The following is a 72,089-nucleotide window of genomic DNA, read 5'->3' as shown; positions in this document are numbered from 1 at the left end:
ACATTTTTATACACAAATTACACTAAAGAAAGTAAAATTTCGAATGTCGAGAAGTTTTGAAAACTTGAGTTTTAGCCATGGGTCCATCGTAGAACACTTGAAACAAGAAAAACACAACTTTGTTCAATCAACGATATGTCAAAATTGATTTATTTTCTTTTGACCATTCTGAATCTGTGTTAGAGATGACATTTTGATGCACTAAATACAATAAAGAAAGTTCAAATTTAGATTTCGAGGAATTTTGAAAACTTGAGTTTTAGCCATAAGTCCATAGTAGAACACTTGAAACAAGAAATAGACAACTTTGTTCAATCAAGGATATCTCAAAATTGACTTATTTTTTCTTTTTATGATTTTGAATCTATGTTATAATTGAGATTTCTTTATATTATCTTCATTCCACGATTGAAAATTAAAAAAAAAAAAAACTTTTCGACTTATCACGGGAAAAATTAAGAAATTACAGTTACCCCCGATTGTTTGATTTGATCGCTAATACTTTTGTTTCAACATGAAGCAACCAAAAGATTGTTCTACTAACTAAATTAAAGTGTATTCCCAGTTCTATTGACTTTTTTTTGAATGAATTACGACGACTCGGATTTTCGACAGGAATTTTAGCTACACCAAAAACTGTTTCCGATTTGATTTTTTTCGATGTCATAATAATCGTCTAGAAATTCTGGTTCATATCATATAATTTTCTTTTATATCTGGGCTACGAAGCATTCCCTGCAATCGATTCGGTTATTCATAATTGTACTGAAAATCACGTTAAATCCTAATCTTGTGAAGATTTCACATACAATTCGAAATAAAATTACTGTTAAAACCATATGAAATTATTTTCATTCCACGATAAAAAATTAAACAAAATAGAAAAAAAAAACTATTTGACTTATCACTGTAAAAATTAAGAAAGTACACTTACCCTCGATTGTTTGATTTGATCGCTAATATTTCTATTTCAACATGAAACAACCAAAAGATTGTTCTACTAACTAAATTCAAGTGTATTCCCAGTTCTATTAACTTTTTTTGAATGAATTACGACGACTCGAATTTTTGATCGAAATTTTAGCTGCACCAAAAACTGTTTCCGATTTGATTTTTTTCGATGTCATAATAATCATCTAGAAATTTTGGTTCTTATCATATAATTTTTTTTTAATATCTGGGCTATGGAGCATTCCCTACAATCGATTCGGTTATTCATAATTGTACTGAAAATCACTTTAAACCCTAATCTTGTGAAGATTTCACATACAATTCGAAATAAAATTACTGTTAAAACCATATGAAATTATCTTCATTTCACGATAAAAAATTGAAAAAAAAGAAAAAAAAAACTCTTTGATTTATCACGGAAAAAATTAAGAAATTACACTTACGCCCGATTGTTTGATTTGATCGCTAATATTTCTGTTTGAACATGAAACAACCAAAAGATTGTTCTACTAACTAAATTAAAGTGTATTCCCAGTTCTGTTGACTTTTTTTGAATGAATTACGATGACTCGGATTTTCGATCGGAATTTTAGCTACACTAAAAACTGTTTCCGATTTGATTTTTTTCGATGTCATAATAATCGTCTAGAAATTCTAGTTCATATCATATAATTTTTTTTTGATATCTGGGCTAGGAAGCATTCCCTGCAATCGATTCGGTTATTCATAATTGTACCAAAAATCACATTAAACCCTAATCTTGTGAAGATTTCACATACAATTCGAAATAAAATTACTATTAAAACCATATGAAATTATCTTCAGTCCAGGATAAAAAATTAAAAAAAAAAAAAAAAAAAAACTTTTCAATTTATCACGGTAAAAATTAAGAAATTACACTTACGCCCAATTGTTTGATTTGATCGCTAATATTTCTGTTTCAACATGAAACAACCAAAAGATTGTTCTACTAGCTAAATTAAAGTGTATTCCCAGTTCTATTGCCTTTTTTTGAATGAATTACGACGATTCGCATTTTTTGCCAGAATTTTAGCTGCACCAAAAACTGTTTCCGATTTGATTTTTTCGATGTCATAATAATCGTCTAGAAATTTTGGTTCATATCATATAATTTTTTTTAGATATCTGGGTTATGGAGCATTCCCTGCAATCGATTCGGTTATTTATAATTGTACCGAAAATCACGTTAAACCCTAATCTTGTGAAGATTTCACATACAATTCGAAATAAAATTACTGTTAAAACCATATGAAATTATCTTCAGTCCACGATAAAAAATTAAAAAAAAAAAAAAAAACTTTTCAATTTATCACGGTAAAAATTAAGAAATTACACTTATGCCCGATTGTTTGATTTGATTGCTAATATTTCTGTTTGAACATGAAACAACCAAAAGATTGTTCTACTAGCTAAATTAAAGTGTATTCACAGTTCTATTAACTTTTTTTGAATGAATTACGACAACTCAGATTTTCGACCGGAATTTTAGCTGCACCAAAAACTATTTCCGATTTGATTTTTTTCGATATCATAATAATCGTCTAGAAATTTTAGTTCATATCATATAATTTTTTTTTAATATCTGGGCTACGGAGCATTCCCTGCAATTGATTCAGTTATTCATAATTGTTCCGAAAATCACCTTAAACCCTAATCTTGTGAAGATTTCACATACAATTCGAAACAAAATTACTGTTAAACCCATATGAAATTATCTTCATTCCACAATAAAAATTAAAAAAAGAAGAAGAAGAAAACTTTTCGACTTATCACGATAAAAGTTAAGAAATTACACTTACGCCCGATTTGTAACGACCCGTTAGAGGGCCCAATATTTATTCAAGAATGATTTAATTAATTGTTGAAATATTTGATTAAGCGATTTTACCAATTAATTATTTAATGTGGCAATTTAGAGATTTTGAAGAAAAAGAATAGCATTTATTTCTTTTTAATTTTGGAGTTAAAGAGTTTGCCAAGGTGGCAAACTAGTGATTTTTAATTGAGAAGAAGAGTGTTTAAATAGCGTTTAATGGCATTTATTTTTGTGAAAATTAAATGCAAGGGCATGAAGGTAATTTTGGAGTTTTATTATTATTTGAGAGTTTTAATAATAATTTTTGTATTATTATTAATTAAGTGGGACTATGTATTTAAAGAAGAATGAGAATCCATGTATGAGATGGATTTGGATTAAGAGTCTCCTAGTCCCAATAGGAGAAGGTTTTGAGAGTCTCCAAGTTCAATTGGGAGAGGGATTCCAAGTTATAAAAGAAAAGAGATCTAGGACTTTATGTCTATATATAGAGCCCATTAGCTTAGCTTTTCTTCACGCCGTGTGAAGAACAAAAAGGCCAAGAGATAGCAGAGGCTTGCTAAAGTCTTCAGGATCGCTCCAGGGTTCGATCAAATAGTTCTATCAGGCAAGTATTCTTCCTGTAATCCCTTCCATTATAGGTTCATATCAGTTTTGATTTCAGATTATTCCAGTTCTTTGTTGTAGTTTTTAGATTTATATTAGTAAGCAGAGACGTATATATATATATATATGCGTATAACAGTGAAGTTATGAGCAAGTTCTATTAATCCTTATCCATTTTGGATTGCAAGTTCTATTAATCCTTATCCATTTTGGATTGCAAGTTCCATTAATCCTTATCCATTTTGGACTGCAAGTTCTATTAATCCTTATCCATTTTGGATTGCAAGTTCTATTAATCCTCATCCATTTTAGATTGCAAGTTCCATTAATCCTTATCCATTTTGGATTGCAAGTTCCAAATTCTATTAATCCTTATCCATTTTGGATTGCAAGTTCCAAGTTCTATTAATCCTTATCCATTTTGGATTGCAAGTTCCAAATTCTATTAATCCATATCCATTTTGGATTGCAAGTTCTATTACTCTAAGTTCTAATATCCAGATACCTTGTATCATATCCGGATGTATCTAAAGTTTTTCGAGTATGATATCCGGATGGTTTGTTTATACATCCGGAAAGGTCAAGATAATATTCGGATGTCTCGCCTGATATCCGGATGCCTCCCTCAAAAGTTGAATTTTTCATTCGAATAGTCCCCAGTTATATCCGAATGCATTAATTAGATATCCGGATGACCAGAATCATATCCGGATGTCCTAGTTCATATTCGAATACATCCCGACATATCCGAATAGCTTCTGCTTTGAATGTCAGTGTATCCGGATGAGCCTTCTTCATATCCGGATGTCTTTCATCATATCCAGATATCCTTTCTGATATCCAGATGACTTTTCTAGAAATCCAATTTAGTTTCCAATGAGTCCTAATTCAAGTTTAATTCAATTAATGTATTCAATACCTTCCAACATTGAATTCATAAGCCAGAACATGACAAGTTAATCATACCCATACCCTAGATCATAGTTAATTGAATCTTTGTATTCCAATATATAGATGAAGATCATATCATGTTCAGCATTATTTTATTTTGACATGGTCAGCATTATTTTATGAGATTATGCGCATACATTTTGGTATGAGCATTGAGCATGACTTTATATGGAGCACTACATATCGTGTGCCAGCATTTATGTGAGTATTGCATTTCATTATGCGTGCCAAGCGGCTTGTCCGTGGGGATCCTATCAGTTTAAGTTTTAGCTCAGTTTATGAGTTGCTGGCCTGGTGGAAACTAGGGGGCTAGGGGCTTTGCCCACAGTATGTGCTTATAGTTTTTATGTATGTAGGTTTCAGATCAGTCAGGTATGTTTTATCAGATTATGTGGGCCTATGAGCCAAAGTTGCATACCTGCATTTAGTTTACAGTTTATATGCATTACATTTTTATGAATGCAATCAAACAGTACAAGTTCAGTCAGTTATTTATCAGTATCGATATTCTTCGATTTAGCTTCAGTATTCTTTCCAGCTTATTACTTGCTGAGCTTTTGTAGCTCACCTTGTACTCTTCACGCCTCCAGGTCCTGACGGGAGAGTACTAGATGTGGGGCCTAGCAGCAGTGGTTTATAGTGTGTGTACGTGGAGTCGCTCAAGATAAAAGATGTCTAGGAGTTAGTCAAGTTTTATAAAGTTTTGTCAGTTTAGATCTATTTTATATTTCAGCTGGGGGATTGTCCCTTAGACAGAATTTGTGCTTTTCAGTCTGTATTGACTCAGAGTTTTTATTCTAGTTGATTGAGATGTTCAATCATGGTATCAAATTTCAGTTTATCAGCCAGTTTTATTTCATTTTCCCGTAGCACCTCTTCTCGAGCAGTTCTAGGAGAGGGGGTGTTACACGATTGTTTGGTTTGATGGCTAATATTTATGTTTCAACATGAAACAATCAAAAGATTGTTCTACTAACTAAATTAAAGTGTATTCCAGTTCTATTGACTTTCTTTGAATGAATTACGACGATCAGCATTTATGGCCGGAATTTTAGCTACACCAAAAACTGTTTCCGATTTTATTGTTTTCGGTGTCATAATAATAATCTAGAACTTCTGGTTCTTATCATATAATTTTTTTTTTATATCAGGGCTACGGAGCTTTCCCTGTAATCGATTCGGTTATTAATAATTGTACTGAAAATCACGTTAAACCGTAATCTTTTAGATTTCACATACAATTCGAATTAGAATTACTGTTAAAACTATATGAAATTATCTTTATTCCACGATAAAAATTAAAAAAAAAAAATTTTCGACTTATCACGGTAAAAATTAAGAAATTATACTTACGCCCGATTTTTTGGTTTGATCGCTAATATTTCTGTTTCAACATGAAACAACCAAAAGATTGTTCTACTAACTTAATTAAAGTGTATTCCAGTTCTATTGACTTTTTTTGAATGAATTACAATGACTCGGATTTTCGACCAGAATTTTAGCCGCACCAAAAACTGTTTCCGATTTAATTTTTTTCGATGTCATAATAATCGTCAAGAAATTCTTATTCATATCATATAATTGTTTTTTGATATCTGGGCTACAGAGCATTCCATGCAATCGATTCGGTTATTCATAATTGTACCGAAAATCACGTTAAACCCTAATATTTCAGATTTCACATACAATTCGAAATAAAATTACTGTTAAAGTCATATGAAATTATCCTCATTCCACGACAAAAAATTAAAAAAAAAAAAACAAACTTTTTGACTTATCACTGTAAAAATTAAGAAATTACACTTACGCCCGATTGTTTGATTTGATCGCTAATACTTGTGTTTCAACATGTAACAACCAAAATATTGCTCTACTAACTAATTTAAAGTGTATTCCCAGTTCTATTGACTTTTTTTGAATGAATTACGACGACTCGCATTTTCGACCGGAATTTTAGCTGCACCAAAAACTGTTTCCGATTTAATTGTTTTCAATGTCATAATAATCGTCATGAAATTATGCTTCATATCAGATAATTTTTTTTTGATATCTGGGCTACGGAGCATTCCCTGCAATCGATTCGGTTATTCATAATTGTACCAAAAATTACGTTAAACTCTAATCTTTCATATTTCACATACAATTTGAAATAAAATTACTGTTAAAACCATATGAATTTATCTTCATGTCATGATAAAAAATGAAAAAATAAAAAAAACAAACTTATCGACTTATCACTGTAAAAATTATGAAATTACACTTACGCCCAATTGTTTGATTTGATCGCTAATATGTCAGTTTCAACATGAAACAACCAAAAGATTGTTCTACTAACTAATTTAAAGTGTATTCCCAGTTCTATTGACTTTTTTTTTGAATGAATTAAGACGATTCGCATTTTTTGCCGGAATTTTAGTTGCACCAAAAACTATTTCCGATTTTATTTTTTTTCCATGTCATAATAATCGTCTAGAAATTCTGATTCATATCATATAATTTTTTTTAGATATCTAGGCTACGGAGCATTCCCTGCAATCGATTCGGTTATTCATAATTGTACCAAAAATCACGTTAAACCCTAATTTTTTGAAGATTTCACTTATATTTACAAATAAAGAAATTACACTTACGCCCGATTTTTTAGTTTGATCGCTAATATTTCTGTTTCTGCATGAAACAACCAAAAGATTGTTCTACTAACTTAATTAAAGTGTATTCCAGTTCTGTTGACTTTCTTTGAATGAATTACGACGATTCGCATTTATGGCTGGATTTTTAGCTGCACCAAAAATTGTTTCCGATTTTATTTTTTTCGGTGTCATAATAATCATCTAGAAATTCTTATTCATATCATACAATTTCTTTTAGATATCTGAGCAATGGAGCAATCCCTACAATCGATTCCGTTATTTATAATTGTACCGAAAATCACGTTAAACCCTAATCTTGTTAAGATTTCACATATAATTCGAAATAAAATTACTGTTAAAACCATATGAAATTATCTTCATTCCACGATTGAAAATTAAAAAAAAAAAAAAACTTTTCTACTTATCACGGGAAATATTAAGAAATTACACTTATGCCCGATTGTTTGATTTGATCGCTAATACTTGTGTTTCAACATGAAACAAACAAAAGATTGTTCTACATACTAAATTAAAGTGTATTCCCAGTTCTGTTGACTTTTTTTGAATGAATTACGACGATTTGCATTTTTGGCCGGAATTTTAACTGCACCAAAAACTATTTCTAATTTTATTTTTTTCCATGTCATAATAATCGTCTAGAAATTCTGATTCATATCATATAATTGTTTTTAAATATCTAGGTTATGGAGTATTCCCTGTAATCGATTCGGATATTCATAATTGCACCAAAAATCACGTTAAACCCTAATCTTCTGAGGATTTCACTTATATTTACAAATAAATTTACCCTTAAAACCATATTATATTATTTTCATTCCACGATAGAAAATTAAAAAAAAAAGAACAAAAAAAAAAAACTTTTCGACTTATCACGGGAAAAATAAAGAAATTACACTTACGCCCGATTGTTTGATTTGATCGCTAATACGTCTGTTTCAACAGGAAACAACCAAAAGATTGTTCTAGTAACTAAATTAAAGTGTATTCTCAGTTTTGTTGACTTTTTTGAATGAATTACGACGACTCGAATTTTCGATCGAAATTTTAGCTACACCAAAAACTGTTTCCGATTTGATTTTTTTCGAAATCATAATAATCCTCTAGAAATTTTGGTTCATATCATATAATTTTTTTTTTCATATCTGGGCTTCAGAGCATTCCCTGCAAGCGATTCGGTTATTCATAATTGTACCAAAAATCACGTTAAACCCTAATCTTGTGAAGATTTAACATACAATTCAAACTAAAATTACTGTTAAAATCATATGAAATTATCCTCATTCCACGATAAAAAATTAAAAAAATAAAAAACAAACTTTTCGACTTATCACTGTAAAAATTAAGAAATTACACTTACGCCCGATTGTTTGATTTGATCGCTAATATTTCTGTTTCAACATGAAACAATCAAAATATTGTTCTACTAACTAATTTAAAGTGTATTCCCAGTTCTATTGACTTTTTTTGAATGAATTACGACGATTCGCATTTTTAGCAGGAATTTTAGCTGCACCAAAAACTGTTTTCGATTTTATTTTTTTTCATGTCATAATAATCGTCTAGAAATTCTGATTCATATCATATAATTTTTTTTAGATATCTAGGCTACGGAGCATTCCCTGTAATCGATTCGATTATTCATAATTGTACCAAAAATCACGTTAAATCCTAATCTTCTAAAGATTTCACTTATATTTACAAATAAAATTACCCTTAAAACCATATTATATTATCTTCAATCCACGATAGAATATGAAAAAAAAAAAAAAAAAACTTTTCGACTTATCACAGGAAAAATAAAGAAATTCCACTTACGCCCGATTGTTTGATTTGATCGCTAATACTTCTGTTTTAACTTGAAACAAACAAAAGATTGTTCTACTAACTAAATTAAAGTGTATTCTCAGTTCTGTTAACTTTTTTTGAATGAATTACGATGACTCGGATTTCTGACCGGAATTTTAGCTACACCAAAAACTGTTTCTGATTTGATTTTTTTCGATGTCATAATAATCGTCTAGAAATTCTGGTTCATATCATATAATTTTTCTTTGATATCTAGGCTACGGAGAATTCCTTGCAATCGATTCGGTTATTCATAATTGTACCGAAAATCACGTTAAACCCTAATCTTGTGAAGATTTCACATACAATTCGAAATAAAATTATTTTTAAAACCATATGAAAATATCTTCAGTCCACGATACAAAATTAAAAAAAATGAAAAACAAAAACATTTCGATTTATCACGGTAAAAATTATGAAATTACACTTATGCCCGATTGTTTGATTTGATCGCTAATATTTCTGTTGCAACATGAAACAACAAAAAGATTGTTTAAGTAACTAAATTAAAGTGTATTCCCAGCTCTATTGACTTTTTTTGAATGAATTACGACGATTCACATTTTTGGCGGAATTTTAGCTGCACCAAAAACTGTTTCCTATTTGATTTTTTTCGATGTCATAATAATCGTCTAGAAATTCTGGTTCATATCATATAATTTTTTTTAGATATCTAGGCTACGGAGCATTCCCTGCAATCGATTCGGTTATTCATAATTGTACCAAAAATCACGTTAAACCCTAATCTTGTGAATATTTCACATACAATTCGAAATAAAATTATTGTTAAAATCATATGAAATTATCTACATTCCACCATAAAAATTAAAAAAAAAAAGTAAAAGAAACTTTTCGGCTTATCACGGTAAAAATTAAGAAGTTACACTGACGACCAATTGTTTGATTTGATCGCTAATAATTCTGTTTCAACAAGAAACAACCCAAAGATTGTTCTACTAACTAAATTAAAGGGTATTCCAGTTCTAATGACTTTCTTTGAATGAATTACGACGATTCGCATTTATGGCCGAAATTTTAGATACACCAAAAACTGTTTCCGATTTTATTTTTTTCGGTGTCATAATAATAATCAAGAAATTCTGGTTCTTATCATATAATTTTTTTTTTATATCTGTGCTACAGAGCTTTCCCTGCAATCGATTCGGTTATTCATAATTGTACCGAAAATTACGTTAAACCCTAATCTTTCAGATTTCACATACAATTTGAAATTAAATTACTGTTAAATCCATATGAAATTATCTTCATTCCACGATAAAAATTTTAAGAAAAAAGAAAAAAAAACTTTTCGACTTGTCACGGTAAAAATTAAGAAATTACACTTACGCCCGATTTTTTGGTTTGATCGCTAATATTTCTGTTTCGACATGAAACAACCAAAAGATTATTCTACTAACTTAATTAAAGTGTATTCCAGTTCTATTGACTTTCTTTGAATGAATTACGACGATTCGCATTTATGACCGAATTTTTAGCTGCACCAAAAACTATTTCCGATTTTATTTTTTTCGATGTCATAATAATCATCTAGAAATTCTGGTTCATACCATATAATTTCTTTTAGATATCTGAGCAATGGAGCACTCCCTGCAATCGATTCCATTATTCATAATTGTACCGAAAATCACGTTAAACCCTAATGTTGTGAAGATTTCACATACAATTCGAAATAAAATTACTTTAAAACCATTGCAAATTATCTTCATTCCCTGATAAAAATTAAAAAAAAAAGAAAAAAAAAAATTTTCGACTTATCACGGTAAAAATTAAGAAATTACACTTACGCCCGATTTTTTGGTTTGATCGCTAATATTTATGTTTCAACTTGAAACAACCAAAAGATTGTTCTACTAACTTAATTAAAGTCTATTCCAGTTCTATTGACTTTCTTTGAATGTATTACGACGATTCGCATTTATGGACGGATTTTTAGCTGCACCAAAAACTGTTTCCAATTTTATTTTTTTCGGTGTCATAATAATCATCTAGACATTCTAGTTCATATCATATAATTTCTTTTATATAGCTGGGTAACGGAGCATTCCCTGCAATCGATTCCGTTATTCATAATTGTACCGAAAATCACGTTAAACCCTAATCTTGTGAAGATTTCACATACAATTTGAAATAAAATTACTGTTAAAACCATATGAAATTATCTTCATACCACGATTGAAAATTTTAAAAAAAAATAGAACTTTTCTACTTATCGTGGGAAATATTAAGAAATTACACTTACGCCCGATTATTTGATTTGATCACTAATACGTGTGTTTCAACATAAAACAATCAAAAGATTGTTCTACTAACTAAATTAAAGGGTATTCCAAGTTCTATTTACTTTTTTTGAATGAATTACGACGACTCAGATTTTCGACCGGAATTTTAGTTGCACAAAAAACTGTTTCCAATTTAATTTTTTTCAATGTCATAAAAATCGTCATGAAATTCTGGTTCATATCATATAATTTTTTTTTGATATCTGGGCTACGGAGCATTCCCTGCAATCGATTCGGTTATTCATAATTGTACCGAAAATCACGTTAAACCCTAATCTTTCAGATTTCACGTACAATTGGAAATAAAATTACTGTTAAAATCATATCAAATTATGCTCATTCCACGATAAAAAATTAAAAAAAAAACAAATTTTTCGACTTATCACAGTAAAAATTAAGAAATTACACTTACGCCCGATTGTTTGATTTGATCGCTAATACTTGTGTTTCAACATGAAACAACCAAAATATTGTTCTACTAACTAAATAAAATTACTCTTAAAACCATATGAAATTATCTTCATTCCACGATTGAAAATTAAAAAAAAAAAAAAAAAAACTTTTCCACTTACGACGGGAAATATTAAAAATTACACTTACGCCCGATTGTTTGATTTGATCGCTAATACTTGTATTTCAACATGAAACAAACAAAAGATTGTTCTACTAACTAAATTAAAGTGTATTCTCAGTTCTATTGACTTTTTTTGAATGAATTACGACGATACGCATTTTTGGCCGGAATTTTAGCTGCACCAAAAACTGTTTCTAATTTTATTTTTTTCTATGTCATAATAATCGTCTAGAAATTCTGATTCATATCATATAATTTTTTTTAAATATCTGGGCCATGGAGCATTCCCTGCAATCGATTCGGATATTCATAATTGCACCAAAAATCATGTTAAACACTAATCTTCTGAGGATTTCACTTATATTTACAAATAAATTAACCCTTAAAACCATATTATATTATTTTCATTCCACGATAGAAAATTAAAAAAAAAAGAAAAAAAGAAAAAAAACTTTTCGACTTATCACGGGAAAAATAAAGAAATTACACTTACGCCCGATTGTTTGATTTGATCGATAATAGGTTTGTTTCAATAGGAAACAACCAAAAGATAGTTCTAGTAACTAAATTAAAGTGTATTCCTAGTTCTGTTGACTTTTTTTGAATGAATTACGATGAGTCGGATTTTCGACCAGAATTTTAGCTACACCAAAAACTGTTTCCGAGTTGATTTTTTTCGAAGTCATAATAATCGTCTAGAAATTCTGGTTCAAATCATATAATTTTTTTTTTCGTATCTGGGCAACGGAGCATTTCCTGTAATCGATTTGGTTATTCATAATTATACCGAAAATCACATTAAACCCTAATCTTGTGAATATTTCACATACAATTCGAAATAAAGTTAAAACCATACGAAATTATCTTCATTCCACGATTGAAAATTAAAAAAAAAAAAAAAAAACTTTACTACTTATCACGGGAAATATTAAGAAATTACAATTACGCTCGATTGTTTGATTTGATCGCTAATACTTGTGTTTCAACATGAAACAACCAAAAGATTGTTCTACTAACTAAATTAAAGTGTATTCCCAGTTTTATTGACTTTTTTTGAATGAATTACGACGACTCGAATTTTCGAACGGAATTTTAGCTGCACCAAAAACTTTTTCCGATTTAATTTTTTTCAATCTCATAATAATCGTCATGAAATTCTAGTTCATATCATATAATTTTTTTTTGATATCTGGGCTACAGAGCATTCCCTGTAATCGATTCGGTTATTCATAATTGTACCAAAAATACCGTTAAACCCTAATCTTTTAGATTTCACGTACAATTCGAAATAAAATTATTGTTAAAATCATATGAAATTATCCTCATTCCACGATAAAAAATTAAAAAAAAAAACTTTTCGATTTATCATGGTAAAAACTAAGAAATTACACTTACACCCGATTGTTTGATTTGATCGCTAATATTTCTGTTTCAACATGAAACAACCAAAAATATTGTTCTACTAACTAATTTAAAGTGTATTCCCAGTTCTATTGACTTTTTTTAAATGAATTACGACGATTCGCATTTTTGGCTGGAATTTTAGCTACACCAAAAACTATTTCCAATTTTATTTTTTTCCATGTCATAATAATCGTCTAGAAATTTTGTTTCATATCATATAATTGTCTTTAGATATTTGGGCTATGGAGCATTCCCTACAATCGATTCGAATATTCATAATTGTACCAAAAATCACGTTAAAACCTAATCTTATGAGGATTTCACTTATATTTACAAATAAATTTACCCTTAAAACCATATTATATTATCTTCATTCCACGATAGAAAATTTAAAAAAAGAAAAAAAGGAAAAAAAAACTTTTCGACTTATCACAGGAAAAATAAAGAAATTACACTTACGCCTGATTGTTTGATTTGATCGCTAATACGTCTGTTTCAACATGAAACAACCAAAAATTGTTCTAGTAACTAAATTAAAGTGTATTCCCAGTTCTGTTGAATTTTTTTGAATGAATTACGACGACTCGGATTTTCGACCAGAATTTTAACTACATAAAAACTGTTTCCAATTTGATTTTTTTCGAAGTCATAATAATCGTCTAGAAATTCTGGTTCATATCATATAATTTTTTTTTTTTGATATCTGGACTACGGAGCATTCCCTGTAATCGATTCGGTTATTCATAATTGTACCGAAAATAACGTTAAACCCTAATCTTTCAGATTTCACATACAATTCGAAATAAAATTAATGTTAAAATCATATGAAATTATCCTCATTCCACGATAAAAAATTAAAAAAAAAAACAAACTTTTCGACTTATCACTGTAAAACTTAAGAAATTATACTCACGCCCGATTGTTTGATTTGATCGCTAATATGTCTGTTTCAACATGAAACAACCAAAAGATTGTTCTACTAACTAATTTAAAGTGTATTCCCAGTTCTATTGACTTTTTTTGAATGAATTACGACGATTCGCATTTTTAGCAGGAATTTTAGCTGCACCAAAAACTGTTTTCGATTTTATTTTTTTCCATGTCATAATAATCGTCTAGAAATTCTGATTCATATCATTTAATTTTTTTTAGATATTTTGGCTACGGAGCATTCCCTGCAATCGATTCGGTTATTCATAATTGTACCAAAAATCACGTTAAACCCTAATCTTCTAAAGATTTCACTTATATTTACAAATAAAATTACCCTTAATACCATATTATATTATCTTCAATCCACGATAGAAAATTAAAAAAAAAAAAGAAAAAAAAGACTTTTCGACTTATCACGGGAAAAATAAAGAAATTCCACTTACGCCCGATTGTTTGATTTGATCGCTAATACTTTTGTTTCAACTTGAAACAAACAAAAGATTGTTCTACTAACTAAATTAAAGTGTATTCTCAATTCTGTTAACTTTTTTTGAATGAATTACGACGACTCGGATTTCTGACCGAAATTTTAGCCACACCAAAAACTGTTTCCGATTTGATTTTTTTCGATGTCATAATAATCGGCTAGAAATTTTGGTTCATATCATATAATTTTTCTTTGATATCTAGGCTACGGAGAATTCCCTACAATCGATTCGATTATTCATAATTGTACCGAAAATCGCGTTAAACCCTAATCTTGGGAAGATTTCACATACAATTCGAAATAAAATTATTTTTAAAACCATATGAAAATATCTTCAGTCCACGATAAAAAATTAAAAAAAAAGAAAAAAAAACATTTCGATTTATCACGATAAAAATTAAGAAATTACACTTATACCCAATTGTTTGATTTGATCGCTAATATGTCTGTTTCAACATGAAACAACAAAAAGATTGTTCAAGTAACTAAATTAAAGTGTATTCTTAGTTCTATTGACTTTTTTTGAATGAATTACGACGATTCGCATTTTTGGCGGAATTTTAGCTGTACCAAAAACTGTTTCCTATTTGATTTTATTCGATGTCATAATAATCGTTTAGAAATTCTAGTTCATATCATATAATTTTTTTTAGATATCTGGGCTACGGAGCATTCCCTGCAATCGATACGGTTATTCATAATTGTACCGAAAATCACGTTAAACCCTAATCTTGTGAATATTTCACATACAATTCGAAATAAAATTACTGTTAAAATCATATGAAATTATCTTCATTCCACGATAAAAATTAAAAAAAAAAGTAAAAGAAACTTTTCGGCTTATCACCGTAAAAATTAAGAAGTTACACTTACGCCCAATTGTTTGATTTGATCGCTAATATTTCTGTTTCAACATGAAACAACCAAAAGATTGTTCTACTAACTAAATTAAAGTGTATTCCATTTCTATTGACTTTCTTTGAATGAATTTCGACAATCCACATTTATGGCCGGAATTTTAGCTATACCAAAAACTGTTTCCGATTTTATTTTTTTCGGTGTCATGATAATAATCTAGAAATTCTGGTTCTTATCATATAATTTTTTTTTTATATCTGCGCTACGGAGCTTTCCCTGCAATCGATTCGGTTATTCATAATTATACCAAAAATTACGTTAAACCCTAATCTTTCAGATTTCACATACAATTCGAAATAAAATTACTGTTAAATCCATATGAAATTATCTTCATTCCACGATAAAAATTAAAAAAAAAAGAAAAAAAAAACTTTTCAACTTATCATGGTAAAAATTAAGAAATTACACTTATGCCCGATTTTTTGGTTTGATCGCTAATATTTTTGTTTCAACATGAATCAACCAAAAGATTGTTCTACTAACTTAATTAAAGTGTATTCCAGTTCTATTGACTTTCTTTGAATAAATTACGACGATTCGCATTTATGGCCAGATTTTTAGCTGCACCAAAAACTGTTTCGAATTTTATTTTTTTCAATGTCATAATAATCATCTAGAAATTCTGGTTCATATCATATAATTTCTTTCATATATCTAAGCAACAGAGCATTCCCTGCAATCGATTCCGTTATTCATAATTGTACCGAAAATCACGTTAAACCCTAATCTTGTGAAGATTTCACATAAAATTTGAAATAAAATTACTGTTAAAACCATACGAAATTATCTTCATTCCACGATTGAAAATTAAAAAAAAAAAAAAAACTTTTCTACTTATCACGGGAAATATTAAGAAATTACCCTTACGCCCTATTATTTGATTTGATCGCTAATACGTGTGTTTCAACATGAAACAACCAAAAGATTGTTTTACTAACTAAATTAAAATGTATTCCCAGTTCTATTTACTTTTTTTGAATGAATTACGACGACTCGTATTTTCGACCCCAATTTTAGTTGCACAAAAAACTCTTTCCGATTTAATTTTTTTCAATGTCATAATAATCGTCATGAAATTCTTGTTCATATCATCTATTTTTTTTTTTGATATCTGGGCTACCGAGCATTCCCTGCAATCGATTTGGTTATTCATAATTGTACCGAAAATCACGTTAAACCCTAATCTTTCAGATTTCACATACAATTCGTAATAAAATTACTATTAAAATCTTATGAAATTATCCTCATTCCACGATAAAAAATTAAAAAAAAAAAAAAACAAACTTTTCGACTTATCACTGTAAAAATTAAGAAATTATACTTACGCCCGATTGTTTCATTTGATCGCTAATACTTGTGTTTCAACATGAAACAACCAAAATATTGTTCTACTAACTAATTTAAAGTATATTCCCAGTTCTATTGACTTTTTTTGAATGAATTAAGACGATTCGAATTTTTGATCAGAATTTTAGCTGCACCAAAAAATGTTTCCGATTTGATTTTTTTCCATGTCATAATAATCGTTTAGATATTCTAGTTCATATCATATAATTTTTTTTTGATATGGGCTACGGAGAATTCCCTGCAATCGATTCAGTTATTCATAATTGTACCAAAAATTACGTTAAACCCTAATCTTTCAGATTTCACATACAATTTGAAATAAAATTACTGTTAAAACCATATGAATTTATCTTCATATCACGATAAAAAATTAAAAAAAAAAACAAACAAACTTTTCGACTTATCACTGTAAAAATTATCAAATTACACTTACGCCCGATTGTTTGATTTGATCACTAATATGTCTATTTTAACATGAAACAACCAAAAGATTGTTCTACTAACTAATTTAAAGTGTATTCCCAGTTCTATTGACTATTTTTGAATGAATTACGACGATTCGCATTTTTTGCCAGAATTTTAGCTGCACCAAAAACTGTTTCCGATTTAATTTTTTTCAATGTCATAATAATCGTCAAGAAATTCTGGTTCATATCATATAATTTTATTTTGATATCTGGGCTACAGACCATTCCTTGCAATCGATTCGGTTATTCATAATTGTATCGAAAATCACGTTAAACCCTAATCTTTCATATTTCACATGCAATTTCAAATAAAATTACTGTTAAAACCAAAGGAATTTCTCTTCATTTCACGATAAAAAATTAAAAAAAAAAACAAACAAACTTTTCGACTTATTACTGTAAAAATTAAGAAACTACACTTACACCCGATTGTTTGATTTGATCACTAATATGTCTGTTACAACATGAAACAACCAAAAGATTGTTCTACTAACTAATTTAAAGTGTATTCCCAGTTCTATTGACTTTTTTTGAATGAATTACGACGATTCGCATTTTTTGCCAGAATTTTAGCTACACCAAAAACTATTTCCGATTTAATTTTTTTCAATGTCATAATAATCGTTAAGAAATTCTGGTTCATATCATATAATTTTTTTTTTGATATCTAGGCTACAAAGCATTCCTTGCAATCGATTCGGTTATTCATAATTGTACCGAAAATCACGTTAAACCTTAATCTTTCAGATTTCACATACAATTCGAAACAAAATTACTGTTAAAACCATATGAAATTATCTTCATTCCACGATAAAAATTAAAAAAAAAAAAGAAAAAAAAAACTTTTCGACTTATCACGGTAAAAATTAAGAAATTACACTTACGCCTGATTTTTTAATTTGATCGCTAATATTTCTATTTCTACATGAAACAACCAAAAGATTGTTCTACTAACTTAATTAAAGTGTATTCCAGTTCTGTTGACTTTCTTTGAATGAATTACGACGATTCGCATTTATCGCCGGATTTTTAACTACACCAAAAATTGTTTCCGATTTTATTTTTTTCGGTGTCATAATAATCATCTAGAAATTCTGATTCATATCATATAATTTCTTTTAGATATTTGAGCAACGGAGCATTCCCTGCAATCGATTCCGTTATTTATAATTGTTCTGAAAATCACGTTAAACCCTAATCCTGTGAAGATTTCACATACAATTCGAAATAAAATTACTGTTAAAACCATATGAAATTATCTTCATTCCACTATTGAAAATTAAAATAAAAAAAAAAACCTTTCTACTTATAACGGGAAATATTAAGAAATTACACTTACGCCCGATTGTTTGATTTGATCGCTAATATTTCTGTTTCAACATAAAACAACCAAAAGATTGTTCAAGTAACTATATTAAACTGTACTCCCAGTTCTATTGACTTTTTTTGAATGAATTACGATGATTCGTATTTTTTGTCGAAATTTTAGCTTCCCCAAAAATTGTTTCCGATTTAATTTTTTTCGATGTCATAATAATCGTCTAGAAATTCTGGTTCAAATCATATAATAATTTTTAGATATCTGGGCTACGGAGCATTCCCTGTAATCGATTCAATTATTCATAATTGTACTGAAAATCACGTTAAACCCTAATCTTGTGAAGATTTCACATACAATTCGAAATAAAATTACTGTTAAGACCATATGAAATTATCTTTGATCCATGATAAAATATCAAAAAAAAAAAAGAAAAAAAAAACTTTTCGACTTATCACGGTAAAAATTAAGAAATTACACTTACGCCCGATTGTTTAGTTTGATCGCTAATATTTCTGTTTCTACATGAAACAACCAAAAGATTGTTCTACTAACTTAATTAAAGTGTATTCCAGTTCTGTTGACTTTCTTTGAATGAATTACGATGATTCACATTTATCGCCGGATTTTTAACTACACCAAAAATTGTTTCCGATTTTATTTTTTTTGGTGTCATAATAATCATCTAGAAATTCTGATTCATATCATATAATTTCATTTAGATATTTGAGCAACGAAGCATTCCCTGCAATCAATTCCGTTATTTATAATTGTTCTGAAAATCACGTTAAACCCTAATCCTGTGAAGATTTCACATACAATTCGAAATAAAATTACTGTTAAAACCATATGAAATTATCTTCATTCCACGATTGAAAATTAAAATAAAAAAAAAACTTTTCTACTTATAACGGGAAATATTAAGAAATTACACTTACGCCCGATTGTTTGATTTGATCGCTAATATTTCTGTTTCAACATAAAACAACCAAAAGATTGTTCAAGTAACTATATTAAACTGTACTCCCAGTTCTATTGACTTTTTTTGAATGAATTACGACGATTCGTATTTTTTGTCGGAATTTTAGCTGCCCCAAAAATTGTTTCCGATTTAATTTTTTCGATGTCATAATAATCGTGCAGAAATTCTGGTTCAAATCATATAATAATTTATAGATATCTGGGCTACGGAGCATTCCCTGTAATCGATTCGGTTATTCATAATTGTACCGAAAATCACGTTAAACCCTAATCTTGTGAAGATTTCACATACAATTCGAAATAAAATTACTGTTAAAACCATATGAAATTATCTTCGGTCCAATATAAAATATCAAAAAAAAAGAAAAAAAAAACTTTTCGACTCATCACGGTAAAAATTAAGAAATTTCACTTATGCCCGATTGTTTAGTTTGATCGCTAATATTTCTGTTTCTACATGAAACAACCAAAAGATTGTTCTACTAACTTAATTAAAGTGTATTCCAGTTCTATTGACTTTCTTTCAATGAATTACGATGATTCGCATTTATCGCCGGATTTTTAACTGCACCAAAAATTGTTTCCGATTTTATTTTTTTCGGTGTCATATTAATCATCTAGAAATTCTGATTCATATCATATAATTTCTTTTAGATATTTGAGCAACGGAGCATTCCCTGCAATCGATTTCGTTATTTATAATTGTTCTGAAAATCACGTTAAACCTTAATCCTATGAAGATTTCACATACAATTCAAAATAAAATTACTGTTAAAACCAGATGAAATTATCTTCATTCCACGATTGAAAATTAAAATAAAAAAAAAACTTTTCTACTTATAACGGGAAATATTAAGAAATTACACTTACGCCCGATTGTTTGATTTGATCGCTAATACTTGTGTTTCAACATGAAACAACCAAAAGATTGTTCTAATAACTAAATTAAAGTGTATTCCCAGTTCTACTAACTTTTTTTGAATGAATTACGACGACACGGATTTTCTACCAGAATTTTAGCTGCACCAAAAACTGTTTCCGATTTAATTTTTTTCTATGTCATAATAATCGTCATGAAATTCTTGTTCATGTCATATAATTTTTTTTTTTGATATCAAGGCTACGGAGCATTCCCTGCAATCGATTCGGTTATTCATAATTGTACCAAAAATCACGTTAAACCTTAATCTTTCAGATTTCACATACAATTCGAAATAAAATTATTGTTAAAATCATATGAAATTATCCTCATTCCACGATAAAAAATTAAAAAAAAAACATAATTTTCGACTTATCACTATAAAAATTAAGAAATTACACTCACGCCCGATTGTTTGATTTGATCGCTAATATTTTTGTTTCAACATGAAACAACCAAAATATTGCTCTACTAACTAATTTAAAGTGTATTCCCAGTTCTATTGACTTTTTTTGAATGAATTAAGACGATTCACATTTTTTACCGGAATTTTTGCTGCACCAAAAACTGTTTCCGATTTTATTTTTTTCCATGTCATAATAATCGTCTAGAAATTCTAGTTCATATCATATAATTTTTTTTTGATATCGGGGCTACGGAGCATTCCCTGCAATCGATTCGGTTATTCATAATTGTACCAAAAATTACGTTAAACCCTAATCTTTCAGATTTCACATAAAAATTGAAATAAAATAACTGTTAAAACCATATGAATTTATCTTCATGTCACAATAAAAAATTAAAAAAAAAAACAAACTTTTCGACTTATCACTGTAAAAATTATTAAATTACACTTACGCCCGATTGTTTGCTTTGATCGCTAATATGTCAGTTTCAACATGAAACAACGAAAAGATTGTTCTACAAACTAATTTAAAGTGTATTCCCAATTCTATTGACTTTTTTTGAATGAATTACAATGATTCGCATTTTTTGCCGGAATTTTAGCTGTACCAAAAACTATTTCCGATTTTATGTTTTTCCATGTCATAATAATCGCCTAGAAATTCTGATTCATATCATATAATGTTTTTTAGATATCTAGGCTACGAGGCATTCCCTGCAATCGATTCGGTTATTCATAATTGTACCAAAAATCACGTTAAACCCTAATCGGAAATTAATCTTAAAACCATATTATATTATCTTCATTCCACGATAGAAAATTAAAAAAAACAAAAAAAAAAAAACTTTTTGACTTATCACAGGAAAAATAAAGAAATTACACTTACCCCCTATTGTTTGATTTGATCGCTAATACTTCTCTTTCAAGATGAAACAAACAAAAAATTGTTCTACTAAATAAATTAAAGTGTATTCCCAGTTCTGTTGACTTTTTTTGAATGAATTACGGCGACTCGAATTTTCGACTGGAATTTTAGCTCTACCAAAAACTATTTCCAATTTGATTTTTTTCGATGTCATAATAATCGTCTAGAAATTTTGGTTCATATCATATAATTTTTCTTTGATATCTAGACTACGGAGCATTCCCCGTAATCGATTCAGTTATTCATAATTGTACCGAAAATCACGTTAAACCCTAAACTTGTGAAGATTCCATATACAATTCAAAATAAAATTAGTGTTAAAACCATATGAAAATATCTTCAGTCCACGATAAAAAATTAAAACAAAAGAAAAAAAAACATTTTGATTTATCACGGTTAAAATTAAGAAAACACACTTACGCCCGATTGTTTGATTTGATCGCAAATATTTCTGTTTCAACATGAAACAATAAAAAGATTGTTCAAGTAACTAAATTAAAGTGTATTCCCAGTTCTATTGACTTTTTTTTAATGAATTACGACGATTTGCATTTTTGGCAGAATTTTAGTTGCACCAAAAACTATTTCAGATTTGATTTTTTTCGATGTCATAATAATCGTCTAGAAATTCTGGTTCATATCATATAATTTTTTTTAGATATCTGAGCCGCGGAGGATTCCCTGCTATCGATTCGATTATTCATAATTGTACCGAAAATCACGTTAAACCCTAATCTTGTGAAGATTTCACATACAATTCGAAATAAAATTATTGTTAAAACCATATGGAATTATCTTCAATCCACGATAAAAAATTAAAAAAAAAGGAATTTTTTTTTTAAATTTATAATGTTAAAAACTAAGAAATTACACTTACGCCCGATTGTTTGATTTGATTGCTAATATTTCTGTTTCAACATAAAACATCCAAAAGATTGTTCAAGAAACTTTATTAAAGTGTATTCCCAGTTCTATTGACTTTTTTTGAATGAATTACGACAATTCGCATTTTTTGTCAGAATTTTAGCTGCACCAAAAATTGTTTCCGATTTAATTTTTTTCGATGTCATAATAATCGTCTAGAAATTCTGGTTCAAATCATATAATAATTTTTAAATATCTGGGTTACGGACCATTCCCTGTAATCGATTCGGTTATTCATAATTGTACCGAAAATCACGTTAAACCCTAATCTTGTGAAGATTTCACATACAATTCAAAATAAAAATTACTGTTAAAACCATATGAAATTATCTTCGGTCCACGATAAAAAATTAAAAAAAAAGAAAAAAAAAACTTTTCGATTTATCACGGTAAAAACTAAGAAATTACATTTACGCTCGATTGTTTGATTTGGTCGCTAATATTTCTGTTTCAAAATAAAACAACCAAAAGATTGTTCAAGTAACTATATTAAAGTATATTCCCAGTTCTATTGACTTTTTTTTGAATGAATTACGACGATTGACATTTTTTGCCAGAATTTTAGCTGCACCAAAAATTGTTTCCGATTTGATTCTTTTCGATGTCATAATAATTGTCTAGAAATTCTGGTTCCTATCATATAATTTTTTTTACATATCTGGGCTGCAGAGCATTCCCTACAATCGATTCGGTTATTCATAATTGTACCGAAAATCACGTTAAACCCTAATCTTGTGAAGATTTCACATAAAATTTGAAATAAAATTATTTTTAAAACCATATGAAAATATCTTCAGTCCACGATAAAAAAGAAAAAAAAAACATTTCAATTTATCACGGTAAAAATTAAGAAATTACAGTTATGCCCGATTGTTTGATTTGATCGCTAATATTTCTGTTTCAACGTGAAACAACAAAAAGATTGTTCAAGTAACTAAATTAAAGTGTATTCTTAGTTCTATTGACTTTTTTTGAATGAATTACGACGATTCGCATTTTTTGCGAAATTTTAGCTGCACCAAAAACTGTTTTCTATTTGATTTTTTTCGATGTCATAATAATCGTCAAGAAATTCTGGTTCATATCATATAATTTTTTTTAGATATCTGGGCTACGGAGCATTCCCTGCAATCGATTCGGTTATTCATAATTGTACCGAAAATTACGTTAAACCCTAATCTTGTGAACATTTCACATACAATTCGAAATAAAATTACAGTTAAAATCATATGAAATTATCTTCATTCCACGATAAAAATTAAAAAAAAAAGTAAAAGAAACTTTTCGGCTTATCACGGTAAAAATTAAAAAGTTACAATTACGCCCATTTGTTCGATTTGATCGCTAATATTTCTGTTTCAACATGAAAAACCAAAAGATTGTTCTACTAACTAAATTAAAGTGTATTCCAGTTCTATTGACTTTTTTTGAATGAATTACGACGATCCGCATTTATGGCCGGAATTTTAGCTACACCAAAAACTGTTTCCGATTTTATTTTTTTCCGTGTCATAATAATAATCTAGAAATTCTGATTCCTAGCATATAATTTTTTTAGATATCTGGGCTGCTGAGCATTTCCTGCAATCGATTCGGTTATTCATAATTGTACCGAAAATCACGTTAAACCATAATCTTTTAGATTTCACATACAATTCGAAATAAAATTACTGTTAAAACCATATGAAATTATCTTCATTGCACGATAAAAATTAAAAAAGAAGAAAAAAAAACTTTTCGACTTATCACGGTAAAAATTAAGAAATTACACTTATGCCCGATTTTTTGGTTTGATCACTAATATTTCTGTTTCTACATGAAACAACCAAAAGATTGTTCTACTAACTTAATTAAAGTGTATTCCAGTTCAATTGACTTTCTTTGAATAAATTACGACGATTCGCATTTATGGCCGGATTTTTAGCTCCAACAAAAATTGTTTCCAATTTAATTTTTTTCGGTGTCACAATAATCATCTAGAAATTCTGATTCATATCATATAATTTCTTTAAGATATCCGAGCAACGGAGCAATCCCTGCAATCGATTCCGTTATTTATAATTGTACCGAAAATCACGTTAAACCCTAATCTTGTAAAGATTTCACATACAATTCGAAATAAAATTACTGTTAAAACCATATGAAATTATCTTCATTCCACGATTGAAAATTAAAAAAAAAAAAATTTCACTTACGACAGGAAATATTAAGAAATTACACTTACGCCCGATTGTTTGATTTGATCGCTAATACTTGTGTTTCAACATGAAACAAACAAAAGATTGTTCTACTAACTAAATTAAAGTATATTCCCAGTTCTGTTGACTTTTTTTGAATGAATTACGACGAGTCGCATTTTTGTCCAGAATTTTAACTACACCAAAAACTGTTTCTAATTTTATTTTTTTCCATGTCATAATAATTGTCTAGAAATTCTGATTCATATCATATAATTTTTTTTAAATATCTGGGCCATGGAGCATTCCCTGCAATCGATTCGGATATTCATAATTGCACCAAAAATCAAGTTAAACACTAATTTTCTGAGGATTTCACTTATATTTACAAATAAATTTACCCTTAAAACCATATTATATTATTTTCATTCCACGATAGAAAATTAAAAAAAAAAAAAAAAAAACACTTTTTGACTTATCACGGGAAAAATAAAGAAATTACACTTACGCCCGATTGTTTGACTTGACCGCTAATACGTTTATTTCAACAAGAAACAACCAAAAGATTGTTCTAGTAACTAAATTAAAGTGTATTCCCAGTTCTGTTGACTTTTTTTGAATGAATTACGACGACTCGGATTTTCGACCAGAATTTTAGCTACACCAAAAACTGTTTCTGAGTTGATTAATTTCGAAGTCATAATAATCGTCTAGAAATTCTAGTTCATATCATATAATTTTTTTTTTGATATCTGGGCTACGGAGCATTCCCTGTAATCGATTCGGTTATTCATAATTGTACCGAAAATCACGTTAAACCCTAATCTTGTGAAGATTTCACATACAATTCGAAATAAAATTACTGTTAAAACCATACGAAATTATCTTCTTCCCACGATTGAAAATTAAAAAAAAATAAAAACTTTTCTACTTATCACGGGAAATATTAAGAAATTACACTTACGCTCGATTGTTTGATTTGATCGCTAATACTTGTGTTTCAACATGAAACAACCAAAAGATTGTTCTACTAACTAAATTAAAGTGTATTCCTAGTTTGATTGACTTTTTTTGAATGAATTACGACGACTCGGATTTTGGAACAAAATTTTAGCTGCCCAAAAAACTATTTCCGATTTAATTGTTTTCAATGTCATAATAATCGTCATGAAATTCTAGTTCATATCATATAATTTGTTTTTAATATCTGGGCTATGGAGCATTCCCTGTAATCGATTCGGTTATTCATAATTGTACCAAAAATCATGTTAAACCCTAATCTTTTAGATTTCACGTACAGTTCGAAATAAAATTACTGTTAAAATCATATGAAATTATCCTCATTCCACGGTAAAAAATTAAAAAAATAAAAAATAAACTTTTTGACTTATCACTGTAAAAATTAAGAAATTACACTTACGCCCGATTGTTTGATTTGATCGCTAATATTTCTGTTTCAACATGAAAAAACCAAAATATTGTTCTACTAACTAATTTAAAGTGTATTCCCAGTTCTATTGACTTTTTTTGAATGAATTACGACAATTCGCATTTTTGGCCAGAATTTTAGCTGCACCAAAAACTGTTTCCAATTTTATTTTTTTCCATGTCATAATAATCGTCTAGAAATTCTGATTCATATCATATAATTGTCTTTAGATATCTGGGCTACGGAGCATTCCCTACAATCGATTCGGATATTCATAATTGTACCAAAAATCATGTTAAAACCTAATCTTCTGAGGATTTCACTTATATTTACAAATAAATTTACCCTTAAAACCATATTATATTATCTTCGTTCCACAATAGAAAATTAAAAAAAAAGAAAAAAAGGAAAGAAAACTTTTCGACTTATCACAGGAAAAATAAAGAAATTATACTTTCGCCCGATTGTTTGATTTGATCGCCAATACGTCTGTTTCAACATGAAACAACCAAAAAATTGTTCTAGTAACTAAATTAAAGTGTATTCCCAGTTCTGTTGACTTTTTTTGAATGAATTACGACGACACGGATTTTCAACCCGAATTTTAACTACACCAAAAACTGTTTCTGATTTTACTTTTTTTCGAAGTCATAATAATCGTCTAGAAATTCTGGTTCGTATCATATAATTTTTTTTTTGTTATCTGGGCTACGGAGCATTCCCAGTAATCGATTCGGTTATTCATAATTGTACCGAAAATCACGTTAAACCCTAATCTTTCAGATTTCACATACAATTCGAAATAAAATTACTGTTAAAATCATATGAAATTATCCTCATTCCACGGTAAAAAATTAAAAAAATAAAAAATAAACTTTTTGACTTATCACTGTAAAAATTAAGAAATTACACTTACGCCCGATTGTTTGATTTGATCGCTAATATTTCTGTTTCAACATGAAACAACCAAAATATTGTTCTACTAACTAATTTAAAGTGTTTTCCCAGTTCTATTGACTTTTTTTGAATGAATTAAGACGATTCGCATTTTCGACCGGAATTTTAGCTGCACCAAAAACTGTTTCCGATTTTATTTTTTTCCATGTCATAATAATCGTCTAGAAATTCTAGTTCATATCATATAATTGTTTTTGATATCTGGGCTACGGACCATTCCCTGCAATCGATTCGGTTATTCATAATTGTACCGAAAATCACGTTAAACCCTAATCTTTCAGATTTCACATACAATTTGAAATAAAATTACTGTTAAAACCAAAGGAATTTCTCTTCACTTCACGATAAAAAAAAAAAACAAACAAACAAACAAACTTTTCGACTTATCACTGTAAAAAGTAAGAAATTACACTTACGCTCGATTGTTTGATTTGATCGCTAATATGTCTGTCTCAACATAAAACAACCAAAAGATTGTTCTACTAACTAATTTAAAGCGTATTCCTAGTTCTATTGAGTTTTTTTGAATGAATTACAACGATTCGCATTTTTAGCAGGAATTTTAGCTGCACCAAAAACTGTTTTCAATTTTTTTTTCCACGTCATAAGAATCGTCTAGAAATTCTGATTCATATCATATAATTTTTTTCAGATATCTAGGCTACGGAGCATTCCCTGCAATCGATTCGGTTATTCATAATTGTACCAAAAATCACGTTAAACCCTAATCTTCTGAAAATTTCACTTATATTTACAAATAAAATTACACTTAAAACCATATTATATTATCTTCAATCCACGATAGAAAATTAAAAAAAAAAAAAAACTTTTCGACTTATCACGGGAAAATAAAGAAATTCCAGTTACGCCGGATTGTTTGATTTCATCACTAATACTTCTGTTTCAACTTGAAACAAACAAAAGATTGTTCTACTAACTAAATTAAAGTGTATTCTCAGCTCTGTTAACTTTTTTTGAATGAATTACGACGACTCGGATTTCTGACCGGAATTTTAGCTACACCAAAAACTGTTTCCGATTTGATTCTTTTCGATGTCATAATAATCGTCTAGAAATTCTGGTTCATATCATATAATTTTTCTTTGATATCTAGGCTACGGAGAATTCCCTGCAATCGATTCGGTTATTCATAATTGTACCGAAAATCACGTTAAACCCTAATCTTGTGAAGATTTCACATACAATTCAAAATAAAATTATTTTTAAAACCATATGAAAATATCTTCAGTCCACGATAAAAAATTAAAAAAAAAGAAAAAAAAACATTTCAATTTATCACGGTAAAAATTAAGAAATTACACTTATGCCCGATTGTTTGATTTGTTCGCTAATATTTCTATTTCAACATGAAACAACAAAAAGATTGTTCAAGTAACTAAATTAAGGTGTATTCTTAGTTCTATTGACTTTTTTTTGAATGAATTACGACGATTCGCATTTTTGGCAGAATTTTAGCTGCACCAAAAACTATTTCCTATTTGATTTTTTTTTATGTCATAATAATCGTCTAGAAATTCTGGTTCATATCATATAATTTTTTTTAGATATCTGGGCTACGGAGCATTCCCTGCAATCGATTCGGTTATTCATAATTGTACCGAAAATCACGTTAAACCCTAATCTTGTGAATATTTCACATACAATTCAAAATAAAATTACTGTTAAAATCATATGAAATTATCTTCATTCCACGATCAAAATTAAAAAAAAAAGTAAAAGAAACTTTTCGGCTTATCACGGTAAAAATTAAGAAGTTACACTTACGCCCAATTGTTTGATTTGATCGCTAATATTTCTGTTTCAACATGAAAAACCAAAAGATTGTTCTACTAACTAAATTAAAGTGTATTCCAGTTCTATTGACTTTCTTTGAATGCATTACGACGATCCGCATTTATGGCCGGAATTTTAGCTACACCAAAAACTGTTTCCGATTTTATTTTTTTCGGTGTCATAATAATAATCTAGAAATTCTGATTCCTAGCATATAATTTTTTTTAGATATCTGGGCTGCAGAGCATTCCCTGCAATCGATTCGGTTATTCATAATTGTACCGAAAATCACGTTAAACCCTAATCTTTCAGATTTCACATACAATTCAAAATAAAATTACTGTTAAAACCATATGAAATTATCTTCATTTCACGATAAAAATTAAAAAAAAAAGAAAAAAAAAATTCGACTTATCACGGTAAAAATTAAGAAATTACACTTATGCCCGATTTTTTGGTTTGATCACTAATATTTCTGTTTCTACATGAAACAACCAAAAGATTGTTCTACTAACTTAATTAAAGTGTATTCCAGTTCTATTGACTTTCTTTGAATGAATTACGACGATTCGCATTTATGGCCGGATTTTTAGCTGCACCAAAAATTGTTTCCAATTTAATTTTTTTCGGTGTCACAATAATCATCTAGAAATTCTGATTCATATCATATATTTTCTTTAAGATATCTGAGAAAGGGAGCAATCCCTGCAATCGATTCCGTTATTTATAATTGTACCGAAAATCACGTTAAACCCTAATCTTGTGAAAATTTCACATACAATTCGAAATAAAATTACTATTAAAACCATATGAAATTATCTTCATTCATCGATTGAAAATTAAAAAAAAAAAAAAAAACTTTTCCACTTACGACGGGAAATATTAAGAAATTACACTTATGCCCGATTGTTTGATTTGATCGCTAATACTTGTGTTTCAACATGAAACAAACAAAAGATTGTTCTACTAACTAAATTAAAGTGTATTCCTAGTTCTGTTGACTTTTTTTGAATGAATTACGACGATTCGCATTTTTGGCCGGAATTTTAGCTGCACCAAAAACTGTTTCTAATTTTATTTTTTTCCATGTCATAATAATCGTCTAAAAATTCTGATTCATATCATATAGTTTTTTTTAAATATATGGGCCATGGAGCATTCCCTGCAATCGATTCGGATATTCATAATTGCACCAAAAATCACGTTAAACACTAATCTTATAAGGATTTCACTTATATTTACAAATAAATTTACCCTTAAAACTATATTATATTATTTTCATTCCACGATAGAAAATTAAAAAAAAAGAAAAAAAGAAAAACAAACTTTTCGACTTATCACGGGAAAAATAAAGAAATTACACTTACGCCCGATTGTTTGATTTGATCGCTAATACGTTTGTTTCAACAGGAAACAACCAAAAGATTGTTCTAGTAACTAAATTAAAGTGTATTCCCAGTTCTGTTGACTTTTTTTGAATGAATTACGACGACTCGGATTTTCGACCAGAATTTTAGCTACACCAAAAACTGTTTCCGAGTTGATTTTTTTTTAAGTCATAATAATCGTCTAGAAATTCTAGTTCATATCATATAATTTTTTTTTTGATATCTGGGCTACGGAGCATTCCCTGTAATCGATTTGGTTATTCATAATTGTACCAAAAATCATGTTAAACCCTAATCTTGTAGATTTCACGTACAATTTGAAATAAAATTACTGATAAAATCATATGAAATTATCCTCATTCCACGGTAAAAAATTAAAAAAATAAAAAACAAACTTTTCGACTTATCACTGTAAAAATTAAGAAATTACACTTACGCCCGATTGTTTGATTTGATCGCTAATATTTCTGTTTCAACATGAAACAACCAAAATATTGTTCTACTAACTAATTTAAAGTGTATTCCCTGTTCTATTGAATTTTTTTGAATGAATTACGACAATTCGCATTTTTGGCCGGAATTTTAGCTGCACCAAAAACTGTTTCCAATTTTATTCTTTTCCATGTCATAATAATCGTCTAGAAATTCTGATTCATATCATATAATTGTCTTTAGATATCTGGGCTACGGAGCATTCCCTACAATCAATTCGGATATTCATAATTGTACCAAAAATCACGTTAAAACCTAATCTTCTAAGGATTTCACTTATATTTACAAATAAATTTACCCTTAAAACCATATTATATTATCTTCATTGCACGATAGAAAATTAAAAAAAAATAAAAAAAGGAAAGAAAACTTTTCGACCTATCACAAGAAAAATAAAGAAATTACACTTACGCCCGATTGTTTGATTTGATCGCTAATACGTCTGTTTCAACATGAAACAACCAAAAGATTGTTCTAGTAACTAAATTAAAGTATATTCCCAGTTCTGTTGACTTTTTTTGAATGAATTACGACGACTCGGATTTTCGACCGGAATTTTAACTACACCAAAAACTGTTTCCGATTTGATTTTTTTCGAAGTCATAATAATCGTCTAGAAATTCTGGTTCATACCATATAATTTTTTTTTTGATATCTGGACTACGGAGCATTCCCTGTAATCGATTCGGTTATTCATAATTGTACCAAAAATCACGTTAAACCCTAATCTTTCAGATTTCACATACAATTCGAAATAAAATTACTGTTAAAATCATATGAAATTATCCTCATTCCACGATAAAAAATTAAAAAAAAAACAAACTTTTCGACTTATCACTGTAAAAATTAAGAAATTATACTGACGCCTGATTGTTTGATTTGATCGCTAATACTTGTGTTTCAACATGAAACAACCAAAATATTGTTCTACTAACTAATTTAAAGTGTTTTCCCAGTTCTATTGACTTTTTTTGAATGAATTAAGAGGATTCACATTTTTAGCAGGAATTTTAGCTGGACCAAAAATTGTTTTCGATTTTATTTTTTTCCATGTCATAATAATCGCCTAGAAATTCTAGTTCATATCATATAATTTTTTTTGATATCTGGGCTACGGACCATTCCCTGCAATCGATTCGGTTATTCATAATTGTACCGAAAATCACGTTAAACCCTAATCTTTCAGATTTCACATACAATTTGAAATAAAATTACTGTTAAAACCAAAGGAATTTCTCTTCACTTCACGATAAAAAAAACAAACAAACAAACAAACTTTTCGACTTATCTCTGTAAAAAGTAAGAAATTAGACTTACGCTCGATTGTTTGATTTAATCGCTAATATGTCTGTTTCAACATGAAACAACCAAAAGATTGTTCTACTAACTAATTTAAAGCGTATTCCCAGTTCTATTGACTTTTTTTGAATGAATTACGACGATTCGCATTTTTAGCAGGAATTTTAGCTGCACCAAAAACTGTTTTCGATTTTTTTTTTCCACGTCATAATAATCGTATAGAAATTCTGATTCATATCATATAATTTTTTTCAGATATCTAGGCTACGGAGCATTCCCTGCAATCGATTCGGTTATTCATAATTGTACCAAAAATCACGTTAAACCCTAATCTTCTGAAAATTTCACTTATATTTACAAATAAAATTACCCTTAAAACCATATTATATTATCTTCAATCCACGATAGAAAATTAAAAAAAAAACTTTTCGACTTATCACGGGAAAAATAAAGAAATTCCAGTTACGCCCGATTGTTTGATTTCATCGCTAATACTTCTGTTTCAACTTGAAACAAACAAAAGTTTGTTCTACTAACTAAATTAAAGTGTATTCTCAGTTCTGTTAACTTTTTTTGAATGAATTACGACGACTCGGATTTCTTACTGGAATTTTAGCTACACCAAAAACTGTTTCCGATTTGATTCTTTTCGATGTCATAATAATCGTCTAGAAATTCTGGTTCCTATCATATAATTTTTCTTTGATATCTAGGCTACGGAGAATTCCCTGCAATCGATTCGGTTATTCATAATTGTACCGAAAGTCACGTTAAACCCTAATCTTGTGAAGATTTCACATACAATTCGAAATAAAATTATTTTTAAAACCATATGAAAATATCTTCAGTCCACGATAAAAAATTAAAAAAAAAGAAAAAAAAACATTTCAATTTATCACGGTAAAAATTAAGAAATTACACTTATGCCCGATTATTTGATTTGATCGCTAATATTTCTGTTTCAACATGAAACAACAAAAAGATTGTTCAAGTAACTAAATTAAGGTGTATTCTTAGTTCTATTGACTTTTTTTTGAATGAATTACGATGATTCGCATTTTTGGCGGAATTTTAGCTGCACCAAAAACTATTTCCTATTTGATTTTTTTTGATGTCATAATAATCGTCTAGAAATTCTGGTTCATATCATATAATTTTTTTTAGATATCTGGGCTACGGAGCATTCCCTGCAATCGATTCGGTTATTCATAATTGTACCGAAAATCACGTTAAACCCTAATCTTGTGAATATTTCACATACAATTCAAAATAAAATTACTGTTAAAATCATATGAAATTATCTTCATTCCACGATCAAAATTAAAAAAAAAGTAAAAGAAACTTTTCGACTTATCACGGTAAAAATTAAGAAGTTACACTTACGCCCAATTGTTTGATTTGATCGCTAATATTTCTGTTTCAACATGAAAAACCAAAAGATTGTTCTACTAACTAAATTAAAGTGTATTCCAGTTCTATTGACTTTCTTTGAATGCATTACGACGATCCGCATTTATGGCCAGAATTTTAGCTGCACCAAAAACTGTTTCCGATTTTATTTTTTTCGGTGTCATAATAATAATCTAGAAATTCTGATTCCTAGCATATAATTTTTTTTAGATATCTGGGCTGCAGAGCATTCCCTGCAATCGATTCGGTTATTCATAATTGTACCAAAAATCACGTTAAACCCTAATCTTTCAGATTTCACATACAACTCGAAATAAAATTACTGTTAAAACCATATGAAATTATCTTCATTTCACGATAAAAATAAAAAATTTCGACTTATCACGGTAAAAATTAAGAAATTATACTGACGCCTGATTGTTTGATTTGATCGCTAATACTTGTGTTTCAACATGAAACAACCAAAATATTGTTCTACTAACTAATTTAAAGTGTTTTCCCAGTTCTATTGACTTTTTTTGAATGAATTAAGAGGATTCACATTTTTAGCAGGAATTTTAGCTGCACCAAAAATTGTTTTCGATTTTATTTTTTTCCATGTCATAATAATCGCCTAGAAATTCTAGTTCATATCATATAATTTTTTTTGATATCTGGGCTACGGACCATTCCCTGCAATCGATTCGGTTATTCATAATTGTACCGAAAATCACGTTAAACCCTAATCTTTCAGATTTCACATACAATTTGAAATAAAATTACTGTTAAAACCAAAGGAATTTCTCTTCACTTCACGATAAAAAAAACAAACAAACAAACAAACTTTTCGACTTATCTCTGTAAAAATTAAGAAATTACACTTATGCCCGATTATTTGATTTGATCGCTAATATTTCTGTTTCAACATGAAACAACAAAAAGATTGTTCAAGTAACTAAATTAAGGTGTATTCTTAGTTCTATTGACTTTTTTTTGAATGAATTACGACGATTCGCATTTTTGGCAGAATTTTAGCTGCACCAAAAACTATTTCCTATTTGATTTTTTTTGATGTCATAATAATCGTCTAGAAATTCTGGTTCATATCATATAATTTTTTTTAGATATCTGGGCTACGGAGCATTCCCTGCAATCGATTCGGTTATTCATAATTGTACCGAAAATCACGTTAAACCCTAATCTTGTGAATATTTCACATACAATTCAAAATAAAATTACTGTTAAAATCATATGAAATTATCTTCATTCCACGATCAAAATTAAAAAAAAAGTAAAAGAAACTTTTCGACTTATCACGGTAAAAATTAAGAAGTTACACTTACGCCCAATTGTTTGATTTGATCGCTAATATTTCTGTTTCAACATGAAAAACCAAAAGATTGTTCTACTAACTAAATTAAAGTGTATTCCAGTTCTATTGACTTTCTTTGAATGCATTACGACGATCCGCATTTATGGCCAGAATTTTAGCTGCACCAAAAACTGTTTCCGATTTTATTTTTTTCGGTGTCATAATAATAATCTAGAAATTCTGATTCCTAGCATATAATTTTTTTTAGATATCTGGGCTGCAGAGCATTCCCTGCAATCGATTCGGTTATTCATAATTGTACCAAAAATCACGTTAAACCCTAATCTTTCAGATTTCACATACAACTCGAAATAAAATTACTGTTAAAACCATATGAAATTATCTTCATTTCACGATAAAAATAAAAAATTTCGACTTATCACGGTAAAAATTAAGAAATTATACTGACGCCTGATTGTTTGATTTGATCGCTAATACTTGTGTTTCAACATGAAACAACCAAAATATTGTTCTACTAACTAATTTAAAGTGTTTTCCCAGTTCTATTGACTTTTTTTGAATGAATTAAGAGGATTCACATTTTTAGCAGGAATTTTAGCTGCACCAAAAATTGTTTTCGATTTTATTTTTTTCCATGTCATAATAATCGCCTAGAAATTCTAGTTCATATCATATAATTTTTTTTGATATCTGGGCTACGGACCATTCCCTGCAATCGATTCGGTTATTCATAATTGTACCGAAAATCACGTTAAACCCTAATCTTTCAGATTTCACATACAATTTGAAATAAAATTACTGTTAAAACCAAAGGAATTTCTCTTCACTTCACGATAAAAAAAACAAACAAACAAACAAACTTTTCGACTTATTTCTGTAAAAATTAAGAAATTACACTTATGCCCGATTATTTGATTTGATCGCTAATATTTCTGTTTCAACATGAAACAACAAAAAGATTGTTCAAGTAACTAAATTAAGGTGTATTCTTAGTTCTATTGACTTTTTTTTGAATGAATTACGACGATTCGCATTTTTGGCAGAATTTTAGCTGCACCAAAAACTATTTCCTATTTGATTTTTTTTGATGTCATAATAATCGTCTAGAAATTCTGGTTCATATCATATAATTTTTTTTAGATATCTGGGCTACGGAGCATTCCCTGCAATCGATTCGGTTATTCATAATTGTACCGAAAATCACGTTAAACCCTAATCTTGTGAATATTTCACATACAATTCAAAATAAAATTACTGTTAAAATCATATGAAATTATCTTCATTCCACGATCAAAATTAAAAAAAAAAGTAAAAGAAACTTTTCGGCTTATCACGGTAAAAATTAAGAAGTTACACTTACGCCCAATTGTTTGATTTGATCGCTAATATTTCTGTTTCAACATGAAAAACCAAAAGATTGTTCTACTAACTAAATTAAAGTGTATTCCAGTTCTATTGACTTTCTTTGAATGCATTACGACGATCCGCATTTATGGCCGGAATTTTAGCTACACCAAAAACTGTTTCCGATTTTATTTTTTTCGGTGTCATAATAATAATCTAGAAATTCTGATTCCTAGCATATAATTTTTTTTAGATATCTGGGCTGCAGAGCATTCCCTGCAATCGATTCGGTTATTCATAATTGTACCGAAAATCACGTTAAACCCTAATCTTTCAGATTTCACATACAATTCAAAATAAAATTACTGTTAAAACCATATGAAATTATCTTCATTTCACGATAAAAATTAAAAAAAAAAGAAAAAAAAATTCGACTTATCACGGTAAAAATTAAGAAATTACACTTATGCCCGATTTTTTGGTTTGATCACTAATATTTCTGTTTCTACATGAAACAACCAAAAGATTGTTCTACTAACTTAATTAAAGTGTATTCCAGTTCTATTGACTTTCTTTGAATGAATTACGACGATTCGCATTTATGGCCGGATTTTTAGCTGCACCAAAAATTGTTTCCAATTTAATTTTTTTCGGTGTCACAATAATCATCTAGAAATTCTGATTCATATCATATATTTTCTTTAAGATATCTGAGAAAGGGAGCAATCCCTGCAATCGATTCCGTTATTTATAATTGTACCGAAAATCACGTTAAACCCTAATCTTGTGAAAATTTCACATACAATTCGAAATAAAATTACTATTAAAACCATATGAAATTATCTTCATTCATCGATTGAAAATTAAAAAAAAAAAAAAAAAAAAACTTTTCCACTTACGACGGGAAATATTAAGAAATTACACTTACGCCCGATTGTTTGATTTGATCGCTAATACTTGTGTTTCAACATGAAACAAACAAAAGATTGTTCTACTAACTAAATTAAAGTGTATTCCTAGTTCTGTTGACTTTTTTTGAATGAATTACGACGATTCGCATTTTTGGCCGGAATTTTAGCTGCACCAAAAACTGTTTCTAATTTTATTTTTTTTCCATGTCATAATAATCGTCTAAAAATTCTGATTCATATCATATAATTTTTTTTAAATATATGGGCCATGGAGCATTTCCTGCAATCGATTCGGATATTCATAATTGCACCAAAAATCACGTTAAACACTAATCTTATAAGGATTTCACTTATATTTACAAATAAATTTACCCTTATAACCATATTATATTATTTTCATTCCACGATAGAAAATTAAAAAAAAAAGAAAAAAAGAAAAACAAACTTTTCGACTTATCACGGGAAAAATAAAGAAATTACACTTACGCCCGATTGTTTGATTTGATCGCTAATACGTTTGTTTCAACAGGAAACAACCAAAAGATTGTTCTAGTAACTAAATTAAAGTGTATTCCCAGTTCTGTTAACTTTTTTTGAATGAATTACGACGACTCGGATTTTCGACCAGAATTTTAGCTACACCAAGAACTGTTTCCGAGTTGATTTTTTTTGAAGTCATAATAATCGTCTAGAAATTCTAGTTCATATCATATAATTTTTTTTTTGATATCTGGGCTACGGAGGATTCCCTGTAATCGATTCGGTTATTCATAATTGTACCGAAAATCACGTTAAACCCTAATCTTGTGAAGATTTCACATACAATTCGAAATAAAATTACTGTTAAAACCATACGAAATTATCTTCTTCCCACGATTGAAAATTAAAAAAAAATAAAAACTTTTCTACTTATCACGGGAAAGATTAAGAAATTACACTTACGCTCGATTGTTTGATTTGATCGCTAATACTTGTGTTTCAACATGAAACAACCAAAAGATTGTTCTACTAACTAAATTAAAGTGTATTCCCTGTTTGATTGACTTTTTTTGAATGAATTACGACGACTCGGATTTTGGAACAAAATTTTAGCTGCCCAAAAAACTATTTCCGATTTAATTGTTTTCAATGTCATAATAATCGTCATGAAATTCTAGTTCATATCATATAATTTGTTTTTAATATCTGGGCTATGGAGCATTCCCTGTAATCGATTCGGTTATTCATAATTGTACCAAAAATCATGTTAAACCCTAATCTTTTAGATTTCACGTACAATTCGAAATAAAATTATTGTTAAAATCATATGAAAATATCCTCATTCCACGGTAAAAAATTAAAAAAATAAAAAACAAACTTTTCGACTTATCACTGTAAAAATTAAGAAATTACACTTACGCCCGATTGTTTGATTTGATCGCTAATATTTCTGTTTCAACATGAAACAACCAAAATATTGTTCTACTAACTAATTTAAAGTGTATTCCCAGTTCTATTGACTTTTTTTGAATGAATTACGACAATTCGCATTTTTGGCCGGAATTTTAGCTGCACCAAAAACTGTTTCCAATTTTATTTTTTTCCATGTCATAATAATCGTCTAGAAATTCTGATTCATATCATATAATTGTCTTTAGATATCTGGGCTACGGAGCATTCCCTACAACCGATTCGGATATATTCATAATTGTACCAAAAATCACGTTAAAACCTAATCTTCTCAGGATTTCACTTATATTTACAAATAAATTTACCCTTAAAACCATATTATATTATCTTCATTCCACGATAGAAAATTAAAAAAAAAAATAAAACAAGGAAAGAAAACTTTTCGACCTATCACAGGAAAAATAAAGAAATTACACTTACGCCCGATTGTTTGATTTGATCGCTAATACGTCTGTTTCAACATGAAACAACCAAAAGATTGTTCTAGTAACTAAATTAAAGTATATTCCCAGTTCTGTTGACTTTTTTTGAATGAATTACGACGACTCGGATTTTCGACCGGAATTTTAACTACACCAAAAACTGTTTCCGATTTGATTTTTTTCGAAGTCATAATAATCGTTTAGAAATTCTGGTTCATATCAAATAATTGTTTTTGATATCTGGGCTACGGACCATTCCCTGCAATCGATTCGGTTATTCATAATTGTACCGAAAATCACGTTAAACCCTAATCTTTCAGATTTCACATACAATTCGAAATAAAATTACTGTTAAAATCATATGAAATTATCCTCATTCCACGATAAAAAATTAAAAAAAAAAAAACAAACATTTCGACTTATCACTGTAAAAATTAAGAAATTATACTTACGCCTGATTGTTTGATTTGATCGCTAATACTTGTGTTTCAACATGAAACAACCAAAATATTGTTCTACTAACTAATTTAAAGATTTTTCCCAGTTCTATTGACTTTTTTTGAATGAATTAAGACGATTCACATTTTTAGCAGGAATTTTAGCTGCACCAAAAATTGTTTTCGATTTTATTTTTTTCCATGTCATAGTAATCGTCTAGAAATTCTGGTTCATATCATATAATTTTTTTTAGATATCTGGGCTACGGAGCATTCCCTGCAATCGATTCGGTTATTCATAATTGTACCGAAAATCACGTTAAACCCTAATCTTGTGAATATTTCACATACAATTCAAAATAAAATTACTGTTAAAATCATATGAAATTATCTTCATTCCACGATAAAAATTAAAAAAAAAAAGTAAAATAAACTTTTCGGCTTATCACGGTAAAAATTAAGAAGTTACACTTACGCCCAATTGTTTGATTTGATCGCTAATATTTCTGTTTCAACATGAAAAACCAAAAGATTGTTCTACTAACTAAATTAAAGTGTATTCCAGTTCTATTGACTTTCTTTGAATGCATTACGATGATCTGCATTTATGGCCGAAATTTTAGCTACACCAAAAACTGTTTCCGATTTTATTTTTTTCGGTGTCATAATAATAATCTAGAAATTCTGATTCCTAGCATATAATTTTTTTTAGGTATCTGGGCTGCAGAGCATTCCCTGCAATCGATTCGGTTATTCATAATTGTACCGAAAATCACGTTAAACCCTAATCTTTCAGATTTCACATACAATTCAAAATAAAATTACTGTTAAAACCATATGAAATTATCTTCATTTCACGATAAAAATTAAAAAAAAAAGAAAAAAAAATTTTGACTTATCACGGTAAAAATTAAGAAATTACACTTATGCCCGATTTTTTGGTTTGATCACTAATATTTCTGTTTCGACGTGAAACAACCAAAAGATTGTTCTACTAACTTAATTAAAGTGTATTCCTGTTCTATTGACTTTCTTTGAATGAATTACGACGATTCGCATTTATGGCCGGATTTTTAGTTGCACCAAAAATTGTTTCCAATTTAATTTTTTTCGGTGTCACAATAATCATCTAGAAATTCTAATTCATATCATATAATTTCTTTAAGATATCTGAGAAAGGGAGCAATCCCTGCAATCGATTCCGTTATTTATAATTGTACCGAAAATCACGTTAAACCCTAATCTTGTGAAAATTTCACATACAATTCGAAATAAAATTACTATTAAAACCATATGAAATTATCTTCATTCATCGATTGAAAATTAAAAAAAAAAAAAAAAACTTTTCCACTTACGACGGGAAATATTAAGAAATTACACTTACGCCCGATTGTTTGATTTGATCGCTAATACTTGTGTTTCAACATGAAACAAACAAAAGATTGTTCTACTAACTAAATTAAAGTGTATTCCTAATTCTGTTGACTTTTTTTGAATGAATTACGACGATTCGCATTTTTGGCCGGAATTTTAGCTGCACCAAAAACTGTTTCTAATTTTATTTTTTTCCATGTCATAATAATCGTCTAAAAATTCTGATTCATATCATATAGTTTTTTTTAAATATATGGGCCATCGAGCATTCCCTGCAATCGATTCGGATATTCATAATTGCACCAAAAATCACGTTAAACACTAATCTTATAAGGATTTCACTTATATTTACAAATAAATTTACCCTTAAAACTATATTATATTATTTTCATTCCACGATAGAAAATTAAAAAAAAAGAAAAAAAGAAAAACAAACTTTTCGACTTATCACAGGAAAAATAAAGAAATTACACTTACGCCCGATTGTTTGATTTGATCGCTAATACGTTTGTTTCAACAGGAAACAACCAAAAGATTGTTCTAGTAACTAAATTAAAGTGTATTCCCAGTTCTGTTGACTTTTTTTGAATGAATTACGACGACTCGGATTTTCGACCAGAATTTTAGCTACACCAAAAACTGTTTCCGAGTTGATTTTTTTTTAAGTCATAATAATCGTCTAGAAATTCTAGTTCATATCATATAATTTTTTTTTTGATATCTGGGCTACGGAGCATTCCCTGTAATCGATTTGGTTATTCATAATTGTACCAAAAATCATGTTAAACCCTAATCTTGTAGATTTCACGTACAATTTGAAATAAAATTACTGATAAAATCATATGAAATTATCCTCATTCCACGGTAAAAAATTAAAAAAATAAAAAACAAACTTTTCGACTTATCACTGTAAAAATTAAGAAATTACACTTACGCCCGATTGTTTGATTTGATCGCTAATATTTCTGTTTCAACATGAAACAACCAAAATATTGTTCTACTAACTAATTTAAAGTGTATTCCCTGTTCTATTGAATTTTTTTGAATGAATTACGACAATTCGCATTTTTGGCCGGAATTTTAGCTGCACCAAAAACTGTTTCCAATTTTATTCTTTTCCATGTCATAATAATCGTCTAGAAATTCTGATTCATATCATATAATTGTCTTTAGATATCTGGGCTACGGAGCATTCCCTACAATCAATTCGGATATTCATAATTGTACCAAAAATCACGTTAAAACCTAATCTTCTAAGGATTTCACTTATATTTACAAATAAATTTACCCTTAAAACCATATTATATTATCTTCATTGCACGATAGAAAATTAAAAAAAAATAAAAAAAGGAAAGAAAACTTTTCGACCTATCACAAGAAAAATAAAGAAATTACACTTACGCCCGATTGTTTGATTTGATCGCTAATACGTCTGTTTCAACATGAAACAACCAAAAGATTGTTCTAGTAACTAAATTAAAGTATATTCCCAGTTCTGTTGACTTTTTTTGAATGAATTACGACGACTCGGATTTTCGACCGGAATTTTAACTACACCAAAAACTGTTTCCGATTTGATTTTTTTCGAAGTCATAATAATCGTCTAGAAATTCTGGTTCATATCATATAATTTTTTTTTTTGATATCTGGACTACGGAGCATTCCCTGTAATCGATTCGGTTATTCATAATTGTACCAAAAATCACGTTAAACCCTAATCTTTCAGATTTCACATACAATTCGAAATAAAATTACTGTTAAAATCATATGAAATTATCCTCATTCCACGATAAAAAATTAAAAAAAAAACAAACTTTTCGACTTATCACTGTAAAAATTAAGAAATTATACTGACGCCTGATTGTTTGATTTGATCGCTAATACTTGTGTTTCAACATGAAACAACCAAAATATTGTTCTACTAACTAATTTAAAGTGTTTTCCCAGTTCTATTGACTTTTTTTGAATGAATTAAGAGGATTCACATTTTTAGCAGGAATTTTAGCTGCACCAAAAATTGTTTTCGATTTTATTTTTTTCCATGTCATAATAATCGCCTAGAAATTCTAGTTCATATCATATAATTTTTTTTGATATCTGGGCTACGGACCATTCCCTGCAATCGATTCGGTTATTCATAATTGTACCGAAAATCACGTTAAACCCTAATCTTTCAGATTTCACATACAATTTGAAATAAAATTACTGTTAAAACCAAAGGAATTTCTCTTCACTTCACGATAAAAAAAACAAACAAACAAACAAACTTTTCGACTTATCTCTGTAAAAATTAAGAAATTACACTTATGCCCGATTGTTTGATTTAATCGCTAATATGTCTGTTTCAACATGAAACAACCAAAAGATTGTTCTACTAACTAATTTAAAGCGTATTCCCAGTTCTATTGACTTTTTTTGAATGAATTACGACGATTCGCATTTTTAGCAGGAATTTTAGCTGCACCAAAAACTGTTTTCGATTTTTTTTTTTCCACGTCATAATAATCGTATAGAAATTCTGATTCATATCATATAATTTTTTTCAGATATCTAGGCTACGGAGCATTCCCTGCAATCGATTCGGTTATTCATAATTGTACCAAAAATCACGTTAAACCCTAATCTTCTGAAAATTTCACTTATATTTACAAATAAAATTACCCTTAAAACCATATTATATTATCTTCAATCCACGATAGAAAATTAAAAAAAAAACTTTTCGACTTATCACGGGAAAAATAAAGAAATTCCAGTTACGCCCGATTGTTTGATTTCATCGCTAATACTTCTGTTTCAACTTGAAACAAACAAAAGTTTGTTCTACTAACTAAATTAAAGTGTATTCTCAGTTCTGTTAACTTTTTTTGAATGAATTACGACGACTCGGATTTCTTACTGGAATTTTAGCTACACCAAAAACTGTTTCCGATTTGATTCTTTTCGATGTCATAATAATCGTCTAGAAATTCTGGTTCCTATCATATAATTTTTCTTTGATATCTAGGCTACGGAGAATTCCCTGCAATCGATTCGGTTATTCATAATTGTACCGAAAGTCACGTTAAACCCTAATCTTGTGAAGATTTCACATACAATTCGAAATAAAATTATTTTTAAAACCATATGAAAATATCTTCAGTCCACGATAAAAAATTAAAAAAAAAGAAAAAAAAACATTTCAATTTATCACGGTAAAAATTAAGAAATTACACTTATGCCCGATTATTTGATTTGATCGCTAATATTTCTGTTTCAACATGAAACAACAAAAAGATTGTTCAAGTAACTAAATTAAGGTGTATTCTTAGTTCTATTGACTTTTTTTTGAATGAATTACGACGATTCGCATTTTTGGCGGAATTTTAGCTGCACCAAAAACTATTTCCTATTTGATTTTTTTTGATGTCATAATAATCGTCTAGAAATTCTGGTTCATATCATATAATTTTTTTTAGATATCTGGGCTACGGAGCATTCCCTGCAATCGATTCGGTTATTCATAATTGTACCGAAAATCACGTTAAACCCTAATCTTGTGAATATTTCACATAAAATTCAAAATAAAATTACTGTTAAAATCATATGAAATTATCTTCATTCCACGATCAAAATTAAAAAAAAAGTAAAAGAAACTTTTCGACTTATCACGGTAAAAATTAAGAAGTTACACTTACGCCCAATTGTTTGATTTGATCGCTAATATTTCTGTTTCAACATGAAAAACCAAAAGATTGTTCTACTAACTAAATTAAAGTGTATTCCAGTTCTATTGACTTTCTTTGAATGCATTACGACGATCCGCATTTATGGCCAGAATTTTAGCTGCACCAAAAACTGTTTCCGATTTTATTTTTTTCGGTGTCATAATAATAATCTAGAAATTCTGATTCCTAGCATATAATTTTTTTTAGATATCTGGGCTGCAGAGCATTCCCTGCAATCGATTCGGTTATTCATAATTGTACCGAAAATCACGTTAAACCCTAATCTTTCAGATTTCACATACAACTCGAAATAAAATTACTGTTAAAACCATATGAAATTATCTTCATTTCACGATAAAAATAAAAAATTTCGACTTATCACGGTAAAAATTAAGAAATTATACTGACGCCTGATTGTTTGATTTGATCGCTAATACTTGTGTTTCAACATGAAACAACCAAAATATTGTTCTACTAACTAATTTAAAGTGTTTTCCCAGTTCTATTGACTTTTTTTGAATGAATTAAGAGGATTCACATTTTTAGCAGGAATTTTAGCTGCACCAAAAATTGTTTTCGATTTTATTTTTTTCCATGTCATAATAATCGCCTAGAAATTCTAGTTCATATCATATAATTTTTTTTGATATCTGGGCTACGGACCATTCCCTGCAATCGATTCGGTTATTCATAATTGTACCGAAAATCACGTTAAACCCTAATCTTTCAGATTTCACATACAATTTGAAATAAAATTACTGTTAAAACCAAAGGAATTTCTCTTCACTTCACGATAAAAAAAACAAACAAACAAACAAACTTTTCGACTTATCTCTGTAAAAATTAAGAAATTACACTTATGCCCGATTATTTGATTTGATCGCTAATATTTCTGTTTCAACATGAAACAACAAAAAGATTGTTCAAGTAACTAAATTAAGGTGTATTCTTAGTTCTATTGACTTTTTTTTGAATGAATTACGACGATTCGCATTTTTGGCAGAATTTTAGCTGCACCAAAAACTATTTCCTATTTGATTTTTTTTGATGTCATAATAATCGTCTAGAAATTCTGGTTCATATCATATAATTTTTTTTAGATATCTGGGCTACGGAGCATTCCCTGCAATCGATTCGGTTATTCATAATTGTACCGAAAATCACGTTAAACCCTAATCTTGTGAATATTTCACATACAATTCAAAATAAAATTACTGTTAAAATCATATGAAATTATCTTCATTCCACGATCAAAATTAAAAAAAAAAGTAAAAGAAACTTTTCGGCTTATCACGGTAAAAATTAAGAAGTTACACTTACGCCCAATTGTTTGATTTGATCGCTAATATTTCTGTTTCAACATGAAAAACCAAAAGATTGTTCTACTAACTAAATTAAAGTGTATTCCAGTTCTATTGACTTTCTTTGAATGCATTACGACGATCCGCATTTATGGCCGGAATTTTAGCTACACCAAAAACTGTTTCCGATTTTATTTTTTTCGGTGTCATAATAATAATCTAGAAATTCTGATTCCTAGCATATAATTTTTTTTAGATATCTGGGCTGCAGAGCATTCCCTGCAATCGATTCGGTTATTCATAATTGTACCGAAAATCACGTTAAACCCTAATCTTTCAGATTTCACATACAATTCAAAATAAAATTACTGTTAAAACCATATGAAATTATCTTCATTTCACGATAAAAATTAAAAAAAAAAGAAAAAAAAAATTCGACTTATCACGGTAAAAATTAAGAAATTACACTTATGCCCGATTTTTTGGTTTGATCACTAATATTTCTGTTTCTACATGAAACAACCAAAAGATTGTTCTACTAACTTAATTAAAGTGTATTCCAGTTCTATTGACTTTCTTTGAATGAATTACGACGATTCGCATTTATGGCCGGATTTTTAGCTGCACCAAAAATTGTTTCCAATTTAATTTTTTTCGGTGTCACAATAATCATCTAGAAATTCTGATTCATATCATATATTTTCTTTAAGATATCTGAGAAAGGGAGCAATCCCTGCAATCGATTCCGTTATTTATAATTGTACCGAAAATCACGTTAAACCCTAATCTTGTGAAAATTTCACATACAATTCGAAATAAAATTACTATTAAAACCATATGAAATTATCTTCATTCATCGATTGAAAATTAAAAAAAAAAAAAAAAAAAAAACTTTTCCACTTACGACGGGAAATATTAAGAAATTACACTTACGCCCGATTGTTTGATTTGATTGCTAATACTTGTGTTTCAACATGAAACCAACAAAAGATTGTTCTACTAACTAAATTAAAGTGTATTCCTAGTTCTGTTGACTTTTTTTGAATGAATTACGACGATTCGCATTTTTGGCCGGAATTTTAGCTGCACCAAAAACTGTTTCTAATTTTATTTTTTTCCATGTCATAATAATCGTCTAAAAATTCTGATTCATATCATATAATTTTTTTTAAATATATGGGCCATGGAGCATTTCCTGCAATCGATTCGGATATTCATAATTGCACCAAAAATCACGTTAAACACTAATCTTATAAGGATTTCACTTATATTTACAAATAAATTTACCCTTATAACCATATTATATTATTTTCATTCCACGATAGAAAATTAAAAAAAATGAAAAAAAGAAAAACAAACTTTTCGACTTATCACGGGAAAAATAAAGAAATTACACTTACGCCCGATTGTTTGATTTGATCGCTAATACGTTTGTTTCAACAGGAAACAACCAAAAGATTGTTCTAGTAACTAAATTAAAGTGTATTCCCAGTTCTGTTGACTTTTTTTGAATGAATTACGACGACTCGGATTTTCGACCAGAATTTTAGCTACACCAAGAACTGTTTCCGAGTTGATTTTTTTTGAAGTCATAATAATCGTCTAGAAATTCTAGTTCATATCATATAATTTTTTTTTTGATATCTGGGCTACGGAGGATTCCCTGTAATCGATTCGGTTATTCATAATTGTACCGAAAATCACGTTAAACCCTAATCTTGTGAAGATTTCACATACAATTCGAAATAAAATTACTGTTAAAACCATACGAAATTATCTTCTTCCCACGATTGAAAATTAAAAAAAAATAAAAACATTTCTACTTATCACGGGAAAGATTAAGAAATTACACTTACGCTCGATTGTTTGATTTGATCGCTAATACTTGTGTTTCAACATGAAACAACCAAAAGATTGTTCTACTAACTAAATTAAAGTGTATTCCCTGTTTGATTGACTTTTTTTGAATGAATTACGACGACTCGGATTTTGGAACAAAATTTTAGCTGCCCAAAAAACTATTTCCGATTTAATTGTTTTCAATGTCATAATAATCGTCATGAAATTCTAGTTCATATCATATAATTTGTTTTTAATATCTGGGCTATGGAGCATTCCCTGTAATCGATTCGGTTATTCATAATTGTACCAAAAATCATGTTAAACCCTAATCTTTTAGATTTCACGTACAATTCGAAATAAAATTATTGTTAAAATCATATGAAAATATCCTCATTCCACGGTAAAAAATTAAAAAAATAAAAAACAAACTTTTCGACTTATCACTGTAAAAATTAAGAAATTACACTTACGCCCGATTGTTTGATTTGATCGCTAATATTTCTGTTTCAACATGAAACAACCAAAATATTGTTCTACTAACTAATTTAAAGTGTATTCCCAGTTCTATTGACTTTTTTTGAATGAATTACGACAATTCGCATTTTTGGCCGGAATTTTAGCTGCACCAAAAACTGTTTCCAATTTTATTTTTTTCCATGTCATAATAATCGTCTAGAAATTCTGATTCATATCATATAATTGTCTTTAGATATCTGGGCTACGGAGCATTCCCTACAACTGATTCGGATATATTCATAATTGTACCAAAAATCACGTTAAAACCTAATCTTCTCAGGATTTCACTTATATTTACAAATAAATTTACCCTTAAAACCATATTATATTATCTTCATTCCACGATAGAAAATTAAAAAAAAAAATAAAACAAGGAAAGAAAACTTTTCGACCTATCACAGGAAAAATAAAGAAATTACACTTACGCCCGATTGTTTGATTTGATCGCTAATACGTCTGTTTCAACATGAAACAACCAAAAGATTGTTCTAGTAACTAAATTAAAGTATATTCCCAGTTCTGTTGACTTTTTTTGAATGAATTACGACGACTCGGATTTTCGACCGGAATTTTAACTACACCAAAAACTGTTTCCGATTTGATTTTTTTCGAAGTCATAATAATCGTTTAGAAATTCTGGTTCATATCAAATAATTGTTTTTGATATCTGGGCTACGGACCATTCCCTGCAATCGATTCGGTTATTCATAATTGTACCGAAAATCACGTTAAACCCTAATCTTTCAGATTTCACATACAATTCGAAATAAAATTACTGTTAAAATCATATGAAATTATCCTCATTCCACGATAAAAAATTAAAAAAAAAAAACAAACATTTCGACTTATCACTGTAAAAATTAAGAAATTATACTTACGCCTGATTGTTTGATTTGATCGCTAATACTTGTGTTTCAACATGAAACAACCAAAATATTGTTCTACTAACTAATTTAAAGATTTTTCCCAGTTCTATTGACTTTTTTTGAATGAATTAAGACGATTCACATTTTTAGCAGGAATTTTAGCTGCACCAAAAATTGTTTTCGATTTTATTTTTTTCCATGTCATAGTAATCGTCTAGAAATTCTGGTTCATATCATATAATTTTTTTTAGATATCTGGGCTACGGAGCATTCCCTGCAATCGATTCGGTTATTCATAATTGTACCGAAAATCACGTTAAACCCTAATCTTGTGAATATTTCACATACAATTCAAAATAAAATTACTGTTAAAATCATATGAAATTATCTTCATTCCACGATAAAAATTAAAAAAAAAAAGTAAAATAAACTTTTCGGCTTATCACGGTAAAAATTAAGAAGTTACACTTACGCCCAATTGTTTGATTTGATCACTAACATTTCTGTTTCAACATGAAAAACCAAAAGATTGTTCTACTAACTAAATTAAAGTGTATTCCAGTTCTATTGACTTTCTTTGAATGCATTACGATGATCTGCATTTATGGCCGAAATTTTAGCTACACCAAAAACTGTTTCCGATTTTATTTTTTTCGGTGTCATAATAATAATCTAGAAATTCTGATTCCTAGCATATAATTTTTTTTAGATATCTGGGCTGCAGAGCATTCCCTGCAATCGATTCGGTTATTCATAATTGTACCGAAAATCACGTTAAACCCTAATCTTTCAGATTTCACATACAATTCAAAATAAAATTACTGTTAAAACCATATGAAATTATCTTCATTTCACGATAAAAATTAAAAAAAAAAGAAAAAAAAATTTGACTTATCACGGTAAAAATTAAGAAATTACACTTATGCCCGATTTTTTGGTTTGATCACTAATATTTCTGTTTCGACGTGAAACAACCAAAAGATTGTTCTACTAACTTAATTAAAGTGTATTCCTGTTCTATTGACTTTCTTTGAATGAATTACGACGATTCGCATTTATGGCCGGATTTTTAGTTGCACCAAAAATTGTTTCCAATTTAATTTTTTTCGGTGTCACAATAATCATCTAGAAATTCTAATTCATATCATATAATTTCTTTAAGATATCTGAGAAAGGGAGCAATCCCTGCAATCGATTCCGTTATTTATAATTGTACCGAAAATCACGTTAAACCCTAATCTTGTGAAAATTTCACATACAATTCGAAATAAAATTACTATTAAAACCATATGAAATTATCTTCATTCATCGATTGAAAATTAAAAAAAAAAAAAAAAACTTTTCCACTTACGACGGGAAATATTAAGAAATTACACTTACGCCCGATTGTTTGATTTGATCGCTAATACTTGTGTTTCAACATGAAACAAACAAAAGATTGTTCTACTAACTAAATTAAAGTGTATTCCTAGTTCTGTTGACTTTTTTTGAATGAATTACGACGATTCGCATTTTTGGCCGAAATTTTAGCTGCACCAAAAACTGTTTCTAATTTTATTTTTTTCCATGTCATAATAATCGTCTAAAAATTCTGATTCATATCATATAGTTTTTTTTAAATATATGGGCCATAGAGCATTCCCTGCAATCGATTCGGATATTCATAATTGCACCAAAAATCTCGTTAAACACTAATCTTATAAGGATTTCACTTATATTTACAAATAAATTTACCCTTAAAACTATATTATATTATTTTCATTCCACGATAGAAAATTAAAAAAAAAGAAAAAAAGAAAAACAAACTTTTCGACTTATCACAGGAAAAATAAAGAAATTACACTTACGCCCGATTGTTTGATTTGATCGCTAATACGTTTGTTTCAACAGGAAACAACCAAAAGATTGTTCTAGTAACTAAATTAAAGTGTATTCCCAGTTCTGTTGACTTTTTTTGAATGAATTACGACGACTCGGATTTTCGACCAGAATTTTAGCTACACCAAAAACTGTTTCCGAGTTGATTTTTTTTTAAGTCATAATAATCGTCTAGAAATTCTAGTTCATATCATATAATTTTTTTTTTGATATCTGGGCTACGGAGCATTCCCTGTAATCGATTTGGTTATTCATAATTGTACCAAAAATCATGTTAAACCCTAATCTTGTAGATTTCACGTACAATTTGAAATAAAATTACTGATAAAATCATATGAAATTATCCTCATTCCACGGTAAAAAATTAAAAAAATAAAAAACAAACTTTTCGACTTATCACTGTAAAAATTAAGAAATTACACTTACGCCCGATTGTTTGATTTGATCGCTAATATTTCTGTTTCAACATGAAACAACCAAAATATTGTTCTACTAACTAATTTAAAGTGTATTCCCTGTTCTATTGAATTTTTTTGAATGAATTACGACAATTCGCATTTTTGGCCGGAATTTTAGCTGCACCAAAAACTGTTTCCAATTTTATTCTTTTCCATGTCATAATAATCGTCTAGAAATTCTGATTCATATCATATAATTGTCTTTAGATATCTGGGCTACGGAGCATTCCCTACAATCAATTCGGATATTCATAATTGTACCAAAAATCACGTTAAAACCTAATCTTCTAAGGATTTCACTTATATTTACAAATAAATTTACCCTTAAAACCATATTATATTATCTTCATTGCACGATAGAAAATTAAAAAAAAATAAAAAAAGGAAAGAAAACTTTTCGACCTATCACAAGAAAAATAAAGAAATTACACTTACGCCCGATTGTTTGATTTGATCGCTAATACGTCTGTTTCAACATGAAACAACCAAAAGATTGTTCTAGTAACTAAATTAAAGTATATTCCCAGTTCTGTTGACTTTTTTTGAATGAATTACGACGACTCGGATTTTTGACCGGAATTTTAACTACACCAAAAACTGTTTCCGATTTGATTTTTTTCGAAGTCATAATAATCGTCTAGAAATTCTGGTTCATATCATATAATTTTTTTTTTGATATCTGGACTACGGAGCATTCCCTGTAATCGATTCGGTTATTCATAATTGTACCAAAAATCACGTTAAACCCTAATCTTTCAGATTTCACATACAATTCGAAATAAAATTACTGTTAAAATCATATGAAATTATCCTCATTCCACGATAAAAAATTAAAAAAAAAACAAACTTTTCGACTTATCACTGTAAAAATTAAGAAATTATACTTACGCCTGATTGTTTGATTTGATCGCTAATACTTGTGTTTCAACATGAAACAACCAAAATATTGTTCTACTAACTAATTTAAAGTGTTTTCCCAGTTCTATTGACTTTTTTTGAATGAATTAAGAGGATTCACATTTTTAGCAGGAATTTTAGCTGCACCAAAAATTGTTTTCGATTTTATTTTTTTCCATGTCATAATAATCGCCTAGAAATTCTAGTTCATATCATATAATTTTTTTTGATATCTGGGCTACGGACCATTCCCTGCAATCGATTCGGTTATTCATAATTGTACCGAAAATCACGTTAAACCCTAATCTTTCAGATTTCACATACAATTTGAAATAAAATTACTGTTAAAACCAAAGGAATTTCTCTTCACTTCACGATAAAAAAAACAAACAAACAAACAAACTTTTCGACTTATCTCTGTAAAAATTAAGAAATTACACTTATGCCCGATTGTTTGATTTAATCGCTAATATGTCTGTTTCAACATGAAACAACCAAAAGATTGTTCTACTAACTAATTTAAAGCGTATTCCCAGTTCTATTGACTTTTTTTGAATGAATTACGACGATTCGCATTTTTAGCAGGAATTTTAGCTGCACCAAAAACTGTTTTCGATTTTTTTTTTTCCACGTCATAATAATCGTATAGAAATTCTGATTCATATCATATAATTTTTTTCAGATATCTAGGCTACGGAGCATTCCCTGCAATCGATTCGGTTATTCATAATTGTACCAAAAATCACGTTAAACCCTAATCTTCTGAAAATTTCACTTATATTTACAAATAAAATTACCCTTAAAACCATATTATATTATCTTCAATCCACGATAGAAAATTAAAAAAAAACTTTTCGACTTATCACGGGAAAAATAAAGAAATTCCAGTTACGCCCGATTGTTTGATTTCATCGCTAATACTTCTGTTTCAACTTGAAACAAACAAAAGTTTGTTCTACTAACTAAATTAAAGTGTATTCTCAGTTCTGTTAACTTTTTTTGAATGAATTACGACGACTCGGATTTCTTACTGGAATTTTAGCTACACCAAAAACTGTTTCCGATTTGATTCTTTTCGATGTCATAATAATCGTCTAGAAATTCTGGTTCCTATCATATAATTTTTCTTTGATATCTAGGCTACGGAGAATTCCCTGCAATCGATTCGGTTATTCATAATTGTACCGAAAGTCACGTTAAACCCTAATCTTGTGAAGATTTCACATACAATTCGAAATAAAATTATTTTTAAAACCATATGAAAATATCTTCAGTCCACGATAAAAAATTAAAAAAAAAGAAAAAAAAACATTTCAATTTATCACGGTAAAAATTAAGAAATTACACTTATGCCCGATTATTTGATTTGATCGCTAATATTTCTGTTTCAACATGAAACAACAAAAAGATTGTTCAAGTAACTAAATTAAGGTGTATTCTTAGTTCTATTGACTTTTTTTTGAATGAATTACGACAATTCGCATTTTTGGCGGAATTTTAGCTGCACCAAAAACTATTTCCTATTTGATTTTTTTTGATGTCATAATAATCGTCTAGAAATTCTGGTTCATATCATATAATTTTTTTTAGATATCTGGGCTACGGAGCATTCCCTGCAATCGATTCGGTTATTCATAATTGTACCGAAAATCACGTTAAACCCTAATCTTGTGAATATTTCACATACAATTCAAAATAAAATTACTGTTAAAATCATATGAAATTATCTTCATTCCACGATCAAAATTAAAAAAAAAAGTAAAAGAAACTTTTTGACTTATCACGGTAAAAATTAAGAAGTTACACTTACGCCCAATTGTTTGATTTGATCGCTAATATTTCTGTTTCAACATGAAAAACCAAAAGATTGTTCTACTAACTAAATTAAAGTGTATTCCAGTTCTATTGACTTTCTTTGAATGCATTACGACGATCCGCATTTATGGCCAGAATTTTAGCTGCACCAAAAACTGTTTCCGATTTTATTTTTTTCGGTGTCATAATAATAATCTAGAAATTCTGATTCCTAGCATATAATTTTTTTTAGATATCTGGGCTGCAGAGCATTCCCTGCAATCGATTCGGTTATTCATAATTGTACCGAAAATCACGTTAAACCCTAATCTTTCAGATTTCACATACAACTCGAAATAAAATTACTGTTAAAACCATATGAAATTATCTTCATTTCACGATAAAAATAAAAAATTTCGACTTATCACGGTAAAAATTAAGAAATTACACTTATGCCCGATTTTTTGGTTTGATCTCTAATATTTCTGTTTCTACGTGAAACAACCAAAAGATTGTTCTACTAACTTAATTAAAGTGTATTCCAGTTCTATTGACTTTCTTTGAATGAATTACGACGATTCGCATTTATGGCCGAATTTTTAGCTACACCAAAAATTGTTTCCAATTTAATTTTTTTCGGTGTCACAATAATCATCTAGAAATTCTGATTCATATCATATAATTTCTTTAAGATATCTGAGAAAGGGAGCAATCCCTGCAATCAATTCCATTATTTATAATTGTACCGAAAATCACGTTAAACCCTAATCTTGTGAAAATTTCACATACAATTCGAAATAAAATTACTATTAAAACCATATGAAATTATCTTCATTCATCGATTGAAAATTAAAAAAAAAAAAAAAAACTTTTCCACTTACGACGGGAAATATTAAGAAATTACACTTACGCCCGATTGTTTGATTTGATCGCTAATACTTGTGTTTCAACATGAAACAAACAAAAGATTGTTCTACTAACTAAATTAAAGTGTATTCCCAGTTCTGTTGACTTTTTTTGAATGAATTACGACGATTCGCATTTTTGGCCGGAATTTTAGCTGCACCAAAAACTGTTTCTAATTTTATTTTTTTCCATGTCATAATAATCGTCTAAAAATTATGATTCATATCATATAATTTTTTTTAAATATATGGGCCATGGAGCATTTCCTGCAATCGATTCGGATATTCATAATTGCACCAAAAATCACGTTAAACACTAATCTTATAAGGATTTCACTTATATTTACAAATAAATTTACCCTTAAAACCATATTATATTATTTTCATTCCACGATAGAAAATTAAAAAAAAAAGAAAAAAAGAAAAACAAACTTTTCGACTTATCACGGGAAAAATAAAGAAATTACACTTACGCCCGATTGTTTGATTTGATCGCTAATACGTTTGTTTCAATAGGAAACAACCAAAAGATTGTTCTAGTAACTAAATTAAAGTGTATTCCCAGTTCTGTTGACTTTTTTTGAATGAATTACGATGACTCGGATTTTCGACCAGAATTTTAGCTACACCAAAAACTGTTTCCGAGTTGATTTTTTTTAAGTCATAATAATCGTCTAGAAATTCTAGTTCATATCATATAATTTTTTTTTTGATATCTGGGCTACGGAGCATTCCCTGTAATCGATTTGGTTATTTATAATTGTACCAAAAATCATGTTAAACCCTAATCTTGTAGATTTCACGTACAATTTGAAATAAAATTACTGATAAAATCATATGAAATTATCCTCATTCCACGGTAAAAAATTAAAAAAATAAAAAACAAACTTTTCGACTTATCACTGTAAAAATTAAGAAATTACACTTACGCCCGATTGTTTGATTTGATCGCTAATATTTCTGTTTCAACATGAAACAACCAAAATATTGTTCTACTAACTAATTTAAAGTGTATTCCCTGTTCTATTGAATTTGTTTGAATGAATTACGACAATTCACATTTTTGGCCGGAATTTTAGCTGCACCAAAAACTGTTTCCAATTTTATTCTTTTCCATGTCATAATAATCGTCTAGAAATTCTGATTCATATCATATAATTGTCTTTAGATATCTGGGCTACGGAGCATTCCCTACAATCAATTCGGATATTCATAATTGTACCAAAAATCACGTTAAAACCTAATCTTCTAAGGATTTCACTTATATTTACAAATAAATTTACCCTTAAAACCATATTATATTATCTTCATTGCACGATAGAAAACTAAAAAAAAATAAAAAAAGGAAAGAAAACTTTTCGACCTATCACAAGAAAAATAAAGAAATTACACTTACGCCCGATTGTTTGATTTGATCGCTAATACGTCTGTTTCAACATGAAACAACCAAAAGATTGTTCTAGTAACTAAATTAAAGTATATTCCCAGTTCTGTTGACTTTTTTTGAATGAATTACGACGACTCGGATTTTCGACCGGAATTTTAACTACACCAAAAACTGTTTCCGATTTGATTTTTTTCGAAGTCATAATAATCGTCTAGAAATTCTGGTTCATATCATATAATTTTTTTTTTGATATCTGGACTACGGAGCATTCCCTGTAATCGATTCGGTTATTCATAATTGTACCAAAAATCACGTTAAACCCTAATCTTTCAGATTTCACATACAATTCGAAATAAAATTACTGTTAAAATCATATGAAATTATCCTCATTCCACGATAAAAAATTAAAAAAAAAACAAACTTTTCGACTTATCACTGTAAAAATTAAGAAATTATACTGACGCCTGATTGTTTGATTTGATCGCTAATACTTGTGTTTCAACATGAAACAACCAAAATATTGTTCTACTAACTAATTTAAAGTGTTTTCCCAGTTCTATTGACTTTTTTTGAATGAATTAAGAGGATTCACATTTTTAGCAGGAATTTTAGCTGCACCAAAAATTGTTTTCGATTTTATTTTTTTCCATGTCATAATAATCGCCTAGAAATTCTAGTTCATATCATATAATTTTTTTTGATATCTGGGCTACGGACCATTCCCTGCAATCGATTCGGTTATTCATAATTGTACCGAAAATCACGTTAAACCCTAATCTTTCAGATTTCACATACAATTTGAAATAAAATTACTGTTAAAACCAAAGGAATTTCTCTTCACTTCACGATAAAAAAAACAAACAAACAAACAAACTTTTCGACTTATCTCTGTAAAAAGTAAGAAATTAGACTTACGCTCGATTGTTTGATTTAATCGCTAATATGTCTGTTTCAACATGAAACAACCAAAAGATTGTTCTACTAACTAATTTAAAGCGTATTCCCAGTTCTATTGACTTTTTTTGAATGAATTACGACGATTCGCATTTTTAGCAGGAATTTTAGCTGCACCAAAAACTGTTTTCGATTTTTTTTTTCCACGTCATAATAATCGTATAGAAATTCTGATTCATATCATATAATTTTTTTCAGATATCTAGGCTACGGAGCATTCCCTGCAATCGATTCGGTTATTCATAATTGTACCGAAAGTCACGTTAAACCCTAATCTTGTGAAGATTTCACATACAATTCGAAATAAAATTATTTTTAAAACCATATGAAAATATCTTCAGTCCACGATAAAAAATTAAAAAAAAAGAAAAAAAAACATTTCAATTTATCACGGTAAAAATTAAGAAATTACACTTATGCCCGATTATTTGATTTGATCGCTAATATTTCTGTTTCAACATGAAACAACAAAAAGATTGTTCAAGTAACTAAATTAAGGTGTATTCTTAGTTCTATTGACTTTTTTTTGAATGAATTACGACGATTCGGATTTTCGACCGGAATTTTAACTACACCAACAACTGTTTCCGATTTGATTTTTTTCGAAGTCATAATAATCGTCTAGAAATTCTGGTTCATATCATATAATTTTTTTTTTGATATCTGGACTACGGAGCATTCCCTGTAATCGATTCGGTTATTCATAATTATACCGAAAATCACGTTAAACCCTAATCTTTCAGATTTCACATACAATTCGAAATAAAATTACTGTTAAAATCATATGAAATTATCCTCATTCCACGATAAAAAATTAAAAAAAAAACAAACTTTTCGACTTATCAATGTAAAAATTAAGAAATTATACTTACGCCTGATTGTTTGATTTGATCGCCAATACTTGTGTTTCAACATGAAACAACCAAAATATTGTTCTACTAACTAATTTAAAGATTTTTCCCAGTTCTATTGACTTTTTTTGAATGAATTAAGACGATTCGCATTTTTAGCAGGAATTTTAGCTGCACCAAAAATTGTTTTCGATTTTATTTTTTTCCATGTCATAATAATCGTCTAGAAATTCTGGTTCATATCATATAATTTTTTTTAGATATTTGGGCTACGGAGCATTCCCTGCAATCGATTCGGTTATTCATAATTGTACAGAAAATCACGTTAAACCCTAATCTTGTGAATATTTCACATACAATTCAAAATAAAATTACTGTTAAAATCATATGAAATTATCTTCATTCCACGATAAAAATTAAAAAAAAAGTAAAAGAAACTTTTCGGCTTATCACGGTAAAAATTAAGAAGTTACACTTACGCCCAATTGTTTGATTTGATCGCTAATATTTCTGTTTCAACATGAAAAACCAAAAGATTGTTCTGCTAACTAAATTAAAGTGTATTCCAGTTCTATTGACTTTCTTTGAATGCATTACGACGATCCGCATTTATGGCCAGAATTTTAGCTGCACCAAAAACTGTTTCCGATTTTATTTTTTTCGGTGTCATAATAATAATCTAGAAATTCTGATTCCTATCATATAATTTTTTTTAGATATCTGGGCTGCAGAGCATTCCCTGCAATCGATTCGGTTATTCATAATTGTACCGAAAATCACGTTAAACCCTAATCTTTCAGATTTCACATACAATTCGAAATAAAATTACTGTTAAAATCATATGAAATTATCTTCATTTCACGATAAAAATTAAAAAAAAAGAAAAACAAAATTCGACATATCACGGTAAAAATTAAGAAATTACACTTATGCCCGATTTTTTGGTTTGATCACTAATATTTCTGTTTCTACGTGAAACAACCAAAAGATTGTTCTACTAACTTAATTAAAATGTATTCCTGTTCTATTGAGTTTCTTTGAATGAATTACGACGATTCGCATTTATGGCCGGATTTTTAGTTGCACCAAAAATAGTTTCCAATTTAATTTTTTTCGGTGTCACAATAATCATCTAGAAATTCTGATTCATATCATATAATTTCTTTAAGATATCTGAGAAAGGGAGCAATCCCTGCAATCGATTCCGTTATTTATAATTGTACCGAAAATCACGTTAAACCCTAATCTTGTGAAAATTTCACATACAATTCGAAATAAAATTACTATTAAAACCATATGAAATTATCCTCATTCATCGATTGAAAATTAAAAAAAAAAAAAAAAACTTCTCCACTTACGACGGGAAATATTAAGAAATTACACTTACGCCCGATTGTTTGATTTGATCGCTAATACTTGTGTTTCAACATGAAACAAACAAAAGATTGTTCTACTAACTAAATTAAAGTGTATTCCCAGTTCTGTTGACTTTTTTTGAATGAATTACGACGATTCGCATATTTGGCCGGAATTTTAGCTGCACCAAAAACTGTTTCTAATTTTATTTTTTTCCATGTCATAATAATCGTCTAAAAATTCTGATTCATATCATATAATTTTTTTTAAATATATGGGCCATAGAGCATTCCTTGCAATCGATTCGGATATTCATAATTGCACCAAAAATCACGTTAAACACTAATCTTATAAGGATTTCACTTATATTTACAAATAAATTTACCCTTAAAACCATATTATATTATTTTCATTCCACGATAGAAAATTAAAAAAAGAAAGAAAAAAAGAAAACAAACTTTTCGACTTATCACGGGAAAAATAAAGAAATTACACTTACGCCCGATTGTTTGATTTGATCGCTAATACTTGTGTTTCAACATGAAACAAACAAAAGATTGTTCTACTAACAAAATTAAAGTGTATTCCCAGTTCTGTTGACTTTTTTTGAATGAATTACGACGATTCGCATTTTTGGCCAGAATTTTAGCTGCACCAAAAACTGTTTCTAATTTTATTTTTTTCCATGTCATAATAATCGTCTAAAAATTCTGATTCATATCATATAATTTTTTTTAAATATATGGGCCATAGAGCATTCCCTGCAATCGATTCGGATATTCATAATTGCAGCAAAAATCACGTTAAACACTAATCTTATAAGGATTTCACTTATATTTACAAATAAATTTACCCTTAAAACCACATTATATTATTTTCATTCCACGATAGAAAATTAGAAAAAGAAAGAAAAAAAGAAAACAAACTTTTCGACTTATCACGGGAAAAATAAAGAAATTACACTTACGCCCGATTGTTTGATTTGATCGCTAATACGTTTGTTTCAACAGGAAACAACCAAAAGATTGTTCTAGTAACTAAATTAAAGTGTATTCCCAGTTCTGTTGACTTTTTTTGAATGAATTACGACGACTCGGATTTTCGACCAGAATTTTAGCTACACCAAATACTGTTTCCGAGTTGATTTTTTTTTAAGTCATAATAATCATCTAGAAATTCTAGTTCATATCATATAATTTTTTTTTTGATATCTGGGCTACGGAGCATTCCCTGTAATCGATTTTGTTATTCATAATTGTACCAAAAATCATGTTAAACCCTAATCTTGTAGATTTCACGTACAATTCGAAATAAAATTACTGATAAAATCATATGAAATTATCCTCATTCCACGGTAAAAAATTTAAAAAATAAAAAACCAACTTTTCGACTTATCACTGTAAAAATTAAGAAATTATACTTACGCCTGATTGTTTGATTTGATCGCCAATACTTGTGTTTCAACATGAAACAACCAAAATATTGTTCTACTAACTAATTTAAAGATTTTTCCCAGTTCTATTGACTTTTTTTGAATGAATTAAGACGATTCGCATTTTTAGCAGGAATTTTAGCTGCACCAAAAATTGTTTTCGATTTTATTTTTTTCCATGTCATAATAATCGTCTAGAAATTCTGGTTCATATCATATAATTTTTTTTAGATATCTGGGCTACGGAGCATTCCCTGCAATCGATTCGGTTATTCATAATTGTACAGAAAATCACGTTAAACCCTAATCTTGTGAATATTTCACATACAATTCAAAATAAAATTACTGTTAAAATCATATGAAATTATCTTCATTCCACGATAAAAATTAAAAAAAAAAGTAAAAGAAACTTTTCGGCTTATCACGGTAAAAATTAAGAAGTTACACTTACGCCCAATTGTTTGATTTGATCGCTAATATTTCTGTTTCAACATGAAAAACCAAAAGATTGTTCTACTAACTAAATTAAAGTGTATTCCAGTTCTATTGACTTTCTTTGAATGCATTACGACGATCCGCATTTATGGCCAGAATTTTAGCTGCACCAAAAACTGTTTCCGATTTTATTTTTTTCGGTGTCATAATAATAATCTAGAAATTCTGATTCCTAGCATATAATTTTTTTTAGATATCTGGGCTACAGAGCATTCCCTGCAATCGATTCGGTTATTCATAATTGTACCGAAAATCACGTTAAACCCTAATCTTTCAGATTTCACATACAATTCGAAATAAAATTACTGTTAAAACCATATGAAATTATCCTCATTCCACGGTAAAAAATTAAAAAAATAAAAAACAAACTTTTCGACTTATCACGGTAAAAATTAAGAAATTACACTTATGCCCGATTTTTTGGTTTGATCACTAATATTTCTGTTTCGACGTGAAACAACCAAAAGATTGTTCTACCAACTTAATTAAAGTGTATTCCTGTTCTATTGACTTTCTTTGAATGAATTTCGACGATTCGCATTTATGGCCGGATTTTTAGTTGCACCAAAAATTGTTTCCAATTTAATTTTTTTCGGTGTCACAATAATCATCTAAAAATTCTGATTCATATCATATAGTTTTTTTTAAATATATGGGCCATAGAGCATTCCCTGCAATCGATTCGGATATTCATAATTGCACCAAAAATCACGTTAAACACTAATCTTATAAGGATTTCACTTATATTTACAAATAAATTTACCCTTAAAACTATATTATATTATTTTCATTCCAAGATAGAAAATTAAAAAAAAAGAAAAAAAGAAAAACAAACTTTTCGACTTATCACGGGAAAAATAAAGAAATTACACTTACGCCCGATTGTTTGATTTGATCGCTCATACGTTTGTTTCAACAGGAAACAACCAAAAGATTGTTCTAGTAACTAAATTAAAGTGTATTCCCAGTTCTGTTGACTTTTTTTGAATGAATTACGACGACTCGGATTTTCGACCAGAATTTTAGCTACACCAAAAACTGTTTCCGAGTTGATTTTTTTTTAAGTCATAATAATCGTCTAGAAATTCTAGTTCATATCATATAATTTTTTTTTTGATATCTGGGCTACGGAGCATTCCCTGTAATCGATTTGGTTATTCATAATTGTACCAAAAATCATGTTAAACCCTAATCTTGTAGATTTCACGTACAATTTGAAATAAAATTACTGATAAAATCATATGAAATTATCCTCATTCCACGGTAAAAAATTAAAAAAATAAAAAACAAACTTTTCGACTTATCACTGTAAAAATTATGAAATTACACTTACGCCCGATTGTTTGATTTGATCGCTAATATTTCTGTTTCAACATGAAACAACCAAAATATTGTTCTACTAACTAATTTAAAGTGTATTCCCTGTTCTATTGAATTTTTTTGAATGAATTACGACAATTCGCATTTTTGGCCGGAATTTTAGCTGCACCAAAAACTGTTTCCAATTTTATTCTTTTCCATGTCATAATAATCGTCTAGAAATTCTGATTCATATCATATAATTGTCTTTAGATATCTGGGCTACGGAGCATTCCCTACAATCAATTCGGATATTCATAATTGTACCAAAAATCACGTTAAAACCTAATCTTCTAAGGATTTCACTTATATTTACAAATAAATTTACCCTTAAAACCATATTATATTATCTTCATTGCACGATAGAAAATTAAAAAAAAATAAAAAAAGGAAAGAAAACTTTTCGACCTATCACAGGAAAAATAAAGAAATTACACTTACGCCCGATTGTTTGATTTGATCGCTAATACGTCTGTTTCAACATGAAACAACCAAAAGATTGTTCTAGTAACTAAATTAAAGTATATTCCCAGTTCTGTTGACTTTTTTTGAATGAATTACGACGACTCGGATTTTCGACCGGAATTTTAACTACACCAAAAACTGTTTCCGATTTGATTTTTTTCGAAGTCATAATAATCGTCTAGAAATTCTGGTTCATATCATATAATTTTTTTTTTGATATCTGGACTACGGAGCATTCCCTGTAATCGATTCGGTTATTCATAATTGTACCAAAAATCACGTTAAACCCTAATCTTTCAGATTTCACATACAATTCGAAATAAAATTACTGTTAAAATCATATGAAATTATCCTCATTCCACGATAAAAAATTAAAAAAAAAACAAACTTTTCGACTTATCACTGTAAAAATTAAGAAATTATACTTACGCCTGATTGTTTGATTTGATCGCTAATACTTGTGTTTCAACATGAAACAACCAAAATATTGTTCTACTAACTAATTTAAAGTGTTTTCCCAGTTCTATTGACTTTTTTTGAATGAATTAAGAGGATTCACATTTTTAGCAGGAATTTTAGCTGCACCAAAAATTGTTTTCGATTTTATTTTTTTCCATGTCATAATAATTGCCTAGAAATTCTAGTTCATATCATATAATTTTTTTTGATATCTGGGCTACGGACCATTCCCTGCAATCGATTCGGTTATTCATAATTGTACCGAAAATCACGTTAAACCCTAATCTTTCAGATTTCACATACAATTTGAAATAAAATTACTGTTAAAACCAAAGGAATTTCTCTTCACTTCACGATAAAAAAAACAAACAAACAAACAAACTTTTCGACTTATCTCTGTAAAAAGTAAGAAATTAGACTTACGCTCGATTGTTTGATTTAATCGCTAATATGTCTGTTTCAACATGAAACAACCAAAAGATTGTTCTACTAACTAATTTAAAGCGTATTCCCAGTTCTATTGACTTTTTTTGAATGAATTACGACGATTCGCATTTTTAGCAGGAATTTTAGCTGCACCAAAAACTGTTTTCGATTTTTTTTTTCCACGTCATAATAATCGTATAGAAATTCTGATTCATATCATATAATTTTTTTCAGATATCTAGGCTACGGAGCATTCCCTGCAATCGATTCGGTTATTCATAATTGTACCAAAAATCACGTTAAACCCTAATCTTCTGAAAATTTCACTTATATTTACAAATAAAATTACCCTTAAAACCATATTATATTATCTTCAATCCACGATAGAAAATTAAAAAAAAAACTTTTCGACTTATCACGGGAAAAATAAAGAAATTCCAGTTACGCCCGATTGTTTGATTTCATCGCTAATACTTCTGTTTCAACTTGAAACAAACAAAAGTTTGTTCTACTAACTAAATTAAAGTGTATTCTCAGTTCTGTTAACTTTTTTTGAATGAATTACGACGACTCGGATTTCTTACTGGAATTTTAGCTACACCAAAAACTGTTTCCGATTTGATTCTTTTCGATGTCATAATAATCGTCTAGAAATTCTGGTTCCTATCATATAATTTTTCTTTGATATCTAGGCTACGGAGAATTCCCTGCAATCGATTCGGTTATTCATAATTGTACCGAAAGTCACGTTAAACCCTAATCTTGTGAAGATTTCACATACAATTCGAAATAAAATTATTTTTAAAACCATATGAAAATATCTTCAGTCCACGATAAAAAATTAAAAAAAAAGAAAAAAAAACATTTCAATTTATCACGGTAAAAATTAAGAAATTACACTTATGCCCGATTATTTGATTTGATCGCTAATATTTCTGTTTCAACATGAAACAACAAAAAGATTGTTCAAGTAACTAAATTAAGGTGTATTCTTAGTTCTATTGACTTTTTTTTGAATGAATTACGACGATTCGCATTTTTGGCGGAATTTTAGCTGCACCAAAAACTATTTCCTATTTGATTTTTTTTGATGTCATAATAATCGTCTAGAAATTCTGGTTCATATCATATAATTTTTTTTAGATATCTGGGCTACGGAGCATTCCCTGCAATCGATTCGGTTATTCATAATTGTACCGAAAATCACGTTAAACCCTAATCTTGTGAATATTTCACATACAATTCAAAATAAAATTACTGTTAAAATCATATGAAATTATCTTCATTCCACGATCAAAATTAAAAAAAAAAAGTAAAAGAAACTTTTCGACTTATCACGGTAAAAATTAAGAAGTTACACTTACGCCCAATTGTTTGATTTGATCGCTAATATTTCTGTTTCAACATGAAAAACCAAAAGATTGTTCTACTAACTAAATTAAAGTGTATTCCAGTTCTATTGACTTTCTTTGAATGCATTACGACGATCCGCATTTATGGCCAGAATTTTAGCTGCACCAAAAACTGTTTCCGATTTTATTTTTTTCGGTGTCATAATAATAATCTAGAAATTCTGATTCCTAGCATATAATTTTTTTTAGATATCTGGGCTGCAGAGCATTCCCTGCAGTCGATTCGGTTATTCATAATTGTACCGAAAATCACGTTAAACCCTAATCTTTCAGATTTCACATACAATTCGAAATAAAATTACTGTTAAAACCATATGAAATTATCTTCATTTCACGATAAAAATAAAAAATTTCGACTTATCACGGTAAAAATTAAGAAATTACACTTATGCCCGATTTTTTGGTTTGATCTCTAATATTTCTGTTTCTACGTGAAACAACCAAAAGATTGTTCTACTAACTTAATTAAAGTGTATTCCAGTTCTATTGACTTTCTTTGAATGAATTACGACGATTCGCATTTATGGCCGAATTTTTAGCTACACCAAAAATTGTTTCCAATTTAATTTTTTTCGGTGTCACAATAATCATCTAGAAATTCTGATTCATATCATATAATTTCTTTAAGATATCTGAGAAAGGGAGCAATCCCTGCAATCAATTCCATTATTTATAATTGTACCGAAAATCACGTTAAACCCTAATCTTGTGAAAATTTCACATACAATTCGAAATAAAATTACTATTAAAACCATATGAAATTATCTTCATTCATCGATTGAAAATTAAAAAAAAAAAAAAAACTTTTCCACTTACGACGGGAAATATTAAGAAATTACACTTACGCCCGATTGTTTGATTTGATCGCTAATACTTGTGTTTCAACATGAAACAAACAAAAGATTGTTCTACTAACTAAATTAAAGTGTATTCCCAGTTCTGTTGACTTTTTTTGAATGAATTACGACGATTCGCATTTTTGGCCGGAATTTTAGCTGCACCAAAAACTGTTTCTAATTTTATTTTTTTCCATGTCATAATAATCGTCTAAAAATTATGATTCATATCATATAATTTTTTTTAAATATATGGGCCATGGAGCATTTCCTGCAATCGATTCGGATATTCATAATTGCACCAAAAATCACGTTAAACACTAATCTTATAAGGATTTCACTTATATTTACAAATAAATTTACCCTTAAAACCATATTATATTATTTTCATTCCACGATAGAAAATTAAAAAAAAAAGAAAAAAATAAAAACAAACTTTTCGACTTATCACGGGAAAAATAAAGAAATTGCACTTACGCCCGATTGTTTGATTTGATCGCTAATACGTTTGTTTCAAGAGGAAACAACCAAAAGATTGTTCTAGTAACTAAATTAAAGTGTATTCCCAGTTCTGTTGACTTTTTTTGAATGAATTACGACGACTCGGATTTTCGACCAGAATTTTAGCTACACCAAAAACTGTTTCCGAGTTGATTTTTTTTGAACTCATAATGATCGTCTAGAAATTCTAGTTCATATCATATAATTTTTTTTTTGATATCTGGGCTACGGAGCATTCCCTGTAATCGATTCGGTTATTCATAATTGTACCGAAAATCATGTTAAACCCTAATCTTGTGAAGATTTCACATACAATTCGAAATAAAATTACTGTTAAAACCATACGAAATTATCTTCTTTCCACGATTGAAAATTAAAAAAAAGTAAAAACTTTTCTATTTATCACGGGAAATATTAAGAAATTACACTTACGCTCGATTGTTTGATTTGATCGCTAATACTTGTGTTTCAACATGAAACAACCAAAAGATTGTTCTACTAACTAAATTAAAGTGTATTCCCAGTTTGATTGACTTTTTTTGAATGAATTACGAGGACTCGGATTTTGGAACAAAATTTTAGCTGCCCAAAAAACTATTTCCGATTTAATTGTTTTCAATGTCATAATAATCGTCATGAAATTCTAGTTCATATCATATAATTTGTTTTTAATATCTGGGCTATGGAGCATTCCCTGTAATCGATTCGGTTATTCATAATTGTACCAAAAATGATGTTAAACCCTAATCTTTTAGATTTCACGTACAATTCGAAATAAAATTACTGTTAAAATCATATGAAAATATCCTCATTCCACGGTAAAAAATTAAAAAAATAAAAAAAAAACTTTTCGACTTATCACTGTAAAAATTAAGAAATTACACTTACGCCCGATTGTTTGATTTGATCGCTAATATTTCTGTTTCAACATGAAACAACCAAAATATTGTTCTACTAACTAATTTAAAGTGTATTCCCAGTTCTATTGACTTTTTTTGAATGAATTACGACAATTCGCATTTTTGGCCGGAATTTTAGCTGCACCAAAAACTGTTTCCAATTTTATTTTTTTCCATGTCATAATAATCGTCTAGAAATTCTGATTCATATCATATGTCTTTAGATATCTGGGCTACGGAGCATTCCCTGTAATCGATTCGGTTATTCATAATTATACCGAAAATCACGTTAAACCCTAATCTTTCAGATTTCACATACAATTCGAAATAAAATTACTGTTAAAATCATATGAAATTATCCTCATTCCACGATAAAAAATTAAAAAAAAAACAAACTTTTCGACTTATCACTGTAAAAATTAAGAAATTATACTTACGCCTGATTGTTTGATTTGATCGCCAATACTTGTGTTTCAACATGAAACAACCAAAATATTGTTCTACTAACTAATTTAAAGGTTTTTCCCAGTTCTATTGACTTTTTTTGAATGAATTAAGACGATTCGCATTTTTAGCAGGAATTTTAGCTGCACCAAAAATTGTTTTCGATTTTATTTTTTTCCATGTCATAATAATCGTCTAGAAATTCTGGTTCATATCATATAATTTTTTTTAGATATCTGGGCTACGGAGCATTCCCTGCAATCGATTCGGTTATTCATAATTGTACCGAAAATCACGTTAAACCCTAATCTTGTGAATATTTCACATACAATTCAAAATAAAATTACTGTTAAAATCATATGAAATTATCCTCATTCCACGATCAAAATTAAAAAAAAAAGTAAAAGAAACTTTTCGGCTTATCACGGTAAAAATTAAGAAGTTACACTTACGCCCAATTGTTTGATTTGATCGCTAATATTTCTGTTTCAACATGAAAAACCAAAAGATTGTTCTACTAACTAAATTAAAGTGTATTCCAGTTCTATTGACTTTCTTTGAATGCATTACGACGATCCGCATTTATGGCCAGAATTTTAGCTGCACCAAAAACTGTTTCCGATTTTATTTTTTTCGGTGTCATAATAATAATCTAGAAATTCTGATTCCTAGCATATAATTTTTTTTAGATATCTGGGCTGCAGAGCATTCCCTGCAATCGATTCGGTTATTCATAATTGTACCGAAAATCACGTTAAACCCTAATCTTTCAGATTTCACATACAATTCGAAATAAAATTACTGTTAAAACCATATGAAATTATCCTCATTCCACGGTAAAAAATTAAAAAAATAAAAAACAAACTTTTCGACTTATCACGGTAAAAATTAAGAAATTACACTTATGCCCGATTTTTTGGTTTGATCACTAATATTTCTGTTTCGACGTAAACAACCAAAAGATTGTTCTACTAACTTAATTAAAGTGTATTCCTGTTCTATTGAGTTTCTTTGAATGAATTACGACGATTCGCATTTATGGCCGGATTTTTAGTTGCACCAAAAATAGTTTCCAATTTAATTTTTTTCGGTGTCACAATAATCATCTAGAAATTCTGATTCATATCATATAATTTCTTTAAGATATCTGAGAAAGGGAGCAATCCCTGCAATCGATTCCGTTATTTATAATTGTACCGAAAATCACGTTAAACCCTAATCTTGTGAAAATTTCACATACAATTCGAAATAAAATTACTATTAAAACCATATGAAATTATCCTCATTCATCGATTGAAAATTAAAAAAAAAAAAAAAAAACTTCTCCACTTACGACGGGAAATATTAAGAAATTACACTTACGCCCGATTGTTTGATTTGATCGCTAATACTTGTGTTTCAACATGAAACAAACAAAAGATTGTTCTACTAACTAAATTAAAGTGTATTCCCAGTTCTGTTGACTTTTTTTGAATGAATTACGACGATTCGCATTTTTGGCCAGAATTTTAGCTGCACCAAAAACTGTTTCTAATTTTATTTTTTTCCATGTCATAATAATCGTCTAAAAATTCGGATTCATATCATATAATTTTTTTTAAATATATGGGCCATAGAGCATTCCCTGCAATCGATTCGGATATTCATAATTGCACCAAAAATCACGTTAAACACTAATCTTATAAGGATTTCACTTATATTTACAAATAAATTTACCCTTAAAACCATATTATATTATTTTCATTCCACGATAGAAAATTAAAAAAAGAAAGAAAAAAAGAAAACAAACTTTTCGACTTATCACGGGAAAAATAAAGAAATTGCACTTACGCCCGATTGTTTGATTTGATCGCTAATACGTTTGTTTCAACAGGAAACAACCAAAAGATTGTTCTAGTAACTAAATTAAAGTGTATTCCCAGTTCTGTTGACTTTTTTTGAATGAATTACGACGACTCGGATTTTCGACCAGAATTTTAGCTACACCAAATACTGTTTCCGAGTTGATTTTTTTTTAAGTCATAATAATCATCTAGAAATTCTAGTTCATATCATATAATTTTTTTTTTTATATCTGGGCTACGGAGCATTCCCTGTAATCGATTTGGTTATTCATAATTGTACCAAAAATCATGTTAAACCCTAATCTTGTAGATTTCACGTACAATTCGAAATAAAATTACTGATAAAATCATATGAAATTTCCTCATTCCACGGTAAAAAATTAAAAAAATAAAAAACAAACTTTTCGACTTATCACTATAAAAATTAAGAAATTACACTTACGCCCGATTGTTTGATTTGATCGCTAATATTTCTGTTTCAACATGAAACAACCAAAATATTGTTCTACTAACTAATTTAAAGTGTATTCCCAGTTCTATTGACTTTTTTTGAATGAATTACGACAATTCGCATTTTTGGCCGGAATTTTAGCTGCACCAAAAACTGTTTCCAATTTTATTTTTTTCCATGTCATAATAATCGTCTAGAAATTCTGATTCATATCATATAATTTCTTTAAGATATCTGAGAAAGGGAGCAATCCCTGCAATCGATTCCGTTATTTATAATTGTACCGAAAATCACGTTAAACCCTAATCTTGTGAAAATTTCACATATAATTCGAAATAAAATTACTATTAAAACCATATGAAATTATCTTCATTCATCGATTGAAAATTAAAAAAAAAAAAAAAAACTTTTCCACTTACGACGGGAAATATTAAGAAATTACACTTACGCCCGATTGTTTGATTTGATCGCTAATACTTGTGTTTCAACATGAAACAAACAAAAGATTGTTCTACTAACTAAATTAAAGTGTTTTCCCAGTTCTATTGACTTTTTTTGAATGAATTAAGAGGAGTCACATTTTTAGGAATTTTAGCTGCACCAAAAATTGTTTTCGATTTTATTTTTTTCCATGTCATAATAATCGCCTAGAAATTCTAGTTCATATCATATAATTTTTTTTGATATCTGGGCTACGGACCATTCCCTGCAATCGATTCGGTTATTCATAATTGTACCGAAAATCACGTTAAACCCTAATCTTTCAGATTTCACATACAATTTGAAATAAAATTATTGTTAAAACCAAAGGAGTTTCTCTTCACTTCACGATAAAAAAAACAAACAAACAAACAAACTTTTCGACTTATCACTGTAAAAAGTAAGAAATTAGACTTACGCTCGATTGTTTGATTTAATCGCTAATATGTCTGTTTCAACATGAAACAACCAAAAGATTGTTCTACTAACTAATTTAAAGCGTATTCCCAGTTCTATTGACTTTTTTTGAATGAATTACGACGATTCGCATTTTTAGCAGGAATTTTAGCTGCACCAAAAACTGTTTTCGATTTTTTTTTCCACGTCATAATAATCGTCTAGAAATTCTGATTCATATCATATAATTTTTTTCAGATATCTAGGCTACGGAGCATTCCCTGCAATCGATTCGGTTATTCATAATTGTACCAAAAATCACGTTAAACCATAATCTTCTGAAAATTACACTTATATTTACAAATAAAATTACCCTTAAAACCATATTATATTATCTTCAATCCACGATAGAAAATTAAAAAAAAACCTTTTCGACTTATCACGGGAAAAATAAAGAAATTCCAGTTACGCCCGATTGTTTGATTTCATCGCTAATACTTCTGTTTCAACTTGAAACAAACAAAAGTTTGTTCTACTAACTA

This window comes from Diospyros lotus, chromosome 5 (genome assembly GCF_014633365.1).
Source record: "Diospyros lotus cultivar Yz01 chromosome 5, ASM1463336v1, whole genome shotgun sequence".
Lineage (NCBI taxonomy): Eukaryota > Viridiplantae > Streptophyta > Magnoliopsida > Ericales > Ebenaceae > Diospyros > Diospyros lotus.
This window is presented reverse-complemented; position numbering follows the sequence as displayed.